This window comes from Gymnodraco acuticeps, unplaced genomic scaffold (genome assembly GCF_902827175.1).
Source record: "Gymnodraco acuticeps unplaced genomic scaffold, fGymAcu1.1, whole genome shotgun sequence".
Taxonomy (NCBI): Eukaryota; Metazoa; Chordata; class Actinopteri; order Perciformes; family Bathydraconidae; genus Gymnodraco; species Gymnodraco acuticeps.
Window position 1 is genome coordinate 659,183 of NW_022989899.1, and position 72,089 is coordinate 731,271.

Here is a 72,089-nt window from a genome sequence, read left to right on the forward strand (position 1 = left end):
GTATGATTACTAAATAATTGTTATTTCATTTTTTAAGATGTAAATTATTGTTCATAAAAAAGCATGAATCAGAAATGTGCCTGTCTTGTACATTTACTGATTCAATTATTATATAATTCATTATATTGTATTTTGGTTGTTGTATTTTCTCCAGTGTGGAATATACAAATTCATATGCACGGCTCTTGTTTTTCTCTTTAAGTTCTTTGGAGGTAAGGCAGGTACATGCGACGTGTCACTAATGCTAGCAAGAAGCTTCATGATAGCACCGGTATATTTTTAGCAACTGAATGTGTTTATTAAGTGCGTCACTTCTAACTGATCTATAGGGGCTACCTCATCACTTTAATCAAGTTAAGCTGTTTTTCTCAATTTGGACACTTCTCATAGTACATTGCTTGTCATAGACAGTTCAACACTTTCGCAGAGTGTGAATTCTGACCGGGTAGGGTAATCTTAAATCACACATGGTGACTGTCTCCTCACCGGATGTGATAATGACCACTGTTTGCTAGCTAGTTAGCTAGAGAACTAGTTAGCCAACGTTATTGTTGGCAGAGGAAAATCAATACAGACTGCTGAATTAACCCTTTAAAATCAACGGTGGCTTATTTCCAACACCAGTATAGTGGTACTTTCATTAAATACAGAAAAAACAGTAACGTAGCTAAGATGGTGGTTGTTGAGTGTGAGCAGTGTTCAGCATTCAACACTCAACTTTTTGACTGTTATGAGTGCACTATCCAGGTAGGCTACTCTGAGTGCACTGCCATTTGCCAAACCTTGCATTCAGATGCACTTATGCACTCAAAACAGCACATGTACGAACAGAAGTGGTCCAATTGAGAAATAGTACTAGTCTTTTTGCTGCTAAGAAAGAGTCTCTGTTGTGTGGCTGTGGGTGATTATCAGAACATAGCCTTGCTGTTCATCACAAGTAACCTAATGTTTAATACCTAAACATCTTGTGAAGGTCTGAATATAGCACACTTACCGTCAGTTGTGTTAACTGCCACTGAATAAGAATAAATAATGACATTGATTTCCAGTTGGCTTACATATGCTAACGCAACTAGGGTCTATGTTTTAAGGGCACAAACTGGGGCTATAATCACCCAGTGTTCTGCTCTTTATTCTTGCATGTGCAGTCAGGGTAGATACAATCCCAAAAATACCTCATAGTATTTAATGTCATTATTCCAGTATCCTTGAATGTTATTGAGTCCTATAATGTAAACCTCTATTGTTATCCTAGTTTTTCTATCTCCAGTCTTTGAATTTGAACTAGTTGAGAAAATGGACAGACAAATTACAACTTTCTGCTAAAAAATGAAAATCATATGTCTAGCTAAAATCCTAGTCATTCAAACTAAACTGTGATTGCTTGGCTTGTCAAGAGTGTTGATGTTTTTGTTTCATGTGACAGGTCATACATTAATCTGCCATAACAAGTCACTCAAACACCTGAAAAATAATGAGCTCCCTAGTTGAGGAGGTGCCAGAATGCACACAGTGTTAAAGGGATCCCAGTTCGTAAGGTGGGAGAAAAGGCTGACGGCTGCCTGCATCCCCACCAGACCATCTTTCACACTTGTAATTGGTGTTTACGTTGGCTGTTAATTGTTACTCCAGACACACAGTAAAAGTTTAACTTTTTTACGTGTTATGTTGTTTTCAAAAAAGAACTTTGGCTTGCAAGTAATTGAACATTGCACTACGCCAGATTTTGTAGCAACTTTTTTCTTTATAAAGCAGCATGTGTTCTCCATATTTGATTTGATTTTTCTCACAGGATAAAGACATCGACTGGTCCATACCAGGTGACATTAAAAACGACAACTTTTCTATACTCTGATCTGTTTGAACAGAGTACAAACCAATGGGGTCTCAGTGACTAAACATTAACTTTATACATTGTATGCCCAAGACCACTCTGAGAGTTGAATAAGATAAACATAGAGGCCATGGATGTTTAATGTTTATCTCAAAACAAAGAGCGACATCAGGTTTAAATATCAGCAGACCAGAAGCATCTTTGAAGTTTGAGAAAGGAACGATTTAAAGAAAATAAATTGTACTAAACAAGGCAAGGCAAGTTTATTTACATAACACCTTTCAACACTAGGCAATTCAAAGTGCTTTTAAAAATTGGAAGACATTAAGGGCATTAAGAAATAGTGCATCGGAGACACATTATAAAATGGCATTTAAAAACATTCATTATAAAGCAAAGATAATAAAATAAACATAATAACACAGGTATAAAATGCATGAAAAAAAGGTTACAGTGCAGTGTAAGATATGAATAGTTCAATTAAAAGCAGCGACAAAATGAAAAGTCTTCAGCCTGGATTTAAAAGTAGTAGGAGCTACAGCGGACCTGCAGGTTTCTGGTTTGTTCCAAATATTTGGAGCATAATAACTGAACTTCTCCATGTTTATTTCTGACTCTGGGGACATAAAGCAGACCTGTCCCAGAAGACCTGAGAGATCTGGATGGTTCATCAATTTAGCAGGTGAAGCCAGTGTAAAGACCTCAGAACTGGACTGATGTGATCCACTTTCTTAGTGCTAGTGAGGAACATAGGTGAGGACTCAGGTAGCGGCGTTCTGAATCAGCTGCAGCTTTCTAATAGTTTTTTTTGTGAGACCTGTAAAAACACCATTACAGCCGTGTCTACTGAAGATAAAAGCATGTACAGGTTTTTCCAAATCAGCTGTGACATAAATCTTTAATCCTCGATATATTAAGTTGATAGTAGGCTGACTTAGCAATTGTTTTAATGTGACTGTTACACCTACATTTCTGTCTTTATCTGTTGTTTTGAACATTGCTGACTGAAGCTCAGCGCTGACTTGTATTAGTTCCTGCAAGGCGCCAAAACAATCACCTCAGTTTTATCTTTGTTTATTTGACGAAAGTTCTGACACATACAGTCATTTATTTTTTCAATGCATTTACTTAGTGTTTGAATTGGAGCACAGTCTCCTGGTGAAATGGTTATGTACATTTGTGTGTCATCTGCATAGCTATAGTAACTTATTATGTTGTTTTTCATTATCTGAGTGGTAGCATGTAGATGTCAAATAAAAGAGGCCCCAAGATGGAGACTTGAGGAACCCCACATATTTGTCAACTCAGATGTATAGTTACCTATAGAAACAATGTTTTTACTGTCCTTTATGTAGGATTCAAACAAATTCAGAACTGTTTCCCAAAGTCCGACCAAGTTTTCCAGTCGGTCTTGTAATATGTTAGTAGTGATATTCATGCTGTTTAAAATACATTAGCATGCATACAAAGTGGCAGGTGCTGTGACAGGTCACACCTTTTCCTACGTATGCTAATGACCCCCTTTGATATGCTAATGGTCAATTTGTTCGAGGTGTTATCACATATAGGTGTGATATCCTTTGATGTGAGGGGTGAGGTGTTATAACATGTAGGTGTGATATTACCCCCTCTAATAGACCCTTTGTTGTCAATCTAATCTAATTAACCTTTGATGTCTGTCCTTTGATGTGAGGGTGAGGTGTCTGATGACAGATATCATGTAGATGTGACATGTTTAAGACCTCTAATTAACCTTTGATGTCAATCTAATCTAATTAACCTTTGATGTCCGTTATTGTCCTCTCTAAATTCGATTAGTTTTAATCTGGTTAGTGTTAATTAAGGCAGTCTCTGTTAAGTTGTGTGAGACTGTCTCCCTCCGTCCCCATCACACCCCTTCCTCTCCCCCTTCCTCTTCCCCTTCCTGTCAGCCCCCTGTGATGCCAGAAGATCGGGGGGTGGAGTTAGGTAAAAAAAGAAATCCGTTCAAACTAGATAAAAAGCCAGTCATTTCCACTCACTAAGTCACCTAAAACTTTCAAAAAGAAAATGGCTAAGAGACGCATCAATATGGGTTTAATCAGCGAGATGCCTGTGACAACTTACCATCCGTCGGGAGCGCCAGTCAAGAAACGGATGCAGTATCTGTGCCGGGTTCAGACGCCTCCAGCCGAAGATCTGTGCACAAACTTATCTCGTGCCCTCATTGGTCATGTGTCTTAGAGGAGGGGCTCTGTAAGGAAGTGGCAGATTTGTTCCGGTTGTGTACTTTCAAATTCTATATATATATATATATATATCGATGCGCAGGAGTGAGTAACGTAGCCCTTAACAAACATATTTAGTGCAATAGCTCACAACATTTTGAATATAACAAGTCCAATCCTAAAAAAAATAAACACTCAAACTGAGAACTTCAGCATACCTACTGAGGACCGAAAACCTGCTCCCTGTCCCTCCAGTAAATTACTGCGGTGTTTTTCACGTTATTCCGGGTCCACTCTTTTGTTGTCAATCAGCGCGAAGCCTTCCTTCAGAAAAGCTCTCTTCCCCTTTCTCCTAGCTTCTTGAACCAGTGGCCACAGCTTGGAGCGAGCCTCCCGGTCCTCCTTGGAGAAATCCTCTTTGAAACGAATGTGCATCTCGCTGCAGACTCTCGCATCTTTGGACTTTTTCCAGATCTCGTCACGAACAGTCCTCATCCCGAACTGAATGATGATTGACCTCGGTGTGTTGTTGGAAGTAGCTGCATTATCCTTCATACCCAGCCGATGGACAGTGTCTACTGAGTCACGCAGCTTTTCCACAGACAGCGGAACAACTCTTGTGAGTATCCCGATCACAGCTTCTCTTGTGTTTTCTCCTTCTTTTTCAGGCAGACCATTCATCCTCAGATTCCACCTCCATTTGTAGCGGGCTTGCTCCTCGCCAGACTTACGTAATAAAGTGTTATCTTTCAGAAGATCATCAAACTTTTTCTGAAGAGCAGAAATGTCGTTCTTATTTTCTTTAGCTGCTTCAGTGTTTGCTTCAATGCGTTTTTCAAACTTTGTTAACAGCTCTGTCTGTTCATCCATTTTTCCGGATAAGACTTGTATTGCCTGGAGAATGGTGCTGCTGCTATCCTCTGCCATTTGTGTTTCGCCATGAACCTTTGATTTATTTGGATTCGGTCCTTTAGTTGGTGTGTGGTCCCAATTTATTTTGTGTCCCTTAGAGTTGTCCGCTTCCATGTCCTCAATCTCCGAGTCGTCACACGCCTCATGGAGAACTTTTACGTTGTAATCGTGGTCGGTCATGCTAGCAGGCACTTTATGTCAAAAGTGTTGGTAACTGAAGAGTTAGAAAAATGTGACTATTTTAAGCTTCTATAATAACTTAAAGTGTATCATGAATAAGCTATTGCCTGTCAGTTTTGCAGTCAAGGACTTAAATCTAAACTTTTTTTGTAACGAGCCTGCAACGTTGCTGCTTCTCACTCCGCCATCTTGCGCCTCATGTTCTTTGGTACACAGACCCGCCCCACTTGCGTGTTTGCCGTGTTTGCTTCCGCCACCGGTGCAGCCTGCAGGTATGTTGCATTGCATTGCTTGCTTCAGGAAAGGTTCTGCAATTTACCAGTGTATTGATACTTAGCCCTGCTTTGCCTCACCTAGTGGAGGGTGCAGCCTGTCAACGCAGCCATAAAAAGCATGAAGCTCTCCCCTCTCTGCGTTATCGATAGGAAAGCCTGATCGGTATGTGCGCTGTACGGCAATCTATTTGGTCAATCCACCTCATTACTTTTATTGATATTAATGCTGTATTTGTATTTATTCATAAACCTAGGGCCAATCCAATGGTTAGGGGACATCTGTTGTTTTGCTTCACCGGAGAAAGTATGTTTATCGGCAGTAACGTCACAACTGCTGTTGATCCTGCCTAGATGTTTGGGCTACCGTTACCACATTGTGGCTTCTGATTGCTGCTTCTGGCCAGCGTTGCATCGCCTACTGCGGAGGCTCGCTCACCAGTTAAAGTGCTGCTTTAACTGCACGTCTCCTGCCCCATTAGTATTCAAACCTATGTGTCCTCACTATAACTGAAAGAAGTGTTAATATTTCCTTGGGTGAAACTCCCAAGGTGGCGTTGTCGGAATTGTGAATGGTGTAATCAAACCAACTTTAACAAATACATTCACCTATTCTCCCCTCTGCGGCTACTGCCACAAACTGGCGTTGTCGGCAGGATTTACTTTTTGAGAGCAGAGACGTGTGTTTCAATTATTTGTATTATTATTAGTGTTGCATTGTGGCCATTGCTAGCTAGTTTACCCTGTATTTATTGTGTTCCGAAGCAAAACAGCAGTTGGTTTCTTGTGGACCTTTGGTAAGTCAGGGTTTGTTCTTGTGTATTGCCTGTCTATTTTGGTGCCCTGTCCCCACTGAATTAGCAACGGTGTAGCTATGGAGGGAGAGTTACAAGAGTTGAGGGATTTAGTTGCCCAGTTAAAAGCAGACAATGACAGGCTGTTGCAGGAAGGGGCTGTGGAGGTGCCTGGTCCTCCTAGTGCTGCACCTTTAACTGCTACTGTTCCCTCTTCTAATCCTTCCAATGCTAGTGCCCATTCAGCGGATAGACTGGTTTTTGTGCCCCGAGATAGGAAATGTCCTATGTTTAGGGGGAGATCAGGACTAGGGTTGAGTGAGTGGATCGAGGAAGTACAGGCTTGTATGAGAGCGCGCCGTTTGGCTGCATCCGATCAGGCATTTTTCTTGTTTGACCATCTTGAAGGAGAGGCCCGTGATGAGATAAAATACAGAGCAAGTGCAGAGCGGGAAGACCCTGTCAAAAATAATTGCTGTGTTGACAGAGCTGTATGGTTGTTCTGATTCTTACGTAGCTTTGCAAGAGGCTTTCTTCTCCCGACGGCAGCAAGAAGGGGAGACTTTGCAGGAATTCTCCCTTGCGTTGCTTAGTCTTATGTCATCTGTAACGCAGCGGGCTCCTGATGACATGCAAAATGCAGAAGTTTTGCTACGCGACCAATTTGTCGAGCATGTCATTGATTGTGCATTGCGACGAGAGTTAAAACAGTTTGTGCGTCGGCAACCTACTGCGGCATTACTTGATGCTAGGGCGGAAGCAATCAGGTGGGAATGTGAGGGTTTGCCTGGTGGAAATAGGGGCCGAAGTCACTCTGTCCCTTTAGTTCTTGGTCTACAGTATGGAGTTCAGGGTGGCATCCCAGGCTGCCTTTCCCTCTGTGCCTGACCAGCTGGATGCTCCAGACCTGTCTTCCTTGCCTGCTGAAGAACAGGTTAAGGTACGGTCTCTTTTGACGAAGCACACATCTGTCTTTTCTGCTCACGAGGGGGACTTGGGTTGCACCACCTTGATCTCTCATGACATCCCTCTTCTTGATGACGTCAGTAGTATTATTCATACCCCTTTCGTCTCATTAGTATGCATGAAAAGTGACAGGTGGCCCGCCCCCAATTATGCAAAAGAGCTAAGCTACGCCTCCCTTTGTTCGAGATCCTTTGATGTGAGGGGTACACTTATGCTAATGAGCTAAGTCCGCCTCCCTTTGTTCGAGGTCCTTTGATGTGAGGGGTGAGGTATCATCACACGTAGGTGTGAAATGCCCCCCTCTGTAGTGCCTTTGTTGTCTAATCCTTTGATGTGAGGGTTGAGGTGTTATAACAGGTAGGTGTGAAATGCCCCCCTGTGTAGCGCCTTTGTTGTCTAATCCTTTGATGTGTTGATTAAGGCAGTCTCTTTGAAGTTATGCGTGAGACTGTCTGGCCCCTGTCCCCTCACAGCCCCTTTGTTGTCTAATCTAATTAGCCTTTGAGGTCTGTCCTTTGATGTGAGGGTTGAGGTGTTATAACAGGCAGGTGTGATTTCACACCGGTGTGTTATAAGCCTCTGATGTTAATCTAGGTGTCTCTTTGAAGTTATGCGTGAGACTGTCTAGCCCCCGCCCCCTCACAGCCCAGGCCTCTCCCCCTTTCTCCACCCATTCCTGTCACACGATATGAGGCCAGGAGATAGTGGGGGGTGGAAATAGATGAAAAAAGAAATCCATGCAGACTAAATAACAAGCCAGTCATTTCCACTCATCAAGTCACCTTTCAAAAAAAGAAAAATGGCCAAGAGACGCATCGATATGGGTTTAATCAGCGAGACGCCTGTGACAACTTACCGCCATCCGTCCGGAGTGCCAATCAAGAAACGGATGCAGCATCTGTGCCGGGTTCAGACGCCTCCAGCCGAAGATCTGTGCACAAACTTATCTCGTGCCCTCATTGGTCATGTGTCTTGGAGGAGGGGCTCTGTAAGGAAGTGGCAGATTTGTTCCGGTTGTGTACTTTCAAATTCTAGCTCACTCGAGCTGGTTTCTCCAAGATGACCTACCCCACCTTTAAGAACAATTCACACACACACACACACACACACACACACACACACACACACACACACACACACACACACACACACACACACACACACACACACACACACACACACACACACACACACACACACACACACAGAGTCACATGAGTGGCGTGGCTGCAATGTAGAAATATTAGTTGTATCAGAACTGTGCAGAAACCCCATGACTCATCTTGTTTTGATGCTTGAGAAGAGAAGAGCTTTTCCCCTCCCTCTCAATTTGTAAATCCTGGTCCTTCCTCATACAGAATGGTAGATTCCAGCAATCCAGGAGAGATTATTTCCAGACTGCATGACTTAAAGCAAAGATGTTTAGCTCCTTTACTTCACATTTACTATTAGAGGTAAGGGAGCAACCCTTTTTTTTCACTTAAGGGAGCACATGCTTACCTAATGCATATTTAAGTGGTTCAACTAAAAAGGTAAAACAAAGCTGCAATTAGCAGGTTACAATGAGTGTCGTTGTGTTGGAGGTAGTTAAATGGAACATTTGTTTGACTATTTTGGTTTTGAAATATTGGGCAGTCCCCAATGGAACAGAAGTATAAACAATATTATGATAAGGATGCCTAGATATCAGCTTGATTTACACAAACATATACATTTACACACATATACACACACATATGTACACAAACATATACACAATCATAAACATACACACATTTACACACAGATACACACACATATACACTCATACAAACACACACATATACACACACACACACACACACACACACACACACACACACACACACACACACACACACACACACACACACACACACACACACACACACACACACACGTTGGAGTTGGCCTTTGATGTGAGGGTTGAGATAAGCCTGGGAAGTTAATCTATATGTTGATTAAGACACTCTTTGTGAGGTGAGAAGCAAGGGGATGGAGTTAGTTTTTAAAAAAGAAATAAGCTCAAACTAAGTGAAACAGCCATTCATTTTCACTCACTAAGACACCTTAAAACGTTTTTGTCCTCTCTAAATTTGATTCAGGGTTTGTTTTAATATGATTTGTGCTTGCTAAGGATGTTTCTTTTTAAGTTTTTGTGAAACTGTTAACTACAAGGAAGTCTCTGTTTGCAAAGAGGGTATTCATATTAATTAAAAAAAGATCTTATTTAGGTTTCAATAGTGATAACTAAGGATGTTCTCTTTAGTTGTAGGGCTTGTGAACAAAGAAAAGCTGTAAACACTTAAAATACATAGAATCAACAGTGTGAGGGTAAATTTAAATATTAATTTACAAACATACAAGGCTTTGTCTACTGAAGAACAATGCAAGGGCAGAGTTTCACTCTGTGGGGGGACAAAATAAGCATCGTTAATCACCTGGACAAAGGACTCTTTATAGCAGAGATACCATATGCAGACACATACCTGAATATCAGCAGGAGAGGACTCTAAGTAAATACATTATAAGGTTAAAATAAGATATATATGTAGTGGAATTAGTTTAAAACAGTCACCTTACACTTTTAGTTGTCCAGATGGAAGTTTTTTTTAAATGATTAGTGTTAATTAAGGGCTATTGTTATTTTGGTTTATAAGGGGATAGGAGTTCAACTTTAAAAATTGCACAGGATCATTCTAAGATGAGTGAGAGGGCTAATGAGCCAGCACCATACCTCCTCAATGCATTTTCTTGACCTGTATCTGATCTTGAAAAACTCTGGTAAGTACTTTTTGTTGTGGAATATTTTCCAAGGCCCATCACTTTGACCCAGTGTATCAGTTCAAACTGTCCTGACTGAGCACAGGCACCTGTAACCTTGGCTGCTGTGCTCTCAGTGTTTTGTCTCCCTGTTCCTGCCTGTTGGCGTCAGCTGATAGAGGTGTTATCATTCTATCTTGTTATGCAGCATGTTGATGATGCTCTCTGAACTAGCTAAATACATGGGTCTGGGGTAGAGTTCTTCAGAATTGACGTGGCAACTCTACCGTGAAGTCAGAACCTCTGACTCTTGGACTTGTGATGTGAATCCTCCGGCCGTTAACTCCAAATAAACCACCAGTGTTTGACATCAAAGCTACTGCTCCTACCGTGTCTCCTTCCTGAGTCGGTGACTCCCACTGCATAGCTACACAGAAGTTTCCTCTACACTTTTTATTTTATTTTATAATATCATGTAATTATTTAATGCTGCTTGGTGTGTGTTAAACAACCTCTGTGCTTCTGTAATGATTTAGACGTACAAATAATGTGGTGTAGATTTTTAATCAAATCTTTTCTTTTTTTTTGTGTGTGTCTCAGTTCAGGAAAGTCTGAACCAAATACGAATATTAGAGAGGATTAACTCTTTTGGTGGAACCCCATATGATTAATTCCCTGTGGAAAGTGAGTATATATGTATTTAAAACTGTATATGTTTGTATCTAGCTTATTTTTTATTTTTTTTATTTTTTTTGCTGATGTGTAAAATATCCAAAATAACGTTTTATATACGTACTGTAGAGTTATATTTGTATTTATTCATGTTAGCAAACTATGGATAAGCTTAAAATGGGAATAATTTGGGTAAAACTGTGAGCTGCATTTGGGGCCTGTTGACATGTGTTTTTGAGGACAAAGGAAGATGGGGGAAGGGGAGAGCATGTCCTGATTTGCATTCAACTTAGATCTAGCTGCAGTGTTTGTGAGGTTAAGAGAGGTCTCTTGGGTTTCTCTGGTGCTTATCAATAGTAGCAGTTAAGTGAATACTGTTCAAACAATACCTGTGTTTGTGTTTTATATTGATTTCTCTGTTTTATCCTTTCATAAATGTAAGGACTACAAATGGCTATAAACATTCTGGGCTGGTTGGAGTAAACAGGGTTTTATGGCTCTGTGGGGGAGGTGTAGGTATGCAGGCCTTGAGACCTTTGGTTGTAAAGTGAGCCTGTTTGGTTTCCTGCTGCGTTTCCTGCTGCGTTGCGTCTCCCAATGAGATGACCTGAAAAGATGACCAGCTGACCTAACACCAAACCCCTCCTTCTTACTCTGGTATATATCCGGGGGATCCCTGGCGTTCGGCCTCTTCTTCACATGCTGCGCTCGGGTGAAAGTAGCTCTGCAGTATGCGGACTAGAGCAGGAGTAAGCCGGCATTACTCCTTAAGCATTGCAATATAACTGTAATATATCATGTTGTATTGTAATGATTGTATTGCATTGTCATATTGCCATTAAAGTAGATTATTGTTAACGGTTACTTTGTAGATATGGATTCCTTCCTGTATTATAACCAGCTTCATAGGAACGCGCGGAGATTTGAAAAGCGGATCAGATATCCCTTCAAATCCCCAACAGTACACTCTTGTTAAAAGGTGATGAAGTTTGCAGTGTAAGCCAGCCATCAGTGTACCGAAACCTCCCCACTGGAGTTTACACACAGCATACCTTCTGTGACAAGTGCTGATCTAAGTTTGATCTTCAGTGATCCTCTCACACACCATCCCTCAGAGAGCCAGACAGACTCGTCCCCCTGTAACGCCCCCCTTCAACAGGTCTGATGCTAACCCCCAACACAACTAAGGAACTTGTCTTCATCTCTGGCTACGCTTCCCTGCAGTCTCTGGATTTCCTTGCTCTCACTGAGACATGGATTACTCCATCCAACACATCCACCCCAGCAGCTCTCTCCACAGCATATTCCTTCTCCCATACACCCAGACCCACTGGCAGAGGAGGTGGCACTGGTCTCCTGCTCTCTCCCAAATGGAGCTTTTCCCTCTTCAAGCTACCTAACTTCACTCCTTCCACCTTTTAATTCCATGCCGTCACAGTAACCCATCCTATACAATTAACCATTGTTGTTCTCTACTGTCCACCAGGCGCCTTGGGGGACTTCTTGGAGGAATTAGATAATCTCCTCTCACACATCCCTGAAACTGGTCCTCCCGCTGTACTTCTCGGAGTCTTTAACCACCAAGCGGGGAAGATAGACGAACTAACATCTCTGTTAACCGCCTTTGCTTTCTCACTGTCTCCATCCCCACCAACTCATAAAGCTGGCAATGTCCTTGATCTCATATTCTCAAGGAACTGCACTACTTCTAACCTCACTGTAAACCCGCTCCACACATCCGATCACTTCTTCATTTCATTCTCTCTACCCCTTTCCAAACATAATAAACTAATCTCTTCCCATCCTGCACTTGTCCGCCGTAACCTTCGTTCCCTCTCCCCCTCTACCTTTGCCTCGTCGGTGCTCTCAGCCCTCCCTTCCTCTGACTCGTTCCAACTCCTACCTCCAAACTCTGCTGCAGAAACTCTCCTCTCTACTCTCTCATCCACTCTGGACTCTCTCTGTCCTCTCACATCTCGGCAGGCTCGTCAGTCCCCTCCTGCTCCCTGGCTAAATGATGCACTGCGTGCTAATAGAACCGTCCTTCGGGCAGCAGAGCGGAAATGGTGGAAATCCAAACACCGTGACGACCTCCTAACCTATCAGGCTCTCCTCTCTTCTTTCTCTGCTTCGATCTCTCAGGCAAAAAGCACTTTCTTTCAAGATAAGATCCAATCTTCCTATTCCAATCCCAAAAAACTATTTTCCATCTTCTCCTCCCTCCTGGACCCCCCCCCCAAAGCCCCTTCCCCCTCCTCCCTTCTGTCAAGCGACTTTGTTAACCACTTTGAAAAAAAGGTTGATGATATTCGCTCTTCTTTTTCTGACTCAACTCTACTCACCGCTGGGTCACCAGACCCTCCTTCCACCAACACACTAACCTCCTTTTCCCCTCTCTCTCCAAGTGAGGTTCTTACCCTCATTACCTCTGCCCGCCCTACCACCTGTCCTCTGGACCCTATCCCCTCAAACCTCCTTCAGACTATCGCTCCTGATATTCTACCGTTTCTCACCCATTTCATCAACACTTCTCTAACTTCTGGTCACTTTCCAAACAGTCTCAAGGAGGCAAGAGTAAACCCTCTCCTAAAGAAACCCACTCTCAACCCGTCAGATGTTATAAACTACAGGCCTGTCTCTCCCCTCCCGTTCCTGTCTAAAACACTTGAACGCACTGTCTTTAGACAACTCTCCTGCTATCTCCATCAGAACAACCTTCTGGATCCGCACCAGTCTGGTTTCAAGGCAGGTCACTCCACAGAAACTGCCCTCCTTGCTGTCTCTGAGGAACTGCACACGGCTAAAGCAGCCTCCCTCTCCTCTGTCATCATCCTTTTGGACCTGTCTGCTGCATTCGACACGGTGAATCATCAGATCCTCCTTCGCACTCTCCAAGCACTTGGAGTTTCAGGCTCTGCACTTTCCCTCCTCACATCATACCTCAAAGACCGCACCTACAGGGTTACTTGGAGAGGGTCCGAGTCCGACCCTTGTCAATTAACTACAGGGGTCCCTCAGGGCTCTGTTATTGTTCCCCTCCTCTTCTCCTTGTACACAAACTAGCTCGGATCAGTCATTAGCCCGCATGGTTTTTCATACCACTGCTACGCTGACGACACCCAATTAATTCTGTCCTTTCCCCGCTCAGAGACCCAGGTCGTCGCACGCATCTCTGCTTGTCTAGCTGACATCTCTCAGTGGATGTCTGATCATCACCTCAAGCTCAACCTTGACAAGACTGAACTGCTCTTCCTTCCGGGAAAAGATTGTCCCACTCTTGACCTAACAATCAACATTGGCACCTCTGTTGTTTCCCCGACTCAGACTGCAAAGAATCTGGGTGTGACCCTAGATAACAAACTGTCCTTCACTGCAAACATAGCTGCTACAACCCGCTGCTGCAGATACACGCTTTACAACATCAGGAGGATGACCCCAGCTGACCCAGAAAGCGACGCAGGTTCTGGTCCAGGCTCTCGTCATCTCACGCCTAGACTACTGTAACTCCCTCCTGGCTGGTCTACCTGCATGTGCCATCCGACCTCTGCAGCTCATCCAGAATGCAGCTGCTCGCCTGGTCTTCAACCTTCCTAAATTCTCCCACACCACGCCGCTCCTCCGCTACCCTCACTGGCTTCCGATAACTGCTAGAATCCACTTCAAGACAATGGTACTTGCGTACCATGCTGCGAATGGATCTGGCCCTTCCTACATCCAGGACATGGTTAAACCGTACACCCCAGCACGTGCACTCCGCTCTGCATCAACCAAACGGCTCGTTTATATCTTAAATATAGATAAACCTCTCATTATATTGAAGCAAAGCTCTGCCATTGCTTTTGGTATTTGTTCAACACATTCGCAGCAGTCGGTTAGCGGTAGATGATCTTTAAGATTATTATGATCCGGTAATGGCTCTTCAACACCATCAGCATCCTCTAGTTGAAATTTCTTCACTTTGTTCCTTTTTCTTTTCACCTTCCTTCGTTTTGTCTTTTTGGTTTTCCGTCCTATGGTCCCTTTTCTTTTCATTCGCATTCTGCGTTTGCTTTTCATTTTTCTTCTCCTTTTCATTTTTCTTCATTTTTCTTTACTTTTTCTTTTCTTTTCTGCTAATTGTCATTTGCGATCTTGGCGAGTGGTATGAGATATACTGTTTCTATAAAGGTTATCTATAATACCATCTTTTAAAGAAAGATATTCTTCATATGTCATGTTATCATGGTCCTCTTTTGTCCTAAAGACCTTACATGGATATGATATAGAGGAGAGCTCTTCTTCGGGAACATCCTCTCCCCTACTTTGTAACATCCAGTCATTAAGCCCATATCCGTTATCCTGGTGATAATAAGGGGAGGCTACATCAGACTTGGTTTTTCTCATATCCATGGCTACTTTTCAACGGTCGTCTTAGTGGGTGTCCTTAGTTTTATATGATTTGCTGAGTGGGATGGGACTTATTGCGTTGAGTGGGAGGAGTCATCTGTAGAAAGTACTCTGTTTTATTAGATTTTGTAAAAGCATCTGACTCTTAATGGCAGTTTGTGATTTTGATTCAGGGTTTGTTTTAAATGATTTGTGCTTTGTGTGTACAGACACACAGAAAAACACTGAAAAACACAAAAAAGAAGGACTGTAATACACATGTATCAGACACGCTCCCCCTTGCTATAATGAAGACAACAGTTTTTAAATGTAAAAAACCACTTTTTTATTTTTTCACACACAAAAATCAAATAGTTATACTAATTGCAACATCCGCAGGACCGTCTCCAGCTTAGAATTCCCCATATTACTGGAGATATCGTGATGGAGTTTTTTCACTTCAGTCAGAATATTCATGTGTATGCTGCTTTCTACACAAAGATGCATTACATCTACAAACAGAGCATACACTGAGAGCACATGATACACTTTTGATGTTTGTTTCATTTCTGAGATAATGTTACAGAATGTTTCGGAAAATGAAGATTCCAGGACCACTTTAAATGTTTTGTTTACAATCGTTTCCTAACGACCCGGAATAGTACTGCCAGAACGAACGATATCCAAAATGTCTTCCAGTTTACAAACTTCAGCCATTCTGTTTACACAGGGGTCACTACTCGTTCTGTTTTCAATCGTCCTCATCACCACACTTATTAAAAGGGTATTCCCTACATTCTGATCAATATATACAGAGCGTTTTGCATAGTAGTTTCCCATTTTTATTTTACTTTAAAGAAAAAAGTCAATGTATCGAACAAGTCCCTGGCTTCAGTCAACTGCTGGTTATTAGTCTTCTTCTCCCTCCAACTCGGCATGGATCTTTTCAAGTCTCTCCTTGAGGCGTCTGCAGTTTTTGAGATTGTGAAGAAAAGCCTCCGAAGCGCCTTGGATCCTCCAATCATCCGTGAAAATGTCTTTATCAATAAGAGTCTGGTCAATCTCAGTAATGAAGTCGGTGAGCCAGAGTCTTTTCATTAACGCGTTGTAATTGTTTCTGAAGTAAAAATCGGACATGTCATTCAGGAAATCGTGTTGCCTCTGGCCGGGGTGACTGACTCGGCACCCGTTGCATATTTCTTCTCTGTACCGATGTATCACCCTCTCCACAATATCAACCAACACCGATTTCACTGTGTCCATAAACAGAGACGTTTTGGCCCAAGGAGCAAAATCAGCAGCAGTAGTATTGCAAGATTCGGGTGTCCAAAATGGTAGTGATGATGGTGGCAGTCCGGGAGTCTGTTCCTGGCTGCAACTCGCGGGGGGAGTCTTGGTTTTTCTCAGCTCCATGTCTAGTTTACAACGGTCGTCTTAGTGGGGTCCTTCGTTTTAGATGATTTTCTGAGTGGAGGGTGGGGTTTATTGCGTTGAATGGGGGGGGGGGGTCATTTATAGAATTGAGAGTTTAAAAAAAAAAAAGTTCTTTAAGCGTTGTAGCTTTTTCATCATTCATCTCCAACCAAGCAGCAATAGGTCAACATTTAAGAATAAGTAATAGTTTGTCAAGATTTTACGGAAAAAGTCAAAAAAGTATAGTTTGTCAGAAATATGGAAAAGTCATTGTGTACAAATAGTATGTTGAAAATCAAAAGAAAGAAAACTCAATTCATTACAAATTAATGAATATTTTACCCTGTTCTAAAGTTGTTGCACCCCTTAAAGAAAAACCCCTTCCTTACCAAGTACTTCATATTATACCCTTTTGATAAGTGTTGCGTACATCAAGGTGTATCTTAAAGTATCTTGGTAGCAGAAAATAACTAACATATGTAAGGTTATCAGAAAAGAAAAAACCTTGTTTAACTGAACAAGTGTTGCATTCGCCAAAGTGTGTCTAAAAGTATCTTAGTAACACAATGTATAGCCTTTGTTGTCTAATTATTTGATCTCGCATGCTGTCTGCGTTTTCTTTGCTTTTTACTGCAAATATCTTATGTCACCATATGTGACGTATGAGGCCCCGGTTGTAGAGCGTCCCGAATGGCTGTATTGAACCGAATGAACGCCAAGTTGTTGATTCTCCTGGAGACTCGGATGGAGTAGATGGAGGTTGATACATATCAATGTCAGCCATATCAATGTCAGTCATAGCGCAAGCATTGATGTTAACAAAAACTTGACTGTTCCACTGAAATAACAAATAAATAATTTCAAAAAGTGCGTTTAAAAAAGAAAAAATGTATTCAGATAAAGTATTTTGTTAGACTATTAAGTCCAAGATGGTTACATTTACCCCTTAAACCATTTGTATTATATTTTTGTTTTCCTAATAAAGACAGAGTCACCTGAATTAATTTAGTCTCCAGACCTTTTATTTTTTATATTTTGTAACAATCTTTAAACATTTGAAGAGAACAAACACTGTGGTTAAAATGAGTGTATTTATGACGTCTCTCACAAAGTTGTTTTTTTTCACAAAATTCATTTTTAAAACACATCATCTTGATACAGAGATAACACATTTTCGTAAGACAACCCCCGACGCTCTTTTTACATTGGTAACACACTGCTTTTCTTTGAGGGGGTCCATAGTTTTGAATGATCTGGTGAGGAGGGTGTGACTTGTTATGTTGATTGGGAGGCGGAGGCCTCTGCAAAAGTGAGAGTCTTTTTCACCAGTATAATGTCGATCGATGTCTGACTCTGTTTAAAAAGTTCTTTAAGCTTTGTAGCTTTTCCATCAATCATTTTCAGCCAAGCAGTCAGAGGCACCCGCAAGGATGTCTGAAAAACCCCGCATGTAGAGTTGAAATACTCCAAAACAAAATCATCGTCGCTTTAACACTACGGGGTCCATACGTTTCTCCATTCTTCAGATTGTAGAAATGCAGTTCATTCGCCATATAGTTGAATACATAACCCCAAACATCGCCATTTTTCAGAGTCCATTCTTCATGAAGTTCTTCGGCTGGAGGCGTCTGAACCCGGCCCAGATACTGCATTCGTTTCTTGATTGGCGCTCCGGACGGGTGGCGGTAAGTTGTCACAGGCGTCTCACTGATTAAACCCATATTTAGGGTTCTCTTGGCCATTTTTCTTTTTTGAAAAGTGACTTGATGAGTGGAAATGACTGGCTTGTATTTAGTTTGAGCGTATTTATTTGTTCATCTATTTCCATCCCCTTACTTTTAAATGATCTGGTGAGGAGGGCGGGACTTGTTATGTTGAGGGGGAGGCGGAGCCCTCTGTAAAAAGTGAGAGTATTTTGCAGTCAAACCGGGGAAAATCTGCCACTTCCTCACAGAGCCCCTCCTCCAACACACATGAACGCACGCATGACCAAAAGAGGCGCGAGACTGTAGGCCTCTGACCCCCGCACTGCTGCTGCTGCATTCGTTTCTTGACTGACGCTCCGGACGGATGGCTGTAAGTTGTCACAGGCTGATTAACCCCCATTCGAGGCGTCTCTTGCCATTTTTCTTTTTTGAAAAGGTGACTGGGTAAATGGAATTGCTGTCTTGTTATTTTGTTTGAGCGTATTTCTACCTAATTCCACCCCCCACTATTTGTTGCGTCATAGCCCGGAAGGAGTAGAAAAGGGGGAGAGGCTGGGAGGGCGGCTGGGTAGACAGTCTCACATAACTTCAAAGAGACACCTAGATTAACATCAGAGGTTTATAGCACACCAGTGTGAAGTCACACCGGCCTGTTATAACACTTCACATCAAAGGGCAAACACCAAAGGCTAATTAGATTAGACATCATAATTAGATTAGACTTCATAATTAGATTAGACAACAAAAGGGCTCTGAGGGGGGCCATACAATAGAACTTCAAAGAGACTTAATCAACACATCAAATAATTAGACAACAAAGGCGCACATCATGCCTTTGCTCGGATCTCGAACAAAGGCGCTACACAGGGGGGCATTTCACCCCTAGGGGGTGATGACCCCTCACCCCCACATCAAAGGATGTCGATCAATGGGAGGCGGGACTTAGCTCATTTGCATAATTGGGGGCGTGTCACCTGCCACTTTTGTATGCATACTAATGAGACGAAAGCGGCATGTGTACTACTACTTTCCTTGACCTTTTTGTCTTTTTTATTCTGCATTTGTGTCCTATCTTTTCCTCAATCCTGACAGAATGAACTGACCAAATTTGGACTCAGCAGATTCAAATTTGTTTGGCTCTACAGGTGGAACGTCTTGGGTACTCTCTGGAGTACATTTGTTATACCTGGTATGACGCCTCATCTAGACGGGGTATAGAGGCTGCTTTGAAGGAGGCACACCAGGAGTTTGCTCGCAAGCCCTGACTCAGGAGCTTGTTGCCTGAGTGGCTACAACTTTTTACAAGTAGTCCTGAAAACGTGTCTCAAGCCTCTAACCCTTTTCTGGGGTATGGCTTGACCTTGGGAGGTCTGCGGTTCCTCCGGAAGGTTTCTGGAAGATGCAAGGCCAGGATTCCAGCCCGTGCTCCAGCGGTTCCGGCTCCAGTACCGGCCCCAGCAGCCATGGTTCCGGCTCCAGTACCGGGCCCAGCAGCCATGGTCCCGGCTCCAGTTCCGGTCCACGCAGCCATGGTCCCGGCTCCAGTTCCGGTCCACGCAGCTATGGTCCCGGCTCCAGTTTCAGCTCCAGTACTGACTCTCCGCCCGACGCCAGCTCCAATTTTTCCATATGTGTCATTTACACTGGGGACATGTCCCCTTCACCTTTTGAGAAGGCTGATTTGGTCCAAAAGTATAATTTGTAAAATGTTTGTTAACTTGTTAAGCCCCAAGCCTGTTTTCAGGTCTCAGGCTCGAAAATGACATTCCCAGAACAAATTACTATATCTCCACTTCTAAAAGGGGTAAATGAATAATCTTTTTTCTCAAAGCAATGATAAACCTGTGAGTTGGATGTAGAAAAAAGTCAGAATCAATATAGATGTTCTTATTTTACAGTAAATTCAGATTGAACATAGTAATACAATGTAAATTATAGTTTCTGTCCAAAGAAAACCAATTACTTGAATGATGGGATAGTAGATGAAAAAATGTAGGAATCCAAATTATAACATAGAATAATTATCCTGTATCAAGATTGATGCAAAATAAGTGAAAATTGACCTTTCTAGAGAGGTTTAGAAACAAAAAAAACACTTCCGGGATCATTTGGGTGTTTTTGGCGTTTCTCTGGAACTCATTGGTCGATTTTGGTGATTGACACCTCTTTTTACCGTTAGAGCCAAAAGAATCGAGGGGGGATCCTAAATCCACCTACACGTTACCATTGAGGAGTGAGAGTGATGCGCACGCAGCGTGCCCAAACCGAAAGCTATGTTACGCTCTGAAAACTGCAAACTGCAAACTAGGTTTATTGCCATAAATATGATGATGGATTATCAGTAATCCTTTCAAAGTGACACAGAGACATTGGATTAACCTTCAGCAGCGTTTTATGCATTTTAATTGCATTGAACACAACTTTTGATCAGAAAACAGCAAAGGTAAGACGTATTTGCCGTTTTGGCCCTGTAAAGCTAAGTTGTGTGTAGTGGTTTCCCCTTCGCTGCCTTGAGTTTTAGTCGCTCAGTGATGATACTTATACCATTGGAATCTGTGGAATATCAGCTTTGATATGATATCTTGTTTGTGCAGATCCGATGAAGTATAACATATGTCTACCGTGAGTTATGTGCTAAGTGCGTTAGCACTCTTTCGCTTAGTGCTATTTCAGAGGCTCGGCGTTAGACTTGTGTTTTTTTTCGGTAAAAATGGTTCATATTGTCAGTTAGTTGAGTCTATTCCCGTTAAGTGGGTTGGACACATTAATAGGTTGTTAAATGTTAAGAAGCCCTGAGACACAGTTTCGTGAAAAGAAAACGCGGGGGCTATGGGGCTTAACAGGTTGCTTGCACCCCAAAATAATTATTACGCATGTACTCATTAGTTTTATAGCCCCATTTTGGTATTTATTACATTACATTACATGTTACTTGTTAGACGCTTTTATCCAAAGCGACTTACATACTCAATACTTTGGGCAATCCCCACAGGAGCAATTTGGGGTGAAGTGTCTTGCCCAGGGACACAACGACATACTGATTGCAGCGAAGTTTGAACCTGTGACCATCTGATCCCCATACCAAGGCTCTATCCACTGCGCCACACGCCTTCTTTATCTACTCTAACCTGACTTTGATCCCCAAATTACACTGCCTAAAAGTGTATATGTTGAAGACCATTTAAAATCTTCTGACCTCTGATGACCCCATCACTTTTCAACACAAGTACATGTCAACTGCAGCGTATGTCTTCACAAAATATTCTTTACTCGGTTTAAAAATGACATAACTGTTTGTTTGTCAGTCTTTCTAAAACACAAAATATTGTATGATAGGCTGTTTCTCATACATTGATGAAACCCTCTCTGATTGGATGGCCCAGGACGTCATACTGGAAGGCGTTAACTATGCAGTTTTTTTTGTATGGCTAAGACATCCATCAAGCCCTAACACAGATCTGTGTGTCTCAGTTGAGGCTCTGCATCACATCTTTGGTTCCATCATGACGTTTGGCCTTTCTCAGGAGCAGTTCTGTTTTCCGGGCTCTAATGCCTCGTGTGTTACGGATCAGTTCAATGCGGGGACCAAAGTCACCCTTTACCTGTTGTTTGTTTTATGTATGCTGGTTACCATTTTAGGGAACTTTATTGTCATGGTATCAATAGCTCATTTCAAGCAGCTGCATAATCCCACCAATGTGCTTGTTTTATCTCTTGCTCTTTCGGACCTTCTTGTGGGTGTCGCTGTGATGCCCTTCAGCACCATTCGGACCATTCATGGCTGCTGGTTTTACGGGGATGACTTCTGTATGCTTCATTCAAGTTTTGATATGTTTCTTACATCTGTCTCTATATTCCACCTAATTTGTATTGCGGTGGACAGGCAACAAGCAATATGTAATCCACTGCATTACTCTAGGAATATCACCATGTCAGTGGCGTGGATTATGGTATGTGCAAGCTGGGCGTTGGCTGCCCTCTACTCTTATGGACTACTTTACTCAAAGGCTAACGTAGTAGGGTTAGAGGAGTATATGGAATCGATAAAGTGCCTCGGCAGTTGTAACCTTCTCTTTAACTCCCTTTGGGGAATCCTGGACAGTATAATTGCCTTTTTCTTTCCCTGCACTGTTATGGTTTGTCTGTACACTAAAATATTTATCGTGGCAAAAGAGCATGTCAGAAAGATTGGAGATATGGGCAATTGTTCAAACGACAGAGGGTTGGTTAAACAGTCTGAGCATAAGGCTGCAAAGACTCTGGGTATTGTGCTTGGTGCCTTTATCTTTTGTTGGATGCCGTTTTTTACTAACACAATAATCGATGCCTACACTGGCTTTAACACACCTGCTGCTCTCTTCGAGGCTTTTGTTTGGTTGGGTTACTTCAACTCAACCTTAAATCCAATAATCTATGCCTTCTTTTACACTTGGTTTAAGAAATGCTTTTATCTTATTGTCAATCTGAAAATACTTAACCCCCATTCTTCAAACATAAATGTGCTTACACATTAGTAGTGGTGAGTATTTTTATGGAAATTATTGCATTAAGAGCAAATTTAAATGCATTTGTTACAGATAAAACAAAAGCAAGATGAAAGATGCATGGATGCTTATCCTTTTTCTCCTGCCGCTGATCTCTCTTGCTCAAACAATGAAAGTGTGAAATGTACTACAGCACTATGCCTTATTTTCCTGTGACAGGTTTTTGGTGAGAATTCCACTTTATTGTGATTATGATTGTACAAATTACAATTAAGCCAAATATTTCAAACTGTTAATGCCACCATCTAAAAAAACTATTCCTGCATTTAAGAAAGACCAACAGATTATGATCGGAAACGAAGGTACATTTACCACATAAGGAACTTTATTGTTTTTATGGAAATTTGAATAACTAAAGGTGTTATGAATAGATGTGAACAATTGTTTATGTTTTGTCATTGAAACTAGAGTAGGTTAACAAGTCGGTAGGTTAATAATATATGAATTTAAGGATTGAATAAAAAAGATAAAATATTTAACAGTCATTATTGATTATTGATTTTGAAGTGTTCCTCCACATTGATCTTGTCATCCTTACGTGTGCACAATATCTGCAAATTGAACGCAAAATACATACAATAAAAAAAGGTATAACAAGTTGTGAAAAATCCTTAAGTATTGATTGAATTCATAGATTCAGAATGTAATGATTGACATCATAGATTCAGATTTTTTAAAGTCCCATACATTTTTCTTTTTTCACATCTGTGGCCGATATATGCACTTTGGTTTTTGTCTGGTGTTTTTGCCTTTTGGAGATGTCTAATTCATTCTTTATCATGTATTTTATTATATCCTGAATCTGTCTTCTAGTGTTGATATATTTAACGCTGTGTACATCCTGACTTTCTAACAATCAGTCGGTCAGGCAGTGGCCCGAACATGTACATTAGACCAGTGGTTCCCAAACGGTGTGCCGCGGCACACTGGTGTGCCGTGAGGCAAGTCCGGGTGTGCCGTGGCATTTTGTGACAACCATACATTATTATTGCAATATACAACTACACAAAAATAATTATTTTTGTATTTACTATATCAGTACTTTGTAGGTTTATATGTACGTAATCTGCGCGACTTGCGCGTCCACATCTCCACATGCAGTGCTGCATAAACATGGCTGAGTCACTGATAACTTTCGAGGGGTGGAGCATGCCTATTACTTTGAGTTTGTCCGAAGAATAGACAGGAATGTGACGGTGAGGTGCAAACTGTGTCCAGTAGGGATGTGCATCTCCATCACTGAGGCCGATGCGATGCGCATCTCGATACGTTGCCACGATACGATACATTAACGATACATTTGAAACACCAGGCGATGCGATACGATACGATTCACCCCTGTTGCGATACAGTTAGATACGATTTGATTCAACATTATGTGATTTGGTGCGATACGATGCGATTCAACACGATGCAAAAATAATGATACTTCAATATGGTACGACAGAGGATTTTTGTTTTATTCCTTATATGCAGCAAATCATACATTAACAAAAAAGTGCTTTACATATTTGGTACTGCACATCCCATCATGCCGTTTAATTTTTTTACCTTTAAAAGCTCTCCAGAGTACAATTCTATAACACCTCACAGTCCACATCCAACAATGTAAGGATGCATTGCTCATGATTAACAATGTGAAAATAACAGCTACCATAGTGCAATGCCCATACAGCTGCCATCCTGATGTGCTTAACACTCATTCATAGGCTAACTCACCAGTGAGCAGAAAGCAGTGGGTTCTATATGAACAATAAAGAACACAAATAACCTTTCACAAACAGGTATTTAATAACTGCTTACAGTAAGGAAGACATTTACATTATTATTGGCCGTCACAGGCTGCTGTAAACTAAACACCACTCTCTCTGACAGAACACCTCACTGAGTGATTTAACTCGTATGTCTAACTTTCAGGTTTATCTTTTCAGCCGCAGACCCCATGTCGCCTCTTTATGTGCGTCGCTAAGTTCCTCGTACTACTTGTGTACTTTAAAGCGGCTCGGCATCGTTAACAATTTGCGAGCGATTTTTCAAGTTGACCGTCTGTAGTATATAGTGCCGCACACATATACCATCAGGACGTTACTGATGGGGTGCGGCTGCGGAGTGATACTGTGTGTATGCAAGCCCGCATCTAGGACGGATCTATGTATCATGGCTGTAGACCTGTTAAGTAATAAAGATACCTCATACAAAGGTCTACGGATACCTTATTACTCTCCATGACCTGCGGCCAACTCTATAGCATAAAGGACTATTACACCGTCTTTCTTGAACAATCAAAAGTGTTGCCAAACGTTTGATTTGTAGGTATTTTTCGGTGCGCTGTGTTTCTCTTTCTCCTCAACTTCCATGTGTGTTGATAACTGAGACTCTCGGCCTCCGTAGTGGCAAAGCAAATATCAAAGATCGTCTCTGCTGAGCGTTGACAAGATGAGGGGATTTTATATGAATGAATCGGTTTTTTACCGATGCAAAGACGCTACGCAATCGATGCATCGCGAGTTCAACCCGGTTCAACCCAAACTGTAGCCGATGTGCACTCTTTCAACCGGTGCACTCGCATCTTGAACGTTTATGCCGGTGCACCGATGCGAATCGGTGAATCTTAACATCTCTAGTGTCCAGGCCAGAAGCTGTTATCCACTGCTGTAAACACCACGTCAAACCTCAACAAACACCTGCAAAGAACACATGCTAAGGTGAAGCTAACGCACACGCTATGTGTTGTTTGTTGATATCACGTAGTCTGTTCTTCTTCTCTGTCTTCCGGTTGTTGCCTGTTTTTAATGACAAATACACACTACCGCCGCCTGCTGGTAAGGAAAGTTATTACCACTCACGCATGCGCAGTTCGTACGTGCTCGGCGAGTAAAGTAACGAGTTACTTTATGTAGATAGTAACGAAGTAGTGTAATATATTACTTTTTAAAAAAAAATTAATATGTAATATATTACTTTTTTTTAGTAACGACCCCATCTCTGGAGTTGGCGTTCTCTACTCTGATTTACATGAAGAACAACAGGAGGCCACGGCTCTCTGTTGAACAGGACTTGCAAGTGGCCCTCTCCTCAGTGCCACCAAGGATTAAAAAATGATGCGCGCCCCGACAGGAACATGTATCTCACTAATTTGTTAGTCGGCAAAATATTTACAATAGCACATGTTTCAATGCTGATTGCTGACATGTTACATTTATAATTTGTAGTTCAGGACCATGGACAATGCAGCTTCCTTGCATTGACAGTTCTCTGTGCTGAATTTCTACTGAGTTTCCTTTGCCTCATTTTTAATGTTGTGACCTGTCTGGTTTAAATGAGTGTGTTGCTGCTTTGATGAAGCCTAATTTGATAAAGTTTCAAATTAATTTCTGAAATATTTCGTTAATAAATATTTCATGAGTAATATAGTTGTCTTTGTCACATTTTATTTGGCATTAGTAAATAATTATGCACATTTACAGATATTTTACATGATATGAGTGATAACACGTGTTATAAGGGCTATTTTGCACAATAGGTGTGCCTTGAGATTTAACTTGTCCTTTGGTGTGCCTTGGGCACAAAAAGTTTGGGAACCACTGCATTAGACAATATCCCAAACAACCTCATCTTACTGTGGCACTAACCGAAGGCTGTATGTGTTACGTTACATTTTTAGTTTTCAGGGCCACCGTAAAAGTTTCACATAAAAGAAAGCATTGTATGGATATTAAAAAGGATTATTTAAAAGAGAGTCAGCTGAAGTGATACTCTACCCAAAACCCTTTGGATCCAAACTCATAGGAAACTTAGAACAGATACAAGGGTTGCAGTCGAATAGTCAAAAAAATCAGCTCCTAACGTCTAACCCTATCGTCTATTCCTTAACCTCTGTGTAAAACGTCACGGGGTTAAGGGATAGTGGATAGGAGAATTCAAAAGGACTTAGGAGAAGAGACTGTGGTACTTTAGAGAATCCGACGGCACTTTCACTATCCGACGTGTTTATGATGCGCCAGCGGACGTCATAAATGTGCGTCTGCTGCTGTGGGGAAACTATGGAAACTACAGTTTTCTATACAGTGGACTACAACATGGATGTTTAATAAGAACGAGGGACTACTGTAAACTCATCTAGAGACTCTGCACCGTGCTCTGATGCTGCTGCTTTGCTTTATGAACGTGGACAACAGAGAAACATATTCTTCATGACCAAAGTTGGAATTGAAATAAAAAATGAAAGTGAAACTTATGCTCGTCACCCTCTCCCTCCGGTCCACATTAATACAAATGATCCCAATGCGTATCATTGTATGAAAAGATCTTAAAATAAATACAAATGTATTTATTATAAAAATCAGTCCTTAACATCTATCACTGTGTATATCACCATTCAAACATATTTTAAAAGTTGAACAAACCCCACACAGCACAGTAAAGACTGTGAACTGTTGACTTTATTTGATCATTTCAGTAAAAACTAACGTTCAGATTTCTCTTTTTGATTATAATACTGATCAAAGCACTTTGGCAACTTACCACATACGTTTTAAAATGCTTAATAAGCACCGTAACTTTCATGATATAATTTCTCGGTCATAATCGGTTGTTTCCGTGAACGGCCGAATGTTGTGTGACGGTAAATGCTGCGGCTGCAAGGCATTGTGGGGCAGCATTTTCTCCTCTCCTTTCGGTGAGGGAGGTCCAGTGGTTCCTAAGCTAAAGGAGGTTATAAAGGAAGTTCGAAACCTTCTTTCCTATCATCTAGAGAATTTGAACGGCACTTATCATGGCTGCCACTGAGGTACTTCCGGGTCATTTCACTCCGTTAGGAAGGTTCCTAAGCTAAATGGACTATTCGACTGCAGCCAAGGTTTGGTCAAGACAACTAATCAGGGGATACATTGCAGGCGTACCAAAGGTCACGTGATTGCAGGGCTAATGGTGAACAGATGGAACTAATATGACAGACGGGAAAACACCCAAAGACAGAAAGTAAAAACAGACAAGACACAGGGGAATACAACATTTTTCAAAATAAAATAGGAAACAGATAAACAATAGCAGATTGATTCAAAGCTGTTAAGACAGCCGCTACTAGAGTTCAGACAATTATAGGAATCTGTGATTTCAACTGGTAACGAAAGGACCTCGAGATGAGAACACGACCGTGCGAACAAAAACACATGCCAAATAGATTGCTAATACAAACACCACTGCAAGAAATGTGTTATATTAGTTACCATTAGGTTAAAAAAAAAAGGGCATTTGATATTTAAAATACTATCAGAGAACAACATGTATATAACTGTATCAGGTCAGCATGTCCTATTGTCAGAACACATACCCCCTCACAAAACAAACTCCTAGCCTATAATCTACTCACCAAATGGCCTCTGAACAAACCTTGGGCTTTGAAGAATCCTTAATGACGGTCGTAAATCAGGTGTTCTCATTTTGATATAATTCATGTCACGGTTCATAATTTGTCTAAACTTTAAAAAGCTTTGTCCACAGTGGGCATATTCTTCATTTGTGGGAGACTTTATGGAAGCCTTTACATTTTGGCTTAGTTTGGTATAAAAGGCTTTTCCAGCATTCTGCTGCCTGAAGCACTTAGCTTGAACACTAAAATCAAATCATCAAATAGACAAAAGACAATGGAAAACAGTATTTCCCAGTAACCACCAAGTATGATACAGAAAGAGAAGTGAAGAAGAGAAGAGCTGCTATTATACATTGCACATGGACCCCTACTTGTTATAAGATAAGATACAGTCCTTGTAATCGTCTACCTGGCATAAACCCACGATAGGCTTCTGTTATAGAAGAAACTGCACACTAAAGATCATTTCAGTGTTTTATATTCAGAATATTCATTTTGTGTGGAATATCACTTGGAAATTGCCAACACAACAGGAGCACATACATGTGCAAGGGTTAAATCCTGTAATATCAATGTAATGCCAAAAAACTGCAATATGTCGTAACTGTACAGAATGTATCAACCCTATAAACAACTATGGATCAGCACAGTGCTGGAATTGGGCCGGTACTCACCGGTACGCAGTACCGGCACTTCTGGTTCTGACCCATGGAGTACCGGCACTTCTTGCTCAGTACCGGCATGCTGGCGGTACTCCGGTACTCATGCACCGTGCCAGTACTCAACACTCTCCCGCCGTTCTTATTATACATCCATATATATATATATACAGCCGCCCGGTACTCAGTAGATGCGTCATGAGGTGCCGAACGGACATTCTCATCGCTCTAACCGCTGGAGTTTCACAGCGGCTGTCAGCTGTTTACTCCTGTCATTCAAACAGAACGTACTGGAGAGGGGGCGGGGCTTATCTTCTCCATGTAAATACTGTGGTGGAAACGACTATGTCAAAATTAACCTATTTGACCGTGATTTAATAGTAATACACGTTTCAAAATAATAATAATAATAATGCCGAAGTAACAACATACTGAAAACTGTTAGTAAAACCATGTTTTAATGCTTTACAATTTACATACCTAGATGCACGTGTGTTGTGTTTATGCAGTGCAACTCCCACCCAGTGGGTGGCTATGTAGAGTGATAGAACAGAGCAGGCACGCCCCCGAGAGAAGGAAAGCAAGTCACGTCACAAATTAGCATTTCTAAAATGTTAGCGTGGATTAATAAAAGTGCAAAAAGACAGCGGTTGTCGCCGGAAGAAACTTCAAATACAGAGAATGCTGTGCCTGTGTTGGAAATTGTGTCTGATGGGGAGCTTTCTTTGGTTGATCCTCCTGCTCCAAGTTCTAGTGCATTAGCATTAGCACTAGCTCCGCCGCCTCCTCCAGAGCCTCTAACGTTAGCTGCTGCTGGCGCAACTGCCACCACCAACACCGGGCAAAGCGATGCACCTGACTGCTGGACAACGGACCAGGTGCAATATTTTTGCAAGACCAATGCATGGCTCCTTCTTAAAGATAAGAAGCTAGGATGTCGGATATGCAGAGATGTCAAATCTTTGGGAATACACACTGGACAAGGACTGAAACTGTCAACTGAATGGGGTGAGTGTGCAGTGTCTCATTTCGGTGTTGACAAGGGCAAACAACAAGCTAGCCTGAGAAAAAAAATCAAAGAACATAAAGAATCACAAGCCCATGTAAAAGCTGCTGACATCCTTACATCTGCTTCACGTGAAACTATTCAACATCAAGTGCAGTCTATGCATAAATCTGAATTAGACACCACTATCAGAGTTTTTCGAACGGCATATAAAATTGGCAAACATAGCCGGCCATTCACAGACATGCCAATTGATTTGAATGTACAGAAACTGAATGGGCTGAACGTGGGCAGGGTTTTGCACTCCAATAAAACCTGTGGCGAAATCATCGACCACATAGCTCATGAGCTGAAGAAAAAAATGGCAAAAGACATTACAGAAAACCAAAGAAAACTCTGTGTTTTGGTCGATGAATCTACCACTATTAGTGGTAAAACGGTGCTTGTTGTGTGTCTACGCTCAGCATTAGCTGATGCTGAGCCCGAAACGTTTTTTTGGGAGCTGATCGAGTTGGATGGAACAACGGCTGATGACATCACAAAGGCGTTAATGGAGTGTCTTGGAAGAGATTTTAACGAGGACTTTTTAGGTCAGTGTTTCGTTTCTTTTGCATGTGATGGGGCTTCAGTCATGCTAGGGAAGAGAACAGGCGTTGCTACCCAGTTGTGTAGTGAATTCCCAAGCCTGTTTGTGTGGCACTGCTCCAATCATCGTCTAGAGCTGGCAGTTGGGGATGTGGTCAAGGAGGTCTCAGGGCTCAATCATTTCCAGATCTTTTTTGACAAACTCTATTCCTTGTTCCATGCCTCCCCCAAAAATCAGAGGCAGTTAGCGCAGTGTGCGCAAGCAGTCGGACAGCGTCTCCTGGTGATAGGGCGTGTTTTGTCCATCCGCTGGGTGGCTTCAAGTGAAAGGAGCGTCAGAGCAGTCTGGGAAAACTACCGAGTGCTTCATGATCACTTCACAAATGCTGCAAACGACACGAGCAGGGATTCCAGAGACAGAGCAAAGTACAAGGGCCTGGATGATGTGCTCACATCTGCAACGTTTGTCAGCAATCTGGGACTGATGTACGATGCGCTCACAGAGCTCAGCGACCTCTCTCGGCAACTCCAAAAAAGAGAGATGACACTGCCTACAGCAGATAGGCTCTTAACTCGAGAAATACGAGTTTTTGAATCCATGGTCACCATGCCTGGCCCACACATGACTACAGTTCATACAGCTCTAGCTGAGAAGTCCTTCAAGGGTGTTGCCCTGCGTGAGAATGGCAGGCTTGTACAGATTCATGCAGGTCAGTTTTTCCGCAGTATGGTAGAGAATCTGAGACACAGAATGACTTCCACAACCTCCTCTCATGTCAGCACAAGAGAAATCCCATTACATGGCCGGGAGGCCCGGGACAATCAGCTAATCCAGGACATGAAAGTTATCCATCCTGGAAGTTGGCCTGAAGAGGAGTTAGACGTACAGTATGGGGACGTAGAGGTGCTACGTTTGTGCGAAGTGCTGAAAGTGGACAGAAGAGAGACTGTTCAGGGCTTTCGCGAATACAAGGAAACCAGGGCATCCCGTACACCTGCTGCCATGGAGCCTCTACTGAAAGCAGTCCGAACCATCGCTGTCTCCACTAGTGAGTGTGAGCGGGGATTCAGCTGCATGAACGATATCCTTACTGCAAAAAGGAATGCTCTCTCTGTCAGCCGACTGTCCAGCCTGGTTTTCATTCAATGTAATGGACCATCACTAGGACAGTTCAATCCGGAACAGTATGTGAGGTCCTGGCTGGCAAAGGGAAGGAGAAGTGCTGATGAAAGAGCCTGTCCAGCTCCAGCCCCTGATACTGATGTCCCCAAGGCCTTCTGGAGCCTTTTCTAACAATGTGAAGTATATTGCAAAGCAGCTCACCCAGTGAGAAGACTTTTGGCATAATGTGCCGATTTGTACAGATCCTGGAGATAGAAGGACTTCAGACCAACCAGGGAGTTATCTGATCAGCTTGGTGTTCAATGTAACTCTTTACCATGGCTCAGACTTTGTTACTTGCAGTTACAGTTTCTCATTTTAGATTGTGCAAATTTTGCATTTGTTTTTACATGTTCTTTGTTCATGCTCTTTATCATTTTTCTGAGTTGGAAAGTTAGATTGCATCATAGTTTACTTTATACATATTTGTATTCTTCAGTGGTGAAGTATATTGCAAAGCAGCTCAGCCATGTGAGAAGACTTTTGGCACTTTTTCGTTTTTCGTTTTCTGAGTTGGAAAGTTAGATTGCATTCAAAATGTACAGAAATACTTAATTTTGTTAAAGCTTTTTATAAAAAATGCTTCTGACCAGAGCTTTGTTTCCTTGTCATTAATGTTGAACACCACCAGAGGGGCTCTCACCTGAAAGGTCTCTGCTTCATGTGTCTTCAGCAGAAGATCTAGACTTTGATTGCTATATTTTCAGTTAATATTGACCTTACTGAGCTTTAGCCATATCCGCTGCCTATCATACAAAATGTTAAGTACAGTGAACCTTTCTAAAATATACAGTAGTAAAGAGACAAACCCACCAGCATTATAGTAGCCAAATTCTTGTTTGTGGGCTGTATATATAAAATTGACTTGAAAAAGTTGCTGATTTTAGAGTACTGGCACCTTTTTCATTCCAATTCAAGCACTGGATCAGCATGATAGTAAAGCCCTGTGTGTCTTTAAATATGGCATGTGTACAGTAAAGCAAACATTTGATGTTCAAGCGTATGATTACTAAATAATTGTTATTTCATTTTAGTAAGATGTAAATTATTGTTCATAAAAAAGCATGAATCAGAAATGTGCCTGTCTTGTAATTTTACTGATTTCATTATTATATAATTCATTATATTGTATTTTGGTTGTTGTATTTTCTCCAGTGTGGAACATACAAATTCATATGCACGGCTCTTGTTTTTCTCTTTAAGTTCTTTGGAGGTAAGGCAGGTACATGCGACGTGTTACTAATGCTAGCAAGAAGCTTCATGATAGCACCGGTATATATATATTTTTTTTTAAATCTTTATTTATTTGGGGTCACATTATAATACAAGTACAGTTTTTCAAATCATATATTTTTAGAGACCCAAAAGTGACAAATGAAATAGCAAACAAAATTAGTCAAAATAAAATAAAAACGAAAAAGTACACAGGGGTTGTTTGAAATAGCAAATGTCTACACATGTACATGCATTCATATCAACATGCATATATGCATACAATACACACACACATACATGTGTCCATACATACACATCTATATACATTCAATCGGTGTATAGGAACAGTCAAACAAGAGATGGTCGTCTTTGGGATATGTAAATTCTCCACTTTTTCCATATTTCCTCAAATGTGTTTTCCTGTAGCCTCATTGAGAATGTGATTCTTTCCATGATATAGATTTCATGGATTTTGTCATACCAGTTGTCAAGAGAGGGGATGTCTGCTTTGAGCCATTTTCTAGTTATTGCTTTTTTTGCTGCAACAGTAAGAATTCCAAATAATTGTTTTGTTTTTAAGTTTGAGGGGATTGAATGTACGAGCCCAAATAGAAATTCGTCCCAGTTTAATGGGATTTTTTCCTGTAGTATTATTTCAATTTCTACATGGATCTTTTGCCAAAAAGTTACTATTAAAGGGCAAGTCCAAAACAAATGGTAGTGATGTGCTAACTGAGAACCACATTTCCTCCAGCAGCTGGGGGGCCCTAGCTGATGTGATGACTGAGCAGGGCTGAAAAAAATACCTGCTCAGCATCTTCCAACTAAACATTCTGTAGGTGCCTGAGCTAGAGATCTTCCATTGAAAAGTACAGTAGCTTGTCCAAACTTCGTCAGGTATGGTTTTTTTTGTTTCGTTTTCCCATTTGTGTTTTATATAGAAAGTATTTTCCTTTTTAATATCTTGAAGAGCTTGGTAAAGTTTGGAGATTACTTTCATCCCTGTGTCTGATGTGTATGCACTGGTGAAAACTATTAATAAAGGGTTTTCAAGGGCCTTCTGGCTGTCTGACAGGGAACTATTTAAGTAATGGCGTACCTGTAGAAATCTAAAAAAATCACCGTTATTCAACCCATATCGTTTTTTTAATGTTTGAAAATCAAACATAGTTCCTTTGCTGAAAAATGTGCAATATGAAGTAAGGCCATGTTTGGCCCAGCCTTTAAATGTTGTATCTAGCTTGCTTGGGGTGAAATCAAGATCATGTGAGCACCATCTTAATATCTTCATTTCCTCCAGCAAGTCACTCCTGGTGATGGCCCTCAGCCATAGTTTTAAAGAGAGGTTGATCCAGCGGTTATCTTTTTCCAGTAAGTTTTTAATATGTTTTTTATCCCCTAACCTTGCCTCGATTGGTACTTCTCCTGATACATTATTCTCAATTTCTTTCCATCTAGCTCTATAGTCTGGCTTGCACCAGCAGAACAAGCTTCTTAATTGGGCTGATATATAGTAGTCCTTCAAGCAGGGGAGTGCTACTCCTCCCTTGTTTTTTGCTAGTTGAAGAGTACAGAATCTAATCCATGGTTTCTTCCCTTGCCAAATGTACCTTGATATGGTTTTATCCCATTCGTTAAACTGCTTGTCTGTGATTTCAATTGGTAGATTCTGGAAAAGGTATAAAAGTCTAGGTAGGATGTTCATTTTCACTGATTCTATTCGAGATTCAAAGCTCAGCACTGGGATCAAGTTCCATCTATTTATGTCTTCTTTTATTTTCTGATTTAGAGGGTTGAAATTTAGTGTATACAAGTCCTCTGAATCTTTAGAGATGTTTACTCCCAGATATTTTAAGTGGTCCAGTTCCCAATTAAGAACAATGGTCGAGTTTATATGTTGGCTTGGCTTGTAATTAAAGCTCAGTATTTGGGTTTTTGTTATATTGAGTTTGTACCCTGAGACAGAACTATAAGTATCCAAAAAGGTCAGTAAACTCAAGAATGATTCATCTGGGTTTGACAGGTATATTAATATATCATCAGCAAATAATGATAATTTATGTTCCTGGCCATATACTTTTATGCCGGTAATATTGTTATTTTGAGTAACCCCCAAACTCAGAGCTTCGATATAAATTGCGAATAACAGAGGGCTAATTGGACATCCCTGTCGTGTCCCTCTCTCAAGGTTGAAATAATTTGATATGGCTCCATTTATTTTTATTCTTGCATAAGGGTTGTCGTACAATGCTTGAACAGTATTAATAAATGTCTTGTGAAAGCCAAACTTTTCAAGAACTTGGTATAGGAATTTCCAATTAACTCGATCGAAGGCTTTTTCTGCATCAAGGCTCAAAAGTACTGCCTGGAGTTTGTTTTTGGATATATGTTCAACTATATGTAGAGTTCTGCGGATATTATCTTGAGTTTGCCGTTGTTTGATAAATCCTGTCTGATCTAGATTTATTATCCGAGGGAGGATTTCTTCGAGTCTTTTTGCCAAAATGTGGGTAAAGATCTTATAGTCTTGATTTAGCACACTTATTGGACGATAACTTCCACAGTCACATTTGTCTTTCCCTTCCTTTGGTATCAGGGAGATTACTGCTTCGCCCCATGAGGGGGGAGCTATACCTGTCTGAAGCACGTGGTTAAAAGCATCCCTCATTGTTGGGATCAGTAGATCCATAATTTCCCTGTACCATTCAGAAGGGAAACCGTCTGGGCCTGGGGCTTTATTGGGTTTTAAATCAGCGATTGCCTTTTCTATTTCTTTTCCCGTAATTTCTCTAATTAAATTGTGATTTTGCTCATCCCTCACTTTAGGGAAAGTGATCAAGTCAAGGAAACTCCTGATGTTGGTTTTATCTATTTTAGGCTGTGTGTATAGGTTTTTATAGAAACAGACAAACGTTTGTTGTATGTCTTTTAGATTACTATGTATAATACTTGTTTCAGGGTCTTTTATTTTGTAAATTGTGTTTTCTACCTGTTGTTTTTTTAGTTTGTAAGCCAATAGTTTTGCTGATTTACGTCCTACCTCATAGTAACTTTGTTTTAGAAAGATCATTTTATTTTTTATGTCGTTAGAGAGGATTTCATGGAGTTCGTTCTTTTTTTTATCTATTTCCATTTTAGTTTTTGTATTTAGGGTTTTCTTATGTATATTTTCTAGATGTTTTAGTTCTGTTTGAAGCTGATTTGTTTTCTCTTTTCTTTGTTTATTTATGTTTGAGGAATAGCCAATTATTTTTCCTCTTAGGACAGCTTTGCATGCATCCCACAAGATTATTGGGGACACTTTTCCATTGTCATTGTCGTTCAGATAATCTTTTATATCGGTCCTGATTTGAGGCCTAATTTGGTTAAGAATTCCTGTGTTCAATCTCCAGATTGTGCTTTTCCTTTCTAGTCCTAGATTTAGTGCCATGGAGACCGGGGCATGGTCTGATAAGTCCATGGTCCCTATACTGCAATTTTGGACCCTGTAAAAATCTTTCTGATACATAAACAGATAATCGAGCCTTGAATATACTGAGTGTGGGTGTGAGTAAAAGGTAAAATCTTTCGTAGACGGATTTAGGTCTCGCCATATATCTGAGAGCCCTAGGTCTCCCAAGATCAATGTAATGTTCTTGGTGATTTGTTTCCCTCCTGAGGGAAGGGGTTTTGATGTATCTAAAGTTGGGTTAAGTCTAACATTGAAATCTCCCCCACAAATTAGAATTCCTTGGGCCTCCAATGTTATTATTTCAAAAATGTGTTTGTAAAATGACCATTCAGATCCCGGGGGGGCATATACATTCAGGAGGGTAACTAAAGTACCCTCCAAATTTCCCCGAATCAGTACATATCTCCCATCTTTGTCCTTTTTTTCACATGTGCATTCAAAGTTTAATTTACTGGAGATTAAGATTGTTACGCCCCTCCTGGATCCCTTTCTGTATGAGGATGAATATGAACTGAAGTTCCACTTTTTAAGTTTTTGGTGTTCCTGTTCTGTTAGATGAGTCTCCTGAAGGAGGGCTATTTCAACTCCATCTCTTTTTAATTTTGACATGACTTTATTCCTTTTAATTGGGTTTCCCAGACCGTTCACATTGTATGTAATTACTTTAATTGACCCTTTACTCTGCATGCTGATTATTTGCCTTTATTTTAAATCCATGAGTTCCTACATTTAAATCATTTCCAACATCCCCTGTTGTATATATAACATTAATAAAATACAAAACTATAACCAAAAAAAATGTAACAGAATAATATCCACAAACATAAATGACATTGACTTCCAGATTTAAGGCCACATATTGTGCCTTGGAGTGTTGGAATGTGGAGGGAAAGTCTCTTCCTCTTAGTGATGGAAGGGGGCCCTCTTCAGCCCTTGAGCTGATACATAGGTCCATAAAATACAGAGGGTAGCAAACCGACCCGAAATGTGCCCACATGTGCCCGTGGTATAAGCGTTCCTATTCAGTTTGATCTCAACGTTTGGGTAGAGAGGAAAATAATAATAGTAAAGGCAAGGAGGAAGGAAGAAAAAAGAAAATAGTCTCAGTGCTACTTATCAGGTATCCCGATGTCGAAAGCTTCGAAGCCGTTCCTTGAAGTGTAACTTGGAGCTCGGGTGCAGTTGATCTCCTCGCTTTCTGCTGGGTTCCCAGGTCAGCCGGTTAATCTGGTCCATTAACGAGCTTGGGTTCTGCAGGACAGTCACTGGTATCCCTCTCTTCACCATGTCTGCTGTTGCCTCCTCAGCCGAGTTGTAGACCACTGGATTGTCCTCATAGAACACTTTTAATCTAGCCGGGAATGGGCTCTGGAATCTTATGTTTCTTTCCTTAAGTGCCGATTTGGCTTCCGCATACTGCCTTCTCCTTCTCTGCAATTCAGGTGCGTAATCGTGGTCCACGTTGACCTTTTTTTCTTTGAAATAAAAACCCTTTTTCTGCCAGGCTTTTTTGATTACGTCTTCTTTCATTTTAAAATTTGAGAATTTCACCACCAGTGATCTCGGTAAGGCCTCTGCCGGAGGTTTGGGGCCGAGCGCACGGTGCGCCCTCTCGATCTGTAGCGTAGAGGGGGTCAGTTCCAGGCCTTTAACTAGTAGCTCTTCCACAAAAGCGATCACAGATGTCGACATGGCTTCTGCACCTTCCTCTACTCCGTAGATCCTTATGTTCTCGCGCCGTGTTCGTCCCTCCAGGTCCGTCAGTTTAGCCTCGGTCTGTACCTGTAGCTTCACTAGGCCTGTCACCACCTCTTCCCATGACTGGATCCTGGTCTCCGCTGCGTCAATTCGTTCCTCTGCTTCCTCCATTCTTTTGTTAATTTTATTGATGTCTTCCTTTATTCCATTTAGTTGTTGGCAGGAGTCTTTTCTAAAGTCTCGCAGCTCTTTTAGAATTAAACTCATATTAGCCTCCCCGCTGTGATCTGCGTCATCTGGCTGCTTGTCATCATCCATGCTGTTGCTTGCTTGAGACAGCTGATCGATTTCTTCCTCGTCGTGCTTTTTACTTTGGGTATTGATTTTCTTTCCCTTTCTGGACATTTTTCGTTAGTCCGATATTTCCCCGTTGATTTAAATGCTCTCAGAGAGTTGGATTGCGTTGTTCGGACAGTGTTTTTAGATATTTTGGGTCGGGAGCGTGTTGCTCTATACTTCCATCTCTGTGTCGGACCGGAAGTCGATCAGCACCGGTATATTTTTAGCAACTGAATGTGTTTATTAATCAAGTTAAGCTGTTTTTCTCGGGTAGGGTAATCATAAATCAGACATGGCGACTGTCCCCTCAGCGGATGTGATAATGACCACTGTTTGCTAGCTAGTTAGCTAGAGAACTAGCAAGCAAACGTTATTGTTGGCAGAGGAAAATCAATACAGACTGCTGAATTAACCCTTTAAAATCAACGGTGGCTTATTTCCAACACCAGTATAGTGGTACTTTAATTAAATACGGAAAAAAAGTAACGTAGCTAAGATGGTGGTTGTTGAGTGTGAGCAGTGTTCAGCATTCAACACTAACATTTCTGACTGTTATGAGTGCACTATCCAGGTAGGCTACTCTGAGTGCACTGCCATTTGCCAAACCTTGCATTCAGATGCACTTATGCACTCAAAACAGCACATGTACGAACAGAAGTGGTCCAATTGAGAAATAGTACTAGTCTTTTTGCTGCTAAGAAAGGGTTGTGTGGCTGTGGGTGATTATCAGAACATAGCCTTGCTGTTCATCACAAGTAACCTAATGTTTACCACTGTGGAGTCTATTTTTACATTACATTTAACATTACAAGACTGATTCTTATTATTACTTTATATATGCTTATTGTTTTCATGAGATTGCTATGACTATAGAATAAATAGACACAATCACTAATCCCAGGTTCTGATGGGTTAGATACCAGCGCGGGGAATAGTCAGAAGAAAGTTTAGCTTGCAATATTGAAAGTAGCAAGGTCGAGTGCAGAGACTGAGAGAACACAAAGAGGTAGTCAGAACAGCACAACGCACCGGCCTTGACTCTGTATGGGAGCCGCGCTCCCCCGCAAAACTAGGAAGCAACATTATGGTTTCCCGCTATATCTGAAGAAACGTTAGAGAAAACAAATTAGTATGATGGTGCCAGAGTAGGGAGGGACTTCCACAGGCCGGCCGAATGCTGATTGGAGGATCGTGTTGCCAAGAGACTCTATCTGAGTCCAACCAAAGAGAACCAAGTCTAAACCGCGGTATCTCTTCAGCAGAGCCCTAGAGAGATAAGAGTTACGACACTCTTTGATGTCGCCGCCAGCCGGTCACGTGGTTTATGTATGCCGGGATAGTTCAAAACGCACTTCTGTTGCAATGCTTCTCTATGGCAAAAACAGCACAAACATGGTCAAAATAGTCATAGATTAAACCAACGCTGTTATTTTTTAAAGATTGCTTTCATATTTACATGATGTAGTTACACTTTGTATGGATTGGCACTATTTATAAGTTTCGTTATTTAACGATATTTTGAGGGGAAAGTGTGGTAGCACAAGCAAGCTATGTTGCTGTCACTGCCAGGGCAGTCACGTCCGTAGTATAGTTGCGCTGCGCTGTCATGTTATTCTATGGGACAGACAGACAGCAGCGATTGCGTTATTGAATGGTAAATATATATATTAAAAAAACACACACCCAAGTACTTTTTCAGCTGTAATTGCATTATTGCATACTTTTTATTGACAGTTTTAACTAAAGTCTGATTCAACACTTGATTATATTTCACATCATTCATCCACATCTGCAAAGTAACTAAAGGTATTACATAAATGTAGTGGAGTAAAAGTACACCATTTACCTCTGAACTGTAGAGGAGAAGAAGAACAAAGTAGCAAAACATTGAAATACTTAAATAAAGTACAAGTATCTCAAAATTGTACCCAAGTAGGCTATAGTACTTGAGTTTATGAATTTAGTTACTTTACACCAGATGCCATAAAGATAGAAAGACTAAGCCTTGCACAGAGGCATGACAATAGATTTTCAAAATGCTCAACAGTGCTGCCAAAATTATAAACTGACTGCTACACAATTAAAATAAATGCTTTTATTTCTATTAGATGTGACTCTTTAGCGTTTCTGTTATTATTAACACTGCTGCTTTAGTTGTTTTGACTGCTAAAATCCTCTGTTATTCCTCATTTTAAAGCCGATATTCCGTGGGGTCGGGGGGCTCGGGTCCTTGTCACCTTTTCCATACCTGATGAGTTTGCATCCCTGATAATACTTAGTAAGGAGGCCATAATATTTTTGACTCATGGCTGAAGTTAAGTTTCTCCAGCTCTCCCCAGGTTGGCAACAAAAATGCATCTCAAAATGCATCAGATTGATGCTTTAAAATATGGAATATTCAAAATGTTCTTCCGGGGGAGTATGCCCCCGGACCCCCCTAGAGGGATAATATCCTTCTCACCTTTTTCACCCCTGACCCGTTTTCATGCCTGTACTTAGATACGTTTTACATTTTTGGAGGGAAACGTTTGTGTTCATGTTAGCATGGGTAGCATGATCATGTTAAGACTATGAATATCATTTTACCACAACAGTGGATGAACAATTGATATATGTGTTTGAACAAGAACAACAGGAAGAACAAAGTAAAAGGGACGAACAAATGTGTGAACAAGTATTAACCTGTTAAACCCCGAGCCTGTTTTTCAGGTTTCAGGCTCGAAAATGACATTCCCAGAACAAATGACCATATATTCCCTTCTAAAAGGGTTAAATTAATAATCTTTTTTCTCAAAGTAATGATAAACCTGTGAGTTGGATGTAGAAAAGTCAGATTCAATATAGATGTTTTTTATTTTAAAGAAAATTCAGATTGAACATGGTAAAAAACTGTAAATTATAGTGTCCGTCCAAAACATATTTTGTACTTATAGTGAAAACTAACCTTGGATGATGGGTTAGTAGACTAAAAGCTTTAGGAATCCAAAGTACAACATATAATAAGTACCCTGTATCAAGATTGATGCAAAACAAGTGATATTTGACCTTTTTAGACAGATTTAGCAAAAAAAAACCTCTTCTGGGGCCATTTGGGTGGATTTTCCATATCTCTGGCCCCCCTTGCTCGATTTTGACATGTGACATCTCATTCTGACAGTCAGAGCCAATGGAATCGAGGGGAACTCCCACATAGTCCTTATTTGGTCATGTGTATGTGTGAGACTGCTGCATCGCCGAGACCGGAAGCAGCAGCTAGCTGTGGTGGCTACCATTAGCAGCTAGCATTTACACTCCGATTTTTACATACAAATGGAATTATGGATTATAAATTCAATCAGTTTTTTATACATGGACGTTAAGAACCTATGGATTAACCGATTCAGCCGCGTTTTTTCTCATTTTAATGCCATTGAACACGTACTTTGATCAGATTGACAGCTACTTGTGAGACGATCTCCCTAGAAGCTTCGTAAAGGTACGTGTTGTGATGACTGTATTTGCTTCCCCTGTCGCGAGTCCGAATCACTCAGTGATGATACTATATACCTACATAATCTATGGAGTCTCAGCTTTAATCGGATATATTGTAAGTGCAGCTATGATAAGTAATAAGGGTACTTTTATCTTGAGTTCTGTGCCAATGTCCGTTAGCATTTTTCGCTCAGGGGTAATTTAGATGCTTCTTGTGAGACTTGTGTTTTGTTTTGGTAAACATGGTTTGTATCGGCAGTTAGCTGAGATTATTTCCGTTAATCTGGTATAACACATTAATAGGTTCTTAAATATTAAGATCCCCTGAGACACAGTATCGTGAAAAAAAGACCCAGGGTCCCCGCCGGCGGGGACCTTCGGGCTTAACAGGTTAAGAACAGTGTATGGAAAAAGTGATGTGATGTGGGATGTGTGTTAGAACAAAACAAAGTAAAATGAATGAGAAGGAGAACAAAGAGGGTTAGGGTTCAACAGAAAAAGATTAATTCAGCCAAAAAACACAATTTTGATTAATCTAAAGTGTAAAACAATCTTCAACACAGACCAAATTAGTGCCCTTGGACAACAAAACATATGGTGGGGCAAAGAAACGATAAATTCAATTGAGAGAGTGGGAGACTAAAAATGATTACTATGATAAATATTCAAACTATTTACAAAACTATTTACAGAAGCTCCTGTTGAACCAGCAACAAAAACAGGTTTGTCAACAATAACGAGGCCACTTTGCCAGGGGGAGGTGATCCCGCGACGAGACAATAAAGCAATTCATATTAGGTTCTGTTGAGACACTACAGAATATAAAACCTTCCAAGCCATGATCTCTCAGAGGAGAATGCAGCACATCAAACTGGAGTCAGGAGTGTGAATAACACATTTTGACCAAAACAAATTGTTGCTTACCAATACAGTGACTGAACATTGGACACCAAAAAGTTTGACCTCATGTCGTCACGCAACACTGTTACTGCCCTAAATCATTTCAAGATGGAGGAGTATGATAAGGCCATCAGCTTCCTCCGGGACTCCATCCATCTGTTTCGGGGCCTGAAGATCGGTCCCAAGGGCAGCTGGAAACCAGTCCAGACAGGACTGGTGATGGCCACAACAACAATCCTGGAGGTCCAGCATGACCTGTTGAGACAAGGGCACAAATTTGTTCTCACAAGCCGCTTCACTCAAGACTGCCTGGAAAACACATTTTCGTCCATTCGTCTGAGGAACTCTGTCCCAACACCTGTAGAGTTCCAATATGCTCTGCGCGTTGTCACTGTGGGTGAAAAAAAAAAGTGCTAATTATTTTTTTTAAAAAGTGTTTATTTTGTTAAAAATAAACATTTTGGATGCATGACCATGTTTTAGGCTCATCCTTCATTCACTGCTGTAGAGTAGCCTATTCAGTAGGCTATTATTTGTTTAAGACTGAATAATACCTTTGAAGAACAATCATTAAACTAGTGTGTATATTACAATACAAAGGAATCTATCCTAGCATGCCATCAAGCATGAGTAGCGCTAGGCTAGTTGTACAGTACAGATGAGTTAACACGGAACAGTACCAAAAAAAACAACGTACAGTCAACATGTCACATAATGAAATGTTAGTATATCCCAAAATTCAATGAAATATTAAATGAAATATTTATCACAAACGCCACCTCATTTCTACTAGTGCTAGCAGTTAAGTCATATCATACAGAAAAAGCCGACTAAGGATGGCTGAATATTATCTGTCATCGCGCCCTGCATAGCGGGGCCTGTTACAGTCACAATGGCAGATAACGAGAGGAAGAAGCTGGTATGGACTGTTAAGAAGGGACTGTTCCGCCTTTCTGCTGATGAGCTGTCTCATCTTACAGCCGCCATCCCATAGACATCTGATCAAGACCCAGCTAAGTTTAACTAGTATGATGAAGAAAGTTGTTTTGAGTATGTTTGTTCTTAAATGGGCGGTACATCTTTGTAGGAGTTGGCGGATGAGGGAGTGTCACAGTTACTCTTTCTAGCAGATATGATTGAGGATTTGATTCGCAAACGTAAAGAGGGTCTAATTCGTACACATGATGAGGCAGATGTTACTGTGTCTGATGCTAATGTCTTGCCATCTACACTATCTAATGTTGTTTACATTAACACACATACTACAGACACACACATTGAAACTACCACAACAGACTTTGCCTCCCAAACCAATGCCCTTGAATCACAGCTACAGAAGATGATATCAACTTATGAGGGGTGGTGTCAAAAGCTTAAACAAGGAAGTGTCTCTACTGGACTCTATGGGTACTCCCCTTGATCATATCATGCAAGCATTCATCCACTGAGACTTCTATAGACGTAGCCGGCCCCGCGGCGGGCCTACCTGAATGCGTGCGCATCTCACTGTATAAAAGGAGGCCTCGCCTCCTGACTGTCACCCTACACTTCTCTTCAGCAAGCAGCATAGGACAGACAGGGCTCCCGAGTAGAGGGCTCCGCCTGTGTTTATATAACAAGGGTTACCATACGTAACCCCTCGTTATCTCTCTCACAGGCTCCGTCCTCTACTGGATTGTATGGGTACAGTGGGCGGAGCCCCGATGTATACACGCGCTGTCGTCCCACAACAACACTGTTCCATCTCACTGTCTCTGACCGGCTTTCTGGTTTTGCTGCGCCTCACTCACCTCTCCCTCGGTCGTAACCGTGGAGAAGTTGGGGCTGCGGCTGACAGAGCACACTCTGACGCGCTTACCTCGCAAAGGTGTGCTCGGAAAACAGCGCTGAGGGTTCCCGCCCTCCGCCCATAGGCGGACGGAGAGAGTACTCAGCCCCGTATGGGCTCACTATGCACCACCTCTCCCGAGTCCCTAAGGAGCACGGGGAGAGCGCAAGTGCCCCATGTCCCACACTCAGACACACTCACCTCGTGAAGAGCGTGTATGGACTATGACATGGAAGGCTCCCCCCTCCTGCCCTAAAGCAGGGGAAAAGAGTCCTCCAGCCCTTATAGGTTAGGCTTAGGGCATTGCGCCCGGGGAGGGGGTCAGATGCCCACTGACCCACAGCCCCCCTCACCAGTCCTGTGTTGCCCCAGCAAGCACAGACAATGAAAAGGAGCCAGACATGTCCAAGAGATACAACTTTATGAAACTTTTTTTTTTACTATTGATGTCAAAATTATCGCGTTAACGGCGGTAATTAATTTTTTTAATTAATTGCGTTAAAATATTTAACGCATTTAACGCATGTGCAGAATGGCCCGCCCCATACATCCCACCAGTGGCAGCGCCAGGGTATGGCTGGGGTAGGCTACACCCATACCAAGAAATGGCTTAGCCCCACCATGAAAAATTATGTTAAAGTAAGCTAAATAAAGTCTGCCAACTCGTGCGGAGTAAATTGCACAGACAGCAGTTAGTAAGATTGATTTCAGTAGCCACTTGTCTGGAAATACCGAAGACCAGAAACGCTTTTGAAAACTTTTGTCACGTAGTGATCGTCTTCTCAATAGAACATATTTGATAATGTCTTCTGGTCAATCAGAATCAAGATAACGGCGTGGTGTTGTTGCAGGAAGTCCCGACGGAGAATACTTTTGCTGTAGTACAGGGGTGCACATAACTGGTACGCAGGTTATGTGCGTAATCTCAAATGCGTACCGTCACTTGTGTAACAAAGCACATTTGCGTACCGACGTAGCCTACTTGTGAAGCTTTTCCAGAAGGCGGTTAGATCACCGGACGACAGAGTCGGTCTCCGTGTGCACAGACAGGGCTGCTGTTAACGTCGGTCTGTACAACGGAATTGTGCCAAAACTACGCCAACCGGCTGCGGAGGGAGACTCCCCCCCTTCACTGGAGAACTGCGCTAAAATAGCTGATCACAACGTTCACGCTCTGTGGTCACGAATTACTCCACTAGCCCCCCCCCCTGTCGACTTTCCTGAAGTACTCCCCCGTTGATAGACATCAACACGTAATGAATTAAGACCCCACGGTTTGATGATTGATAGGTGTGTCTTTCATTTTGACACGCAGAAAAATGTTATAATAAACATAGATACTGTATGTGACATGTGTGATGGAAACTTCTGTGCAGCAATGCAGAGCCAAGGCTCAGGAAAGGATGGAAGCTGGAGCGGCTTTAGTCAAACACTGATATTTATTGAGAGTAGAATACGGCCGGAGAGATCACAAAGTATATCACACTTTCATGTGAGCCACCAAGCAACACTCTGAAGACATAAAGTAGAAACATAGATCTATAAATCCTTAAAGGAGGGACCTAAAAAGCCCACCTTTCCTACCTTAATCATTACCAGACATTGGAACAAAGACCCGTTTGTATTACAAACTCACATGTGCCCAAACTTCTCACCCACAGGAAGGCAGAGGACCTCTTGACCTGTGTCCTCCTCACATTACAGGCAGGAGCATATGCGACTTAACGAAAAGCATATGTTTGTAATTTAACAGTTTCTCAGAAAAGCGGAGAACCTCAAGACACAAAGAGATCTCCTTAAAATATTCTCTGACAGTTTCACTCTTTTTATCAATTTATGATAACCAATTAACATTAGTCTAAGAATATTTCAGTCAATACTTAAATCAATAAGCGTCTTCAGAGTTGTGTGGGCTCACATACATCAATTACATCAAAAAGTAAAACAAGATTTAAAACATTTCAATCACCATGATTGAACACAGTCAATCAAAAAAAATCATCTCTCTTCAGTGCTTGGCATCATTTGTCAAAAGCACAATAATAAACACACATGAAATACAAAAATATAATAGCAAAATATATGTTTAAAAAATAAGATCTTTTATGATTTATCACTCAGTTAATCTCATTCATCAAACACAAATTCAAAATCAGCTTACATCTCAAAGATTTACTTCAAGGCAATTACTTATTAAAACACAATTAGAATTTAGGATTATAAGAAATCCAATTGAGGTATAAAATCAGAATCATGAGAGATCCAGCTAAAATTCCCAGTTAAGGTATACATTCACAGTGATGAATCGATCAATCTGTAATCTGTAAAGTTGCAGTGTCCTCAATCTTTAACATTGCTTTATGTTTACTTCTTTACGCTTTATTCAAGAGTAAGGCACTTAGTAATACATATATTTCATTCAAATACATTTGTTCAAAATCTGAAAAGGAAGAATCAGACATTTATTGTATAACAACCTGAAAAGGAAAAATCAAAACATCTGTTCTTTATTCAGAGTGCCAACTGTAATCAATATCAAAACATCTGTTCTTTATTCAGAGTGTCAACTGTAATCAATTTGTCAATCGCTGAATGGGGGTACCCATGGTGCAGAAACCGCGATGGAGACCCATGGATCTGGAAGCTCGGCGTCGTACATCAACATTGTGTCATCTACAGTCGAATACCCCACTAGCCTCTGTGGGGCCTGGAGGGCGGTCTTGGCAACCCTGCGTATGGCTAATTTAACTACAGTGATCAAACAGATCACTAGGATTAGCACGACCAAGATAAACACTGAAACAGTAACAACAAATTTAACCAACCCCGCTCCCCAGGATCCAAAGGTTCCACTTAAATCCCCAAATGTAAACCCATGAGTTTCATGCAATTCTTTTATTCCCCTAGCAGTATCATGAGCCATATCCATAACTTCAGGTGTAGCATCAGAGATGAAAGAACAACACTCAGATCCAATCACCTTGCATGTGCCCCCCTGAGCAGCTAGGAGAAGATCCAGTGCCATACGATTCTGAAGTGCTACTGTCCTAACTTCCTGCAATTCTTTGTGTTCAGCTAACATCGCTGTGTTAGATACATTTAGATGGTGTTCCACTACTTTGGACAATGTCACAATTTCTTGCTGAGTAACATAAATACCGTACCAAGGGAAAAATAGGCTAGCTATCTGTTGTCCTTGTGTAATGGACCTGCTGTTCCTGTGTAGAGAGGGAAGTATCGCTGCAATCTCATTAGCCTCTACTTTACGGATTAAAAGGATTAGGTAGGCTAGATAACAGGTGCCATAAAAAATGTCATAGGGCACACAGCCATAGGCCTGGTCCCCACAAACTAAGTAAACTCTCTGTGGGAGGGGAATTCTGGCAAATGTTACCCTCACTATGGTATTACAGTCGCTGTGTCCCACATCTGGAGAGGTGTGAGATCCTACTTCATTCTGGAAACAGATGGACACATTCTTCCATTCATGCACCACAATTGGGGGAACATATACTGAACAGTCACGTGTAGGGGGCTTGCCTAAGGGTATTGGCTGCGTACAGTCATGTATTTTAACCTCAACGGAGTCCACTGTTCTGGAGCCAAACCAGGACATAACTGTTACCAAAGCTTCAACCAACAAAGATGGTGTGTGTGTGGTTGCATTGTACATGTTGGACTTGTAAAGTTAGCCGAACAATTAGTCTGGGCTAGAGCTAACTGGAATCTGTATTCAAAAGCTAGGTTAACGTATTTCTTCACATATATTAGTTTTAAAAACATCAACCGTTTGAAACCGTCAGGCAGGTAATTTGTATTTACTGTATCAACAATGAGAGAGACTAAGCCCTCGTACTGTAAAGGTTGCTCAGAGTCTATGGGGTAGGAAGGAGTGTAACAATCCTCAGCCTCATCGCTAATTCTGGATGCTATGTCATTCCAGCTCACTAGACCGTAGTCAGCTTTCGTGAAAGGAATTGGGCTAAACATGGGATAATGCATGGATTCTGGCACATTTTGGCACAGCCAACAGTTGCTAACATTACATTCATGCGCGTAGTCTAACATTAAACTTACTGCAGAATTAGTTTTAGTTTGTTTAAAAGGAGTGATTAAGTCTGTTTTTGAAGAATCTACATCACCTCCTGATTGTTTAAGTGGAGTGGATAGAAAATCTGTTTTGCTATCTGGTCCAGTAAATGTGCATGCAGTGACACCTGAATTGGGAGCCTTGTAATCTGGTTTCCTCATTGTACATTTGACCTTATCCCTTATCAGTGTCTTGAACTGTTCTATAGTGCTGCACCACAGTTCTGGGGGCATTTCTTCAATGGTGTTGAGAGCCATTCTTACCACCTCTGATGAGACCCCGAACCAATGGTACTGGTTCTTTGGATACATCTCCCACGTTGGGTAAACTAAGGACACAGGAAACACAATAATACAGTTAGATGAGTCACATATTGAAATTGGGCAGTTAAAATAAATAGTCTCTGACTTATGATCAGGGAGGGAGACAATCCTCCTTATTCTCCCTCCTTTTCTCTCTCTTTGTGTCTCTTGCACCATACTGAATGTCTGTGTGGTGATTGGATACAACCTGTCCTTGTCGCTAGGCACTGATTTGCCCGTTGGTGTTGTTTTGCCCTCAGGGTCTGGGCCCTGAGTGGTCAAGTCGTCTGCGCTCTTAGATAAGAGCACCTTATTTTCTCCTTCAGAGGGGCGAGAGCCCTCGCCACCTGTCGTTGGGATTTTCACAGCTTCATCTAGCAGGGCGTCCTTGGCCAGGTATAGTAAACCCAGAATGACGATGATGATGACTGCCTTCACACGCCAGCATCCGGTAGAGGAGAGAGACGACATCTGGAGGCGTGAATCCACTCCGCTCTACCTTGTACTCTCAGGGCTGTTCTGGTCACTATTAACACCTGGAAAGGACATATTTGTCTGTTGATGTTGGACATGGAGCTGCTGTGACGCAAGTCAAATTTCAGACTTGATCTGACAATAAAGTAATATCGTATCGTATCGTATTCCACCTGGGAGACAAAGCATCCTTTTCAAGCAATTTGATTAGTACATCATCACCGATCTGAAAAGGGTGGGTGGGCCCCTCTCCAGGCTGAGGGAGCCTGTCAGCCACCTGCCTGTGAAACTTTCTCAACATGTCAGTTAGATATTTGACATAGTTAGTCATGTAATCATCTGTCCACAAAAGAGTGAGTTTGTGGGGTATTACTGGGGGGCTAGACCCTATGAACATTACCCTTCCCATCAATACTTTGTGTGGGCTAAGCCCTGTCGTTGCATTTGGTGCGCTTCTGATGGAGCACAGAACTAGCGGCAGCGCGTCTACCCATTTTAGTCCTGTGGTCAACATTGTTTTAGTGAGTTTCTCCTTTATAGTCAAGTTCATTCTCTCAACCTGGCCTGAACTCTGTGGATGATAGGGAACGTGCAATTGCCATTTGAACCCTAACACTGTACACTCTGGGTTATTTTAGAAATGAATGCTGGACCTCTGTCACTGTTAATCCCTGCTGGAACACCAAATCTAGGGATAACATCTTTGAGAAGACACTTTACAACTGTTCTAGCGTCTTCTTTTCTGGTTGGATAGGCCTCTACCCATTTGGAGAAATGGCACACTATTACCAAAATATATTTGAATCCTTGGCATGGTGGCATATGCGAAAAGTCAATTTGCATATTTACAAAGGGCCCCGAGGGGGGCGGTAAGTGTTCATGCTGAACTGGACCACTTCTTCTTCTTGTCTGCTGGCATATCATGCATCTATCTACAAGGGTCTGTGTAGCTAGTGTGATGCCTGGAGCAAACCATTGTGACTTTATAATCCCATTCATCCCTCCTTTTCCTACATGTGATTTGCCATGTGCAACATGTGCCAAAACATGGAGGAACGAACAGGGACAAACCATCCGGCCGTCGGGGTGGAGCCACAAGCTGGACTCAGCGTCAAGTGTACAACCTCGTCTTAGCTATAAATCTTTCTCCCTAACATCAGCGCAGGCTTGCATGTCCGCGACATCATTAAAGGAAGGCAAACAAATAGTTTCTGCGGGTTGTGTTGAGGGGCATTGGAGCACCATAGAAGAGCAGGAAACTGCTGCTTGTTTAGCCGCGATGTCGGCTAACGCATTTCCACATGAAATAGGATCATCAGAATTTGTGTGAGCAGCACATTTAACTACTGCTAGCTGTGCAGGGAGCAGGATAGCGTCTAATAGCTCAGCTACTAACGCATGATGTTGAATAGGCTTACCAGCCGATGTTAAGAAACCGCGCATTTTCCACAAGACACCCAAATCATGGCACACACCAAATGCATACCTGGAGTCTGTGAAAATGGTTGCAACTTTACCTTTAGCCAAAATACACGCCCTAAGCAGAGCATACAACTCTGCAGCCTGAGCCGACGTGCCATTTGGCGAGGCCCGGCTTTCTAAGACTTCCCAGTCGTTGACAACAGCATAGCCTGCTAAGTGTACTGTGTCAGACGGCCTGCTCGCAGACCCGTCTGTGTATAGAATCATATCTGAATTAGGGATAGGAGTTTGCAACATATCAGTTCTGGGGGAAGAAGACATGTCAATCGTTGTGACGCAGTCATGTGTTATTTAAAAATCTGGAATTGGCACCAGCGTAGCTGGGTTTAGGGGGGGGGGACGTTTAAGAGTGATGTGTGGACTTGAAAGAATTACCGCTTCATAACCAGATCGCCTTGCTGCCGTCATATGCTGAGTAGCAGAGGTGTTCAGAATATTCAAAACTGCATGTGGGGCATGTACTACACAGTCACTGGCCAGTACAATAGGAGAGGATTGTTTGATAACAATTGCAACTGCGGCTACTGCACGCAGGCATGAAGGCATACCAAGCACCACAGGGGACAGTCGAGATGAGTAGTATGCAACAGGCCGGAAATTAGAGCCATGCTTCTGTACCAAGATGCCCGTTGCAAAGCCCCCCTTCTCATGGACGTGCAGGTGAAAACGGCTGATGATAGTCAGGTAGACCCAGGGCAGGAGCCGATGTGAGGGCTCGCTTTAAGTCCTGAAAAGCAGTATGCATGTCCTCAGACCATTGAACAATGTTAGGGGCAGCCTGCAGAGTGGCAGTACGCAGGACAGAGTCCATCGCAGCGTACTCAAAAATCCAGTGTCTGCAATAATTTGCCATACCCAGGAAAGAAAGCATGTCCTTCTTTGTGCGAGGTGGTGCCACTTTGTTCAAAAGGCAAATCCTTGCTGGCGAGAGGAGGCGGTGTCCATCCCTCAGAATGTGACCCAGATACGTGACCTCAGTCTGGCAGTACTGCAACTTAGCCAGGGATGCTCTGTGCCCGCATTCAGAAAGTCTTTTCATGAGCAGAATGGAGTCGATGCGACAGGCGTCCATGTTGGGAGAAGCCAACAACAGGTCATCTGCGTACTGAAGCAAGGTGCTACCTTCTGTAAGGACCAAAGTGTCCAGATCTCTCTTAACAGCTGCTGCGTACACACTAGGTGATTCAACAAACCCCTGGGGGAGGCGCGTGTATGTGATTTGTTTACCTTTACAAGTAAATGCAAACAGATACTGGCTGTCTGGATGCAGAGGAACAGAGAAAAACGCTGAACATAAGTCAATCACTGTGTAGTACTTAGAGTCTGGGGGCAGAGAAGCAAGAATCAAATTAGTGTCAGGCACTATAGGAGCTGTCGGAATGACAATAGCGTTAATAGCTTGCAAATCTTGGACAAAACGCCACTCATCAGGGCGATTGTGCTTAGATATGGGTAGAATTGGAGTATTACACGGACTGGTCGTGTAGATTAATACGCCCTGATCGAGCAGAGATTGGATGACTCCTTCAATTCCCAAAATGGCTCTATGGGGTACATTGTACTGTCTGATAGCTGTCAATCTGGCATTGGCTTTAAGTGTCACTCTGTGTGGAGGGGCTGAACTAACAAACTCCACATGATTCTTGTGTTTGGCCCATAATGTGGCTGGAACCTGAAGGATAAAGATAAGGCAAATGTGGCAGTGAATATAAGATATAGTAGGCCTATCATGGAAAAGCTAAGACATTGAGCTGTCTGAGTGGAAAAGTACAGTACTGTGTTAAAGTCCAACTGCTGAGAAGCCTCAGTGGAAATATACTATGTGAATACTGTGTGCAACAAAAACGCGGAGTCAACCAGATTAAGAACAGAGGCATCCTGTTATGTCCAAACTGATAAGCCACAAGGTTGCAGAACTCATTATTCTCACACTAAATCACCCACCAAGCAGGCGCAACAGTTCACAAGGGCAGTCTTGTGAGTGAAACCAGATAAGGAAGTGAGTGAAAGCAAATAAGGAAGTAACAAAAGCGCGCCAAAGTCTAACCTAAGAGTTGCTAGGGTAGCAACGGCAGATTACACCACAAGAAAGCAGCGAAGGTGGGGGCTCCGCTAGGAACAGTATATAAGCAGAATGTATTCAGTACTCGAGGCTCTCTCTTCAACTGGGATCTTACACTGACGAGCTTGTCACGGTGAGAACTCAAGAAGAAGGAGTCCAAGGCGCTTTGTGGTATAGTATCAGATTGATGTATCTTTGTTGAACTGTGTAATAAAGTGCTTATTTGAAGAAACAATCCATTGGAGTACAAAGTCTAGTTTTGTACAGCTAACAGAGAATAGTGTCTAGGACACAATTCCTTTTCCCTCAGAACTAAGAAACGGTCATCGGCAGATCCGGACAGCGACCCCGCTCTAGCCATATCCAAACGATCTGCGCGGAGGACGGACCTGGTCCGGTAGACTCCAACAGCTTGGTGACCCCGACGTGATGGTCTAGAGCAGGTAGTCTGGACACCGATGACCTTCTGAGAGGACACCAAAAAAAATTGAGTTTACGGCTTTTACAAGAAACCATCTCACACAATCAAAAACCCGGGTAACTCAGAATCAAGGTAAGCATCTGCCTGTTACAACAAATAGATGTGTTTGAAATACCACTACATTTTAGGATTGTGTGAAAATGGCAGAAATAATTGTCTCAGCTAAAAAGTAAAGATAAAACGTAAATAAAATTGTGTGCACTAAATAGATCAACAAGGGCATAAACAAATCTGTGGTGAGAAGCGGGTGAAACCCGTAATTTATGAGGATCCGCCGCGGTCCAAAGGGAAGGTGTAAAACTGGTCGCCGTACCAGTAGCCATAGTACAGTGTAAAACTAGGCAAGGCCCTAGTATCTAAGGAAGGTGTAAAACTGGTCGCCGTACCAGTAGCCATAGCACAGTGTAAAACTAGGCGAGGCCCTAGTATCTAAGAAAAGGTAGAAGACTAGCAAAAGACGCTAGCAACCAGAGAATCTAATAAAGAAAGATAAGGAAAAGTAGAAAATGGAAGGCGAATTTGCGAGAGAAGAAGCACTAGGCTTCAAGATCCCAGATGTACGTTGCGAGGTTTGGAAAGAATGGGTGGAAGAAGGACAAAAGGAAGTTGAGAAAAAGGATCACAAAAAATGGGAAAAAGGGGTAGCAAAATTGTACGGAAAATTGACAGATAATGGCATACTGACAGCACACAGACAAAGAACTAAGGATAAAAAAGGAAAGTTGTTAGGAGGGAAAGATACAAAAGGAATGTTCAAAAAAGCCACCAAAGGGCTAGAACAGGGGTGGCCAACCAGTCAGAGGTTAAGAGCCACATTTTTTCTATGTTACTGCAAAGAGCCACATCAAACACACAGTCACTGATACCGCTTGTTTCAGTTTTTTTTTTTCTGGAGACAAGATTTCAACCACGTCACTGGTGCATTTTTGTGGCATTGGGATATATATTTTTTAAATCCTCTGGAGCAGAGAGAGGAGCTGTGGATTATTGTTATTGATTAATGCATCAGTGTTTCTTAGGGTCAAAAACACTAAACTCACAACTTCAAATGAAAGCGTTTAGTTTATTTAATAAAAGAGCACATGTTCAATGTGAAAAGTGACAGTAGTTATAGATTATTTGCAATTTGGTGCGATATATTTAAAAAAAAATTATATATATTTTTTAAACACCTTGAATTTCAGGGGGGGGCGCGGGGCTCCGTTGGCGGGGTGCAGCGCCCTTCCAAGACAATGGTAGGGGAAACACTGGATAGTAGTGTTTAATCATAGGTTTTCCCCCACTCAAAAAGTGATTGGTTCACTGCATCGCAGGTATTATTGTGATTGGCTCTTGGGCCACATCAAAATTAGACGCGCTGTCATCCTCTCATACTGACACCACACATACACACGTAGGGAGAGCCGGGACGAAAGTAACACGGCACGAAAGTAACACGGAACGAAAGTAACACGGAACGAAAGTAACGGAGCAATTTTATCCGAGCCCAAACAACTTTGACCGGCCAAATTACGTCAGAATTATCAGCATTCAATACTTAACAGACCTACTAAATATCAGGTTTAACTGTCAGGAGTAGTGTTGTCACGATACCAACATTTTGGTTTCGATACCAAGTCAAGAATTGCGATTCCGATTATTTTTCGATACTTTTCTTAAAAAAAGGGAAACAGTCTTAAATGTAATTATTGTGCTTTATTTCACACCAGAACCATAACACAAACTTTTAAACAATGAGAACAATAAATACAATAAATGACAAGAATTCGTATTAAATACAATTAATACATTTCTTACAGACAGGCCTCGTGGTGTCCGTAGGCTTGCCCTCACTGTCAGAGATATAGCTAAAATACTTCCACATTTAGCTTCTGGCGTCTTTTTTGTCAACAAGCCGAGGGGCAGCGGCAGTTGCACTCCCACTTGCAGCCATGCTTCTCGTTTTCTCACATGCTCTGGCAGCTAGCGCGTGCACGAGAGCGGGGAGGCACTTGAGCCTGCTTGAGAGGGGAGGGACTGCAGGCACGGCTGCAGAGCAGGGAGTGGAAGCAGAGCGCTGAACACACACAGCTCTTATTTAAACGGCGCTTTCTCACCGGAGTACTTTCCGCCGTCATTCTTAAACGGAGGAATCGTAACGTTTTTAACGGCAGGGTATCGCGGTATACCTTTCAAGTATCGGTACACCGTGCACCACTAGTCAGGAGTCAGTGTCTCTCCCCCAAACTCACACATATAAAATTCAATATGAACTGAAGAGCCGCATGAAACTAGGCAAAGAGCCGCATGCGGCTCGAGAGCCGCAGGTTGGCCACCCCTGGGCTAGAAGAAGAGCTCTGTCGTCACAAGAGCATAGACCCAGGGCGATGGTCACTCAAAAAGAAAGCACACCAAAACCAACAAGAAAAACTAGAACAACTAATTAGGACCTCATATGCCATGGTCTCAGCCGCTGGCCGCCTGGAAGAAACAAATAAAACCACCCCGGCCACACAAGCCCCCCTAGTAGCCGCGCCAGTAGCAGCACCGGCAGTAAAAACCCCCGCAGTAGCAGAACCCCCAAAACCAGCAGAACCCATAATCAACCAAGAGAAACACACGGCCGCCACCGCCCCAGCTCTCCTGTACCCCGAGCTCCCTAGAGAACAGCATGAGGTGCCACCCCCGTATAGCCCAGCCAACCCCTTCAGCCAGGCAGTGCTGCACCCTATGAGGGCTGGACCCACCGACGGGTATTACCAGATAGAGGGAAAAGTCTTATTAAACCAAACATCCCCACCTTTGACCAGAGCAGGGGTACAAGGACCGTCCCCAGATAGGAGATACCAAGATACCCCATACCCTAGACAGGAACACAGCAAAGAAAGGGGAGGGGGAGCTAAAACAAGCGAGCATGAAGACACAGATACTCCCCGAAGAAATGAAGGTAGGGCGTTAGCCGAGGCGAATTTAGAGGCCGAGTTAGCACAAAGAAACAGAGACAGGGCCACCAGCACACCAAAAACACCCAATCAAAGCAACTGGGGAGAAGGAGCAACTGGGGGACGGGAAGAACAGCATAAGGGGGTAACAAAAGACTTGTTGGGCGATTTTCTGGGATCATGGGACAAAGCAAGGGGAACAGGCTCAGGGGGAAGGACCACAAGGCGAAACTCAGTAACCAGCGAAGAAAAAGAAAGCATAAGATTGGGTTTAAAAATGGGACAACAGATAGAAAAATACGAAGCCTCCGCAAAGAAACTGGAAGCAGAGAGCAGGAGGAGAGATGAGGAAGATGAAAGAGACACTAAACAAAAAGAGGCTGACATAATACGCCGAACAGAGGCCGCAGAAAGGAGAAGGGGAAGAGAGGAGGAAGAGCAAGATGACAAACAGTGGGACGACCTGCTAGCAGGGGCAGACGAAGCAGAGGAGGAGGACGAGCCAGAAGAACAGGTCCTTCCGATGCACTTACCTAGAACCCCTAGGACCAGAAATGAGACTCTAGGGCAGAAAAACCGCGCAAGTAGGCCCATCACCATAGCTATGACAGGAATAATAGAATCAGGTTACGTTCCAGGAGCGGTGACTAGAGCACGAACGCAGAAAAGGCGACATAACGCTACCCAAATGCTAATGACTGAAGCCAGCCCCCCACCAATTCACCCATCCTCTCCCGAGCCCCCGGCGAGACAGATGCCCTTAATAACTACTTCTCAGGGGGCCAGGGTGTATCAACCTTTCTCCCTATCAGATTTAGGGACCATGTCCGCCCAGATGCCACCCCTGTCCCAGGGAGGGGCACCATGGATAAGGTCATTCACATCCCTAGGGGCGGGTCAAGCATTATGCCTTGGGGATTTCCGCCGCATACTAGGAGACCAGACAAATGCCTCGTTGCAGAGTTCGCGGACGAATCCACAGCAGCCAGAGCCAAAGGACACACAGAGGAAGCTGAGGGCAGCAGGGACGCTGAATACGTCTGCCTGAAGACGATCAAACCCAAGTGGTGTGCTCCAAGGTTCTCTGAACCACTCAAGGTAACCCAGCGAACAGATCATGCAGTCAGAGTAGACGGAAAAGGAGACACGTGGTACCAATGGAGCAGGTGTGTGGAAGCACCAGCACCTACCAGGACCCTCGCTGACACCATCCAGGACCTAGGCCAACTGAACATCAGGCAAACAACCGAAGCCCCCCAACCCCCAAGTGTGGACATCGACTCCACTTCCGAGGAGGAGGAGACAACAGGGGAACCAACAGCAGCCCAGGAGATAACAGCCGGCGAGGAGGCACAACAAGGGACCGCTCCCCCAAAGTAGGCGGTACACCACACGCATCACATACACACACCACACAAGAGACACTCACCTACACTGATACACCAAGGAACTTTTACAAGAAAAACAAAGATGAAGAAGAACTCAGGACCTAACCAACACCTCTATTGCTTGGCCTTAACACTGTGTTTTTTCATTATTGTTGGAATAATCATTATCATAGTGGGTGAAAGGGGGAGGCAAATCATTGACCAAAGTAATAATCCAAATTCCCCACAAAATAAAACTACACAAGATACCTTTTCTCCTCCAAAAAACAGCCTAACTAGACACGTCCGCAATGTGGCCGGCACAGTAGATACGGCAAATTTAACCCAATGTAACCAGAAAGATGCATTGAGACACATCTCGCTGACACTTTGCCTACCCTCGGACTCAAGCACCACTACCCTCATCCCGTACACCAGTTTGTCAAACGAACTCAACCAAAAAGGAGGGTCGTGGGGAAACAAATACCAATGGTACATGACGCTAGACATTTGGTTCGGAAAAGGCGATCCCAATGAAAGATATAGCTATGGTCGAGCGTGGACCGACTTGGTGGGAGAGACAGGGGCGGATTGGAGTTCATCGTCAACAGGAACAGCGAAAAAAGTAAGGCAAAGAGTACACCTGGCAAAATCCTCATCTGGCCTCGTAGTACAGTTAGACTTAACGGGGGTACCCCAACCCAAGAAAGATGAACCCCCTTGCGCATCCTTTTATCTATGGCCCAAGACATCGCCAAGCCCCCAATTCTCTATATACGTATGCATGTCCAGTCGCATTAAAAGACCACAATCTGACATAGTATCCGTCCAAAAGGGGGTGGTGATCCACTCCACTAAGGAGTGGACGACTGATCAAGAGTTCCAAGCAGCAACTGGAATCTCGGGACACTCAGCAAACAGCAACAACTGGTTACTGATGGCACAACAAGCCGCGCTAGACACAGGCGATGACTGCCTCGTTTGTATGGGAGCCAGACCCCTGCTCCACATAATTCCTGCCCCGGTAGAACCAAGGTGTGCCACTGAAATAATGGGGACAGACAACCCTCAACACAATTGCTCTAAATACGACGTTTACTTCCCTTTAGCTAACGCGGAATTAAAAAAGCCCTTATTCTTTGCAAAAGTTCCGAGGTTGAATTACACCTGTTTCCACACCACAATCAGAAACACCGGGGGGTTCAACAAAACTCTCTGCGACCACATAGTGACACCAACTACACCTGGACGTGGTGTAATCCGAGCAGACATATGGTTCCACTGCAGTGGCAACCAACTCCACGATCGCGTCCCATATAATGCCAGTGGTCTATGTGCACTGGTCACTTTGCTTCTACCAGTGAAAACCTACAAATTAAAAGTAGGGGACATAACAAACCTGGCAGAACAAATACCCCTATCATACTACGAACAGAGTCAAACGCGAAGCCATGATTGACCCAGATCCAACGTACATAGACGCAATAGGGGTACCACGGAGCGTACCAAGTGACTACAAAATAGCCGATCAAGTAGCGGACGGCTTCACATCCATCATCTGCCCCTGGTGTGTCATCAATAAAAACTCAGACCGCATCAATTACATTCATTATAATATCCAACGCCTAGGAAACCTCACACATGCCGGACTCAAGGCAGTTAGTGAGCAATTGAAAGCCACATCACTCATGGCCTATCAAAACAGAATGGCCCTAGACATGCTCCTAGCAGAAAAAGGCGGAGTATGTGCAATGTTCGGAGAGCAATGCTGCACCTTCATTCCCAACAACACCGCTGCAGATGGCACTCTACAAATAGCACTGGACGGTCTGAAAACCCTCAACTCCCGCATGAAAGATCAATCTGGTATCGACGGTAAATGGGACGAATGGATGTCAGTGTTCGGTAAATACAAAACCCTGGTCACCTCAGTATTGGTATCAATGGCCGTGTTTGCAGAAATTTTGACCTTGTGCGGGTGCTGCTGCATCCCATGTATCCGCTCAATGGTGGACAAAATAATTAGTACCGCCATAGCACCTTCTACTCCCCTGGGCCAACAACTCGCCTTGCTATCCTTAGAAAACAACCCAGACATTGAAGAAGGCGAAGAAGAAGCGGCAGCAATGGACACTTTCCCGACAGCACCACCAGTACCACCGTATGGCAGAATGTGGGAAAGAGAGACAGAAGCCTAAAACAGCTGACATAAATGTACATAAACAATAGCGTTGTTTTGTTGCCCCAATCATTAGAATGGGGCAAAAGGGGGATTGAAGGATAAAGATAAGGCAAATGTGGCAGTGAATATAAGATATAGTGGGCCTATCATGGAAAAGCTAAGACATTGAGCTGTCTGAGTGGAAAAGTACAGTACTGTGTTAAAGTCCAACTGCTGAGAAGCCTCAGTGGAAATATACTATGTGAATACTGTGTGCAACAAAAACGCGGGGTCAACCAGATTAAGAACAGAGGCATCCTGTTATGTCCAAACTGATAAGCCACAAGGTTGCAGAACTCATTATTCTCACACTAAATCACCCACCAAGCAGGCGCAACAGTTCACAAGGGCAGTCTTGTGAGTGAAACCAGATAAGGAAGTGAGTGAAAGCAAATAAGGAAGTAACAAAAGCGCGCCAAAGTCTAACCTAAGAGTTGCTAGGGTAGCAACGGCAGATTACACCACAAGAAAGCAGCGAAGGTGGGGGCTCCGCTAGGAACAGTATATAAGCAGGATGTATTCAGTACTCGAGGCTCTCTCTTCAACTGGGATCTTACACTGACGAGCTTGTCACGGTGAGAACTCAAGAAGAAGGAGTCCAAGGCGCTTTGTGGTAGTATCAGATTGATGTATCTTTGTTGAACTGTGTAATAAAGTGCTTATTTGAAGAAACAATCCATTGGAGTGCAAAGTCTAGTTTTGTACAGCTAACAGAGAATAGTGTCTAGGACACAATTCCTTTTCCCTCAGAACTAAGAAACGGTCATCGGCAGATCCGGACAGCGACCCCGCTCTAGCCATATCCAAACTATCTGCGCGGAGGACGGACCTGGTCCGGTAGACTCCAACAAACCTCAGAGAAGTCCGAAGGGGGTCCATATTCTGTGAGAGGAGGTGGTTGTAAGTGAAGAAATGTGCTTTGGGGGAGACGAATGGGCTCCGGGAGACGCAGCATGTAGTGTTCCTCCCCGAGGTTAATTAGATTAGGTGTGTGTGTGTGAGGGAGAGAAGCTGTTGCAGCTCCCAGCCGAGCATGGCAGTGGGCTGCCATAGCCCCCACCTCCTTAGGACTACTGCCTGGAGTGACAGCTAGTGTGACGTGAGGGATCGTTTCTACAGCTAGAAGAGCCTGCTGTGGGGGTGTGAGCCTAAGAGGCAACGCACATCCTTGTGGTCCTAAAAACAAAAACTGCTCGCATTCCAACTGATCTGAGCTGTTGCAAAAACCTCTTACTGATAGCGCATAGTCATCTGACGGGTTAAAAGCAGCTGTGCAGTGACAATTCAACACAGGCCGCATAAGAGACATTAAGGAAGCACACACAGGGGAAATCTGGAAATGACCAACAATAAAGGTTGTCTTGAGATGATTGAATGAATTGGACAGCTTGATGGACTTTGCTGTCAGGAATAGTCAAAAACAATCCATCTGGAGTGTAATGTATTGTTGCCTGTAACTTACAAAGTAAGTCTCTGCCCATTAAATTAATAGGACTTCCATTTGAAATAATGAAAGAGTGTTGCACATTTGACCCAACGATTGAAACATTAGTACTCTCTGAAATGGGCTCGGACATAGGAATGCCAGAAACGCCCATTGTTGTAACAAAATCATTAGTTGCTTCACACACTTTCTCCTTAGTACGTACTGCAGACAATGTGGCTCCACTGTCAATCAAAATATCTACAGGCGTACCACTAAAATCAACGGGCATAATCGGATCTTCACGCGGGTTATTGGAAAGGCGAATTGTTGCTGCTTGAATGGGGAAATGCTGTGAATCTGATCCTATTTCTCCATGGTACCCCTATCTTCTATTAAATCCACTTTGCTGACCGTTTTGCCCATGTTGAGCCTGTCTGTCATAGTGTGGGGGCGGCAATAATGTGGGATGCCGGGGGGGCTGGGGGAGAGCAGGCAAGGATTGTGTGTTCTGCTGAGCTCCCCATCTCTTTTCGCACTGCCCCGCCCAGTGGTCCGTTGCACCGCAAACATGACATGGCATCAACTTTTTGGAATTTTTGTTCTGCTGCTGTCTGCTCTTGTTTTGATAACCCTGTGATCTTCCCTGATTTTGATACTGCTGTGTGCGGTTTTGTCTCTGAAACTGCTGAGAGTTATCCGCACCCTGATAAGCCTGTGTATTTTGAGGCAATTGTTGCAGCAGCTGGGCAATTCTGGGGGTCAGACATATCTGGCTCCTATGCAGGGCACGCATTGTGGCTATCGTGAGTTTCCAGGTTTTAACTTGCCAGTCAGGAGTCGCCATCATGTAGGCTTGAGCTGTCTCTGGGATTAAGTTATGTAACAAGCTCTGTATGGCGAACAAATCATTGCCCTCCCTTTTAATGCCCGCATTATTATCCCACACTGTCATGAAACGCTGGATAAATTCTGGGACAGTTTCTGTTGGGCTCTGTACGCAAGCCATCACTTGGGAAAAATCTGTGTGAGTCTTAGCGCATGCTCTAATAGCCATAGCAGCGACGTTCTCAATCCACATGTCGCGCGTCTGTGCCGGAGGCCAATCACCTGCAGGCGTACACTCAGGAAATTTAAACTCGTCTCTGCACGTGGGCCAATCTGCCTTGTATGTTAGGATTATCAGCTGCTTAACATCATGAACCAAACAGTTATAAACCGAGCAGACATTAGTCAACCAGGACAGATACTCATCTGGGCTTTTAGTGGGACTGGGAGCGTGATTAGTGACATCAATGACCTCAGCGGGTGTCCATGGCTTAAAAACTGGAACCTCTCCTATCAGAATTTTCGGGGCGGTCACAGTTTCAGCAGAATTATTATTCTGAGATGTTTGCATTCTCGTGATCATTGTACGCTGGACAGTCTTTGGAAAACTGCTGCTGTACGGCGTCCCTGGGTAATCGTGTAAACGGAGTGGCGGAGTACGAGGAGAGGGGGTTCGGAACAGGCTGCTGTCTGAAGAATCCCCTTCACCCTCCGCTGCACTCTGCTCCTGCTGCCCCAAATCTAGTTCTCTATAATAGTCCTGACTGATATCTCAACCCATTTTCATTCATGATAGCTGCAGCTGTCATTAACAGATCATCATCGGAGTTTCTCGCAACAGGATTTGAGAGTTCTGTCGCGGGGATTATTTTTGTACAGAGAGATACAGCCTGCTTTTCTTCCAGCAGCCCAGCGTCTGTTAAAATGCAAATGGGCTGAGACGGGCTGGGAGACTTCCCTTGTCTTTTCAACCAATCGTACACCACTGATTTAGCAATGGCTGCAACATCTTTTCCGTGTCTTTCCTTAATTCTGGAAATGTTCTCTGATTTAACATCAAAAGCAGCCTCTAGGCTAAGCAAATGACAACTCGCCGCACATTTAGAAATCCTATAAATCAACACTTTGAGCTCAATGGAGCCTCGCTCGGTGCCAACAGATTTTTCATTATTTCGCTCATTATATCCTCTTTTCTCTGCAATAGACATCCAAGCTTTAACACATTCTTTCATATATCCTATGTCCCAGCAGGGGTTCGGCTCATTTTCAACAATTTTAAATGCCTGCCACAACACGGTCATGTCAAAAGTACCGGTTAAAGGCCAATCAAATTGAATCTTCCCTTTCTGATTATTCTGCTGTGAGTGTTCACAAAGTAACGAGGTAAACGGCATAACTTTAGACCAATCCAAGCTTTTTCCGATAATTCCAGACGGCATATTAGGGGAAAACATGTGAGTGTAGTGGCTGTCTGTAATTGGATTTTCAGAAGGTGTCTTGGTGCGTGAATTCATTTTCCTCTTACCAACTGAATCGTTTGTGGAGACAGTATTACCCATGTTTAACGGTTAGTACAATAAAACAAACACTGCAATTAGACAAACAAACATGAACTCGCAACAAACATCGGCGTGACAGCAAAGCTTATCCAACTTAATTTAATCCGAATAGAGAGGTTTCAGAGGAGGTAGGGAAATATCTGTTTAATATGAGTGCCTTCTTACTCATATATACTTGTACAAGTGCTAAGAACGGAATCTGTTGAAGAGCAATAACTAATTTATTCTCAATCAACAACCACTATGCCAATTTAGTGGTGCTTTGCCCACCCCCGATCCGGAGAGCATAGACGTTTTATTTATCCAGTACCCTTTCTACTCCAACAACAGCCACATTTAACAACCCATCAGTTCATTACAACGATGAAACACAGCGCTATGTCACATTCTCGCGTACCACCCTTCCCATTAATGACCAATTAACCTATATTATGTGTGCACCCCGGGCAGGCACCCAGTTTATCCAGCAAGTAGGAAACTGTGGCGTGCCAGGCGACGCACACACTTCGTTGTCTGCCCCAGTCTTGCCAGCAAAATAGTAGAAGACGGTCGCAGACAAAAATAAATGCTTTTAGACCATTCTGTTTTTTTTTTACATCGGCAATGGTGTGAGGAAAATATATGTGACACTCTGTGCTTATCTTCCTCTTTGCCTGCGGCCCCCGCAGGCGGGGGTGAAATCACACACACACCCTGCAGCAGCTGCAGGCAGACCCGAGGCGATGCCTGCTGTTGATTTAACCGGTTGACCGCTGAAACCTCCAGAATTCGGCGATTTGTTTCAATACAAATCTATCACATTGCTCCTAATGCAGAAGTCCACTTTACTGATGCTCTCTTTAAGGTCTCTCCGAATATTTGCTGTGTGTAATTGTCTGGTAATTTAATTCCAAGAAACACACACAGAGGAAATCAGTCAAAATCGATATTCCTAGGTTATTATTACCCCCAAATATTCTTATTGTTTTTTCACATGAGCTGTGTTTGCTCTGAAGGCACATGCCCCAGCAGCAATCACAGGGAAAATCGGCCAGGATGAAGTCCCCTTAGACACCGATTCCCCAGGTTATCATTAAAACCCCAAATGTAAAGAGTAGAGAAACCAAAAAAATGCAGCCGCTCAGTTTCACAGGTAATTTTTATGATACCGTCAATCACAGATTCTGGTAAGGCAATGTCCAAATATAGATTTGAAATTACACTTACCAGTTCTGAAGATCTTTTGGTATCCTACCGACAACGCCAATTTGTGATGGAAACTTCTGTGCAGCAATGCAGAGCCAAGGCTCAAGAAAGGATGGAAGCTGGAGCGGCTTTAGTCAAACACTGATATTTATTGAGAATAGAATACGGCCGGAGAGATCACAAAGTATATCACACTTTCATGTGAGCCACCAAGCAACACTCTGAAGACATAAAGTAGATCTATATATCCTTAAAGGAGGGACCTAAAAAGCCCGCCTTTCCTACCTTAATCATTACCAGACATTGGAACAAAGACCCGTTTGTATTACAAACTCACATGTGCCCAAACTTCTCACCCACAGGAAGGCAGAGGACCTCTTGACCTGTGTCCTCCTCACATTACAGGCAGGAGCATATGCGACTTAACGAAAAGCATATGTTTGTAATTTAACAGTTTCTCAGAAAAGCTCAGAACCTCAAGACACAAAGAGATCTCCTTAAAATATTCTCTGACAACATGGATATATCCGCCTTCTTTCATTTATCTTTCCATTCCCACAACAATATACATAAATAAATGGCGTATTTTGGACATAGTTCGAATGGTGATTAATCATGATTAATTAATTTTTAAGCTGTGATTAATCTGATTAAAAATTGTAATCGTTTGGCAGCCCTAATTATTACATATTACTGTCATATCTATAGTTGTGTCTTTGTATACTTAAGTCATATTTATAAGTATTTGGTGCTCATTACATCTAGCTAACGTTAGCTAGCAATAGTTTGCTAACCACAGTTAGCTATCTGTTAAGGTGTGTGAAGCAGGCAGGACCCAAATGCAGATTTAAACTGAAAATTCCTTTATTTCGAGGCTACCGGATACAAATAAAGACAAAACAGAGCACTCACCGGAGACTATTCACAAACAAAAGACGAACCAACACTGAACACAGGACGAGACAAGACTAAATACAGGGAGGAGTAATCACAAGACGAGAAACAGCCGGGCAGGGGAGGAGAAACACAAGGGCCACAGGTGAACACAATCAGACAACTAGACACACCAGGGAAACTAACGACAGGGGAAAAACACAGGAAGAAGGACCGGACAATATACAAGGAGGAAAATACCCATAACCAGACATACAAAACTCAAACGTGACATAACACACTAATCCTGACACTATCTATGTTAGCTAAGCTATTAAGCTTAACATCAACAGTAGCAGCTATTCTAGAGTGGACAATGTCATATTCAGAGTATTGATGTCTCGTGTTTATTGAGAGTAGCATTGTAGTTGTTACAGTAAATTAACATTTTAAATATAAGTATATTTGCGAGCACAGCTAGCTACTCTGGTAGTAACGGTAAGTTATGTTGAAGTTAGACTATGACAGCTAAAATTTGAGGCTTATGCAAGCATGGTTTATCATAATTGAGTGATATTAAGTATGCCAAGATATGATTTTAAACTCTATCCTTGTCCTTGTATTAAATTAACATTTTAAACATAGGTATATTTGCAAGCACAGCTAGCTACTCTGGTAGTGATGTAAGAGTAAGTTATCATTGTAATAATGAAGTTGGACGATGTACAGCTAAAATACAGCATGATTCATCATAATTGAGTGATATTAAGTATGCTAAGATATGATTTTAAACACTATCCTTGAGCTTGTGTCCTTTTCATTCCCAGGCACTGCACAACACAAACCACCCCAGGATCCAGCTCTCCTAAGATGCTGCCCTCACCAACTGGTCCCTGCCAGACTAGCAGTCGCAGCCTGGTCTTTGGTCTGGGCCCCAGCATCACCAGTGAGGATGGCATCACCGGCGCCAAACTGCCAACTGGTCGTCAGATCTTACGCTGCATGCTTGCCAAGAAACCTGGTGCAAACGGAGCGTTGTCGCAGTTCGAGGCAACCAAGGGTGTCCTGGAGCAGGTGCGGCCATTTTACAAGAAAGCCAACATCCCAATGGTGAGCGACAAGCGTTCCTGCCACAAGATGGTAGACTTAGTCAATGCTAACAACAAGCTGCGGAAAATCTCCCAGGCCAAGCGCTCCAGTGAGACTACAGCGAAACAATTGGAGAAAATGGAGTGCAGACTTGATGCCACATTTCCGCTGTGGCCTCCAAATGTTGAAAAGCTGATTGATAACCCAGAAGACCTAGCTTTCTTGGCCAGCATGAAGACGACAGAGTGGCCACATTTGGTGTATTGGACAAAAAGCTGCAGCTCAAGGTGAAGCGGCGAGAGGAGCGTCAAGCTGCTGCAGCAGCCAGGCAGTCCCGTTGTGAAAAGGAGCTGGAGGGGATGACGGCAATGTCCAGCTTGGTGTCGGAGAGTGATGAGGAGCCAAAGGAGGATACTAACACAGTCTGTCCAACATCTGAGGGTGAACCATCCCACAAGCGTAAGAAGACTGGAACAAACGTCTTCATTCCACATGACATCCTTAGCCGACCAAGTGTTGTGTCACTGGCTACAAGGTTGAAGATGTCACCAACGCAACAGGCTGCCTTCACGTGTGGCCTGGTTGCAGAGTCAGGCGGTGAATGTACACATCTCTCTGCATCGTACGCAACAGCTGACCGAGCAAGACGCCAAGTGCTGGAGACAATCAGTGAGGAACGGCACAAGCAGTGGACACCACCTCCATTGAGCTGCACATTGATCCAGAATGTATGTCTCTCGATGTGAAGGAATGGGCGACCAATGCTGCGTTAAAAAAAAGTGAGGTCAATGTATGTGCAATGAACGTGGTCAATGACTGTGCTGAGCGTGGCGTCAAGCTCACGTCTGACTTCGTCGCAGTGGCCAGGAAGGAGCAGCACCTGCAGAATGTGCTGCAGGCAGTTGACCATGACCGCAGCCAACAGCCAAACCTTCGCCGCTGCAAACGCAAGGTAATCGCAAGCTAATCGCAAGCTTGCGATAGGACGGTTACTCTTGGGTGGCGGGTGGGGAGACATATCTGGGGGGAGACGCACGGGCTAGGTTCAGAGTTCAGGTTCCATTTCCTCTCTTTCTCCCTCAGTGGAGCGGACTCTGGCACAGACTGAGCAATTAAGTTTGAAGTTTAGTTAGGGTTTGTTCTTTTAAGTGTATCAGTATCGCCCCTTGTGTTTAACAATAAAGTCAATTAAACTTTATATGTGTGTCCGACATCCATCACTGCTGCACAAAACTCAGGGTAACGTGAACATGTCCCATTGAGCTCCATTAATTTTGTCTATAGGACAAATGAATGGAGAATCTTGAAAGTTGAATTCTGAGAAATGCCCAAGTTGCCCAAAGGGCAAACAAACAACTTTTACTTTGATAACCCTATAGAACATGTTACTGTATAAAAGTTCACTGTACTCAACATTTCCAGGTCAACCTTTTGGCAATTAGACTAAAAATTGCAAATTTTTCGAAATTTCACAAAAGTTCATGTCTTAGGTGGCACCCCTTACATCTGGAATTTTCTGCGTGCAATGTGGAGATTCAGGCTGCGAAGATCCAGAATGGGTCTGAATTTGCCTATCTTCTTGGGAACCAGGAAGTACAGGGAATAATGCCCCTCCTCTCTGTCTTGAGTGCGCACTGCAGACACTGCCTGTTTTTGCACCAGGGCCTGAACCTCTGCCGAGAGGAAACCTATCTCCCCTCGGGACCTCTATTATGCCTGTGAACAGAGGAGGGATGCTGCAAAACTGGAGTGAGACCCAGTCTCAGCGTCCTGTCCATCCACTCCGTTAACACACAGCTGCGCTTCCATTCCCCATAACACTGCGTTAGGAGATGTGCAATCAGCTGTGAGTAGTCATATTTATACGGTTTCAATCCCATTAGTATTAGGGATGCACGATATTGTTTTTTTTTTTAAACCAATACCGATAACTTCCTGCTAATCAAGACCGATACCGATACCGATAACCGATAATAAAAAAAATGTTACGCCACTAATTATTTTAACGCGATTAACGCATGTATATTTGTTTTCCTTGGCCGCCCCGTAGTTTCAGAGCGCATCGAGTTTAAAATACCATCTACAAGCTGATGCTGACAGCCCCGCTCCTGCCGCCCGCTTGTGGCAGACCACACTTCCACGCTCACCGGCAGGCACCGACCATAGACTGTATATATAAAGGCACCGACTGGCCATCTGGAGGACCGGGAGGGTGTGTGTATGTGTGGCCCGAGCGAGCGAGAGACCTTACGTGCATTGTTGTTGTTAGCATCTGGTGCTAGCTAGCTGCGCTAACGGATATAAGGAGCTGTTTAAATGAAAACAGAGGAGCGACATTTCGCCACAACTGCGCCGAGCACTTGACTTTATGCACGAAGCCAGACAGTGGGACATTGTACGAAAAGTCAGCACACTCAGCACGGATAGTGCGCAACATGATTGCAGCGTCCAGGCAGCTCCGGTTCGAGCATATGCCTTGAGTTGCACATAGCTCCAACGCCCATACCACCGACGACATGTTTGTTTACTGTCCTGGCTTCACGGCCGCACACCGTTTACGTCACAGCCAGGCATGAGTTAGGAAGCGCTGGATTTGTGAAGAACTCCCCTCTTCCTAAACCACTAATACCACAGTACTGGCAAAACGGGAGGAGCCGAGTGAAAAACAAGCGCCCCTCATCCCAATCCACCCACACCGCAGTATTTTTTTCTTTTGTTTTACCCAAAAAATATATTGTATATTATCGGGGCTATTAATACTTGTATCGGGTTTATCGGGATGACGTCATAATTCCTAATATCGGACCGATAATTATCGGGCCGATAATTAAAGTGCATCCTTAATTAGTATGCATAAGAAGTGACAGGTGGACCACGCCCTCAATGATGCTAATGAGCAAAGTACCGCCTCCCTTTGTTCGAGGTGTTATCACACGTGATGTGAGGGGTGTTGTGTCATCACACGTAGGTGTGAAATGCCCCCCTGTAGTAGCGCCTTTGTTGTCTAATCCTTTGATGTGAGGGTTGAGGTGTTACAACAGGCCGGTGTGATCACCCCTTCCTGTCAGACCCCCCATGTGAGGGGTGATGTGTTATAGCGTGTAGGTGCTATATGTCCCCATGTAGTACAGACTTTGTTGTCTAATATAATTAGCCTCTGATGTATGTCCTTTGATGCACCCTGGCAGTAGAGCCTTTGTTGTCTAATATAATTAGCCTTTGATGTATGTCCTTTGATGTGAGGGTTGAGGTGTTATAACATGCCGGTATGATATCGCACCGACATGTTATAAGCCTTGGATGTTAATCTATGTGTTGATTAAGACAGTCTCTTTGAAGTTGTGCGTGAGACTGTCTCGCACACCGTCCCCTCACACCCCCTGCCTCTCACCCCTTCCTGACACACCCCCATGTGAGGGGTGATGTGTTATCACATGTAGGTGCGATATGTCCCCATGTAGTACAGCCTTTGTTGGCTAATCTAATTAGCCTCTGATGTCTGTCCTTTGATGCACCCTGGCAGTAGAGCCTTTGTTGTCTAATCTAATTAGCCTTTGATGTATGTCCTTTGATGTGAGGGTTGAGGTGTTATAACATGCCGGTGTGATATCGCACCGGCATGTTATAAGCCTTTGATGTTAATCTATGTGTTGATTAAGGCAGTCTCTTTTGAAGTTGTGTGTGTGCCTGTCTCCCCCGCCCCCTCACACCCCCTGCCTCTCCCCCCTTTCTCCCTACTATAAGGAAGTCTCTTTTATGAAGAGGGGTAATAATAATTTAAAAGATCTTAATGACCCCCTGATCTTGTATTTTTAATGTTTAATTACTTCACACAACTTTCAAGGCCCTATGAAGTTGTTGTTAACTAAGGATGTTCTTTTTGAAATAGTATGGCTTGTGAACTGGATGTTCTCTTAAGTTGTATGGTTTGTGATGCTAATGTTTTAATTACTTTATTAACTACAAGGAAGTCTCTTTGAAGAGGGTAATAATAGTTTAAAGATCTTAATCATGTCTTTTTTATTGTTTAATTACATTATTAACTATAAGGAAGATTCTCTCACAAAGGAACTGTAAGATACACGTTTATGTATGCAAAAAGTTAAAATTAGAAAAAATGAAATACTTTGTCTAAATAGATGTTATTTAAGAATGTGACTCTAAAAGGCAAGTTTGTGATTTTAACACTTTTACTGACAATAGGCAGATTTAGCTTTTTTTTTTATCTCGTTGTCTTTCTCTTACTTTTTGGATAGAGTTTTATGTATGACAACTTTACAACTGATAGAAAGTTAAGTACTTTTTCTGAACAGATTTTCTTTAAGACTGTGACTCTTAAAGGCACTTTGGGATTTTTAAGACAATCCAGTTTTCTGGAAATAACTTCAATGATTTTTGTTTTTTCTCCTACAAAGATACTTATAGTTACACTTTATTGAATGCAAAACTTTCTAACTTAGTAAAATATTAATTGATTTGTAAAGAATTTAGTTTTTTAAAGAATCAAACACTAAATGGAGAGTTTGTAATTTTAACACTGTTTCGATGAAACAATGCAGTTTTGATAACTTGACTTGACTAACATTACTTTTTTAAATATATGTTTTTTAGATGACTTTACTGATTGTTTGCTTTTTTCTGCTACCAAGATACTTTTAGATACAGTTTGTTGCCTGAAAACTTTACAACTGGTAGAATGTCAAGTCACATTTATTTTCTTAAAGACTGTGACTCTAAAAGGCAAGTTTTGGGATTTTAACACTTATTTACTGACACTAGGCAGATTTAGGCTTTTTTCTCTTTTCTTGTGTTACTAAGATACTTTTAGATACACTTTGATGTATGCAACACTTAACGACTGCTAGAATATGAAGTATTTTGTAAGGAATTCGGTTTCTTTTAATGGCCTAGGTAGATTTTGGCTTTTTTTCTCTTGCCAAGATACTTTTAGACACACTGAGGTATGCAAAACCTTAAAACTAGAAAATGAAGTACATTGTCTGATTAGATTTTTTCTTAAATATTGTTTCTCTAAAAGGCAACTTTGTGATTTTAACACTTTTTACTGACACTCAGGCAGATTGTGTGTAATTCTCTCACAAAGGAACTGTAAGATACACTTTTTATGTATGCAAAACCGTAAACATTTTTGAAAATAAAATACTTTGTCTGAATACATTTTCTTTAAAGGCACTTTTGAAATTATTTATTTATTATTTGAGTGGAACAATCCATTTTTTGTTAACATCAATGGTTTTTTCTCTTTTCTTGTGTTACTAAGATACTTTTAGACACACTTTGATGTAGGCAACACTTAACAACTGGTAGAATATGAAGTACATTTTAAGGAATTCAGTTTCTTTTAATGGCCGTTTTTTTAAACACTTGCTCAGTTAAACAA

At 42.5% G+C, this 72,089-nt stretch overlaps 2 protein-coding genes across 2 annotated transcripts; both read left to right on the forward strand.

The window, feature by feature from the left end:
- The first annotated feature begins 21,605 nt into the window (after nucleotides 1-21,605).
- On the forward strand, nucleotides 21,606-22,616 carry LOC117539886 (trace amine-associated receptor 13c-like). Its single transcript, XM_034206242.1, has one exon. It carries the CDS (start codon nucleotides 21,606-21,608, stop codon nucleotides 22,614-22,616), a length of 1,011 nt encoding a protein of 336 aa, XP_034062133.1.
- A 32,933-nt stretch (nucleotides 22,617-55,549) lies between these two features.
- Nucleotides 55,550-66,551, forward strand: LOC117539651 (neurosecretory protein VGF-like). The gene is made up of 2 exons (XM_034205900.1): nucleotides 55,550-60,615; nucleotides 66,427-66,551. Exon 1 carries the CDS (start codon nucleotides 55,662-55,664, stop codon nucleotides 57,189-57,191), a length of 1,530 nt encoding a protein of 509 aa, XP_034061791.1. The 5' UTR covers nucleotides 55,550-55,661; the 3' UTR covers nucleotides 57,192-60,615; nucleotides 66,427-66,551.
- Nucleotides 66,552-72,089: the final 5,538 nt, after the last annotated feature.

Bases quoted from the DNA above. Each gene is read 5' to 3' on its own strand.
- LOC117539651 (XM_034205900.1), top strand. From the start codon at position 55,662: ATGGTCTCAGCCGCTGGCCGCCTGGAAGAAACAAATAAAACCACCCCG.
- LOC117539886 (XM_034206242.1), top strand. From the start codon at position 21,606: ATGACGTTTGGCCTTTCTCAGGAGCAGTTCTGTTTTCCGGGCTCTAAT.